This window comes from Triticum aestivum, chromosome 2A (assembly GCF_018294505.1).
Source record: "Triticum aestivum cultivar Chinese Spring chromosome 2A, IWGSC CS RefSeq v2.1, whole genome shotgun sequence".
In the NCBI taxonomy this organism is placed as follows: Eukaryota; Viridiplantae; Streptophyta; class Magnoliopsida; order Poales; family Poaceae; genus Triticum; species Triticum aestivum.
In genome coordinates this window covers 213,775,356-213,847,444 of record NC_057797.1, presented here as the reverse complement: position 1 = coordinate 213,847,444, position 72,089 = coordinate 213,775,356, and the positions used below count along the sequence as shown (strand labels likewise).

General features: G+C 47.5%; 1 protein-coding gene and 1 long non-coding RNA gene across 6 annotated transcripts; one reads left to right on the top strand and one right to left on the bottom strand.

The window, feature by feature from the left end:
* Window positions 1-29,106: 29,106 nt before the first annotated feature.
* LOC123188414 (uncharacterized) lies at window positions 29,107-34,944 on the bottom strand. 3 transcript variants are annotated; one of them, XR_006494618.1, is made up of 9 exons: window positions 34,572-34,944; window positions 34,241-34,348; window positions 33,691-33,816; window positions 31,524-31,566; window positions 31,354-31,427; window positions 30,934-31,286; window positions 30,550-30,626; window positions 30,338-30,452; window positions 29,107-29,320 (listed from the first exon to the last, which is right to left on the bottom strand). It is a non-coding gene; the product is annotated as an uncharacterized lncRNA (long non-coding RNA). The 3 variants fall into 3 exon arrangements; XR_006494616.1 differs by having other exon boundaries at window positions 29,109-29,320; window positions 31,524-33,816; XR_006494617.1 differs by lacking the exon at window positions 29,107-29,320 and adding an exon at window positions 29,583-30,231 and having other exon boundaries at window positions 31,524-33,816.
* A 2,459-nt stretch (window positions 34,945-37,403) lies between these two features.
* LOC123188413 (glutamate receptor 3.5) lies at window positions 37,404-42,381 on the top strand. 3 transcript variants are annotated; one of them, XM_044600506.1, is made up of 8 exons: window positions 37,408-37,654; window positions 37,762-37,884; window positions 38,022-38,307; window positions 39,113-40,455; window positions 40,556-40,833; window positions 40,925-40,956; window positions 41,040-41,446; window positions 41,558-42,381. In XM_044600506.1, the coding sequence occupies exons 3-8, from the start codon at window positions 38,022-38,024 to the stop codon at window positions 41,996-41,998; spliced, it is 2,787 nt and encodes a 928-aa protein (XP_044456441.1). In that variant the 5' UTR covers window positions 37,408-37,654; window positions 37,762-37,884; the 3' UTR covers window positions 41,999-42,381. The 3 variants fall into 3 exon arrangements, with proteins under 3 accessions (XP_044456442.1, XP_044456441.1, XP_044456440.1); XM_044600507.1 differs by having other exon boundaries at window positions 37,404-37,654; window positions 37,762-38,307; window positions 41,040-41,432; window positions 41,558-41,918; XM_044600505.1 differs by having other exon boundaries at window positions 37,762-38,307.
* Window positions 42,382-72,089: the final 29,708 nt, after the last annotated feature.

Below are 72,089 nucleotides of genomic sequence, written 5' to 3'. Positions count from 1 at the left end.
CGGCCGCGCTCAGCGGCCTGCGCCTGTGCCAGCTGCTCCAGCTCGGTGTCGCGACCCTTGACGGCGTCATCCCGGGCCTTCATCCTCTCTTCCTCCGCCTTATGGCCATGGGAAACTTCAGCACGCTCGTCACGCAGGATCTTCAGCTCGGCCTCCAGCACCTGGCAGCGACCTTGGGCGGCCACGGCGTCCTTCAGCGCCGCCTCGCAAGCAGCTGCTGCCTGAGCTACGGCTTGCTTCTCCCCCTCAGAGGTCACCGTGACCTGGCTCAGCGCCGCTTGAATGGACACGTCAGAATGGAGCCAACCGGAGACCAGCTCCATGCGACCAGCCACCAGGAGGAATTCAGCGCTCTAGAGATCTTCTCGCAGCCGGGCCATCTCAGAATGGGCCCACTCCAGGACGTCAGGAGAAGCGGAGGAACCTGGGGTCAACAACATGGCAGAAGGAGGAAGAGGCGTCGTCGTCACCATGGCCTGGGAGGCAGGAAGCTCCTGAGCCTCTCGGACCTCAGCACCCGAGCCGGGCGTTGGCGCCTCTTGAGTCAGCGGCGCTTCGGGGGCTGACTCCTCCCGAGGATGCTTCACCCAGCCTCGCGAGGATGATCGGGCTGGAGAAGCACGAGCACCGTCCCCACCTTTGCTCATGGAGAGGGGCGCGGTCGCAGGAGGCGACCCGGACTCAAGCAGCACCACCTCGCTCTCCCTTCTCCTCTTCGCCGCAGGCATCAGCCTGGTTAAACAACAAGGAAAAAGAGTCAGAAGCAAACATCAACAACAAGAAGAAGGCGAGATGGGGACACTTACTGATCCGCTGCGACATAGTCCCTCCGCTTCGGGAGCTTGAAGCCAAAAAGCTTCGCAACCCGAGGCGTGGGCGCGCCAGCTCCGGAAGCAGAAGCAGAAGCGACAGTTGGGCCGGAAGGGGCTCTAGGCGGCGTCGGAGTAGAAGCAGCGTCCCGGGAGATCAATGCCGATCGGTCCCTCATTGGGATGACGGGCGACTCTCCCTTCTCCGGGCGGGCGTCAGCCTCGTCGTCGTTAGGAAGGGTGCGGAGGATGTCAGCTTTGCTCAAGGGGGAGGTCTCCCCCGTCCCTTCAGGGGTCTCCTCCGAGTCTCCATCCTCCTCCTCTTCCTCCCCGCGGGACTCACCAGAAGACAGCTCCACCGGTGTCAGCGTCGCAGGGGCCCCGGTGGGCGCCGGCGGCACCAATCCGTGCCCGTCAAAAGTCGGCCTGGAGGCCACGACCAGCGCCCCGTCCTTGTGGCGGAACAAGGGAGTGAAGACATTCGGCGGGTACTCCTGGTCGTCCCCGACCAGGATGCGGAGAGCCACAACCAGCTCATCATCGGACAAGGCTTTTGGGCTTAGGTGAACCTTGTCCTCTTCATTCCAAGGTCCCACAAGGGGCGCGTACGCGCCTGGAGTGGGGCTATGCACAGCATCAGGAATTCCCTCAGGAGCATGGCCCCTGTCACCTTCGCCGCCTTTGCGTTGCCCGGCTTCAGGTCGGCGTTCATCTGCTCCAGAACCAGCATCGCCCGCTCGTCAGTGAGCTTCGCACGAGACCACTCCTTGTCGGACTGGGGCATCTCCGTCGGCAGCATCAAGCGTGGGTGGACGCACTTGGTGTCCATCATGGCCCACTTGCTCTGGAAGACGTCGGCCTTCTTCCCAGTCTTTGAGATTGAGTTGGCCTTGCCGGCCGCGATGAAATTGGCACACCCGGAGGTATGGCCATCATTGATGCGGAGGAAGAAGAAGTGGCGCAGCACAGCCACGGACGGCATCACGCCGAGGTACGCCTCGCAGTAGTAGGCGAAGATCGACAAGGGAAGGATATAGTTGGGATGGAGATGCAGCACCTGCAGTCCGTAGTGGTCCAGGACCTCTAAGAAGAAGTCAGAAAAGGGGGGAACCAGCCGCACGATGATGCTGCTCATAAATAAGGGGAAGAAGGTGCTTCCCTCGGGCTCCGACACGTCGAAGCCGGCCCGGAGCCCGGTCTTCACCTTCTCGTTGCTTTCCCCCACCGTCAGCAAGCGCGTGGCGGCGAGGTTCTTCTTTGAGACATGAGGCGCATCGAGGGCTGGATCATACCAAGCCGACGACGAGGCAGGCTTGACCCTCCGGGGCACCATTGGTCGCTGATGCGGGAAAGGATGGGAGTAGATTTGGAGATTTCGGAAGCAGGGAGCAAGAAGGGGATCTGGAGCAAGGCGAAAGGAAGCAGTGAAGACAAGCGCTGTCTACGCCAGCCTTTTGACAGTCGAGCAGTTGTCGAGGCTGCTTTGGGAAGCGGAGACGCCCACGTCCAATCAACCGCTACGCGTCGACCAAGGCCGCAGGCTATTGGGGCCCGTAGCGCTCCGCACTTGACCTTTGGCTTCGCCTCGAAGCCAAGCCCGGGCGCACCTTGGGCCCGGGGGCTACTGTCGGCGTCCTGGGAACGGGGGTCCCCAGACTTGCCTGCCTGCGGCCCATGGCGTGGCTCTGCGGGCGGGCCTGAACGGCCCATCTTCATCAACAAGCACCCAAGACCCTCGCGAGGGGCCAAGCCTCGCGAGGCGGACGACACAAGACCTCCTCGGGAGCGCCCTCACCAGGCTGGCTCGCGAGGGGCGGGGAGTTCAAGGCAAGGCAAACCTCGCAAGGTTTCAATGACGTGAGCCATGACGATCAAGATCAGGCGAGCGCCAGCACGCACAGTGTCCTTGTTTCCTCTTTGGTGCTAAGGAAGCAAGCGCAGGCGTGGAGTACCGAGGCATCAAGTAAACTTTTCCATATTGGTGCAACGAGACCATGACCAGCAGGACGGCAAGATGGAGGTCACCATGAAGCCCAAGGCGGCGTCACCACCAGAGCCTTTTGCAGGCGAAGACTGCTTTTGTCAGGATAAGTTGTACTAGCTATCCCCTTTCAAATTGGCCTTTGTTGGCTCCCTTCCCGCTCAATATTTGAGGAGAGGACCAGGGCCTCTATAAATAGGACTAGCCACCACCATAGTTAGAGGGGGATCCGAACAACCACAAGTTCACCAAGCACGAGAACACCTCTCCTCAGGAGGCTGTTCTTCCCCTTGTACTGTTCATCCCCAGCCAAGAGGCAATCCACCACACCACACTGGAGTAGGGTATTAGACCACAACGGTGTCCCGAACCAGTATAAATCTTGTGTCCTTTGTGTTGCAAGTTCGTCGGGTTAGCCCTTGAGATCTTAGCGAAACTAGGACGTGGATCCGTAGGGGGGGGATCTTCACGCGCACCCCAGTGTTTGAACCTTGAGGGTTTTGCCGGAACCCGAGATCCGACAGTGGCTCTACTGGAGGCGCCGCTCCCCTGAGGCCCAGTGCGGAGTAGCTACTTCTTCTTCTTGGGGTTGGCCTCAGGAGGGTACTGTATACCCGCGCTGTCAGGATCTTCGATTGTTGCAGCTTGGAAGGTGCGCTCGAGGGAGCACATCGCGTCTCTTTCTTCACAGGGGACTGTGATGATTCCGCCACTTCCCGGCATCCTGAGGACTTTGTAGCCATGGTGGGTGACTGCCATGAATTTGGCTAGCGCTGGGTACCCGAGGATGGCATTGTACAGTAGGCAGATGTGGGCGACGTCGAAGTCGACAATCTCGGTGTGGTAGTTGTCGCGCTGACTGAAGGTGACAAGGAGACGAACTTTACCCATCGGGTGGTGGAGCTGTCAGTCACTCCTGAGAAAGGCTTGGTGGGCTAGAGCTGATCGTATGGCACTTGAAGGATGTTGAACGTCTCGACGGACAAGACACTGACCCATGCGTCGCCGTCGATGAGGGTCTTGGTGACTTGGACATTGCTAATGACGGGTGAACAAAGCATCGGGAGAACGCTGCCGGTTGCCGCGCATTTGAGCTGGTCCGTCGAGCTAAAGGTGATGGCGTACTTGGACCATCTGAGCAGGTGCATGGCCTCGAGCTTGGGAGGGCTGCATTCACCTCGCGAGAGAACTGCTTCAAGATGCGCTGGGAGGCTGGGGCCTGAGCGCCACCCAAGATGCAAGCGATGGTGCGCGGCTCCCGGAAGCCCCCAACCCCCTCGTCCTGTTGGTGGTCGTCGTTCCTCCTTGGTGGTGGCGGCAGCGGAGGGAGACCAGGGTTGCACTGAGGACGGTCCTCGCGAGGCTGGTCCCTCCAGGCGCCCTCACGAGGCACACCATCATCACCAACTGAGTCTTTTATAGGAGTAGAGATATATGTGATGAACAATATATGTTTAGAAACTACATCCGCTTAAGAATCGAATGATATACTTTTTGTGACATAGTAACTCATATTTAGTTAGTCAAATGGATGACCGAGAACTACGTGCGCGCCCTATAAACCGAGACGGGGAGGGTAGTACAGAACGTATCTTTTTAGATCAATATAGTCGGGATTCACCGAGGAGCAAAACCAAGTGGTAGGAAGCTCCTGTCGTGTTGGCGTAGCAACTCAAGCAGGGTCAGTCCGCACACGAAATGGTGACACACTTAACAGGACCCCTTTGGCCGACATGTGGCTCATCCACCGTCTTGTTCCACGTGCGATGCACCAAATTACAGTTTAGAGCAGCAGTTGGACTTGGAGGAACCCCGATCGTAGCGCCACAGTAGTAGTAAATGAGCGATGAGGGGTCAAATCACAAAGCCCCACCTTTCCCGCATTAAGCTGGACGGACGAAGCAACCATCATTTCACTATAGTGCGCGAGAGCATAAAGAAAAGAGAAAACCAATGATGCGTGCGGCAGCTACCTAGGGCACCCTAGGGTAGGGGCCTCCACTACAAATCCTTTTTTTGAAAGCGCCTCCACTACAAATCCGCTTCTCCCTCGTCCTCTTGAAGAAAACCGATGATGCGTGCGGCGGTAGGGTTTGTAGGAGTACTACGGTGTGCGGGGCCACGTCGTAGTAAACGAGAGAGGGATTGAGTTCGATTCAATGCCTTAATATGTGTGGGCCGCTTGGTTTTACGGGAACGAGGAAGCATTTTGGGTTCAGGGACCAGTGGAGATATACGTATAAAAAATTGTGTACGTAGGTTCGACCGAAAGGCAATGATGCATGGGCCCTGCATTTTGATATACCCGCGGTTGCGTGAAATTTGCTACTCTACTCAAAACTAGTAAGGTGCATGCATTGAACGCATGAGATTTGGAAACCAAATTATGAATAAATACACACTATAGCATGTAAAGCTTTGAGTCATATATGCATGATGTAGATGTTCGTTTAGTTCTTATAGTTAATCTCATTCAAAATCAATTAGTTTTATAAAAAGGTTAAGATTCATGGGATTGTGCATTGTAAAGCATAAAGTAAAAAACAAATAATGGCAATTCATTTAGAAAAAAAAGTTTGAGCAATTATGATACGGAAGATTCTAGAACAAGGGAGAAGTGCTTGTGTTTTGGGAAAGCATGCATGGCCCACATCTCTTATTGGTTGATATGTCACGAAACAAGAAACGAGGATGGAGTTAATGTACCGTGCCAAAGTGTTTTGGGATTATTTGATTTTTGGAAGATGACTTACACACCTAGACGGAAGGAGTACAAAGAAAAAATGAATTGCAGTTAAAAGAATGGCATTTCTAACAAAAATGTGAATGTGAACTACATATGTGTGCACGTGACCAGCACATACATTGTCAATGCAAAATTTAATGCAAGAAATAACTTATGAGTAACATGCATGAATTGATGATGTGGTGCTTGCATGCATAGAGTAGAAAAAATGTAATTTATGACTTGCATGCATGACGTGTTCTTGTGCCATAGTTGCATGTCTTGGAAAAAAGCTACTAGTGGGTTGTACTAGCTATTTAGGAATAGAAGATGTATACATGGAAGTTGTAGGGAAAGAGATGACATGTATCTCAATTACCATGAGTAGGGATTGGAAAAGAGATGTCATTTGGTTCACATCATAGGAACTTCTCTATTGAATCTAGAGATGACATGTATCTCAACTCCTATGAGGAGGGATTAGAAAAGATATGTCATTTGGTTCACATCATAGGAACTTTTCTATTGAATATACGCTAATGTTTATTTTCCTTTCAAATTATGGGACTATAGGAATCCATTCATATGAACCATGTGGCTCTAAAGCTATAAAAATGATATCATGTTTATTTCCTTTGAAATGTGGAGTATATGAATCTATTCCTATGAACCAATTGGCTCTAAAGGAAAAAATCCTATAAAAATCATATCAATAGAGTTCCTATGATATTCCTCCACACCAAAGGATGGTTGAAATTGCTGCAGGTGATACGGCGGTCTTTCTTTGTATACTCCTCCTCCATCTTTATAGTTACCTCTCGAAGATGAATGAAATGATATATACTGGGTGTTTCATATGTGCATTTTGGTACACGAAAACTCGGTAAAAGTTTGCGAGGTTCGAATTTTCAATAAAGCTATATGGAATGCATTTTGGAACGGAGGGGGGAGCATACGGCACTTGCTAACACTCACGTGGAAGATTTGTGTGTAGGAGGAGTGGCTGCTTTGTTAAATGACATGGCAAAACTGACACTGTCGGATGCCGATCTAACTGTTCTTACGGCGTTCGTCAGGAAACGGCTTGTGGCGAACGTTTGTCGGATAATGATTTACGGACACATGCGTTGCATTGATACGTGCCCCCTCTCTCATGAACACACGCACCCTCACGGGTCACGACTCTCCCGAGTCCTCTCAAACCCACCGTCTATCTGCAGGTAGACGTCACACACATATGTGCTCTTCACACCCTACCCTCAGAACTTCTAAAAAACAAAAGACATCGCGCACCTTTTATTTTAGCTCACAGGTCACACACTTATACTATTACTCTTGTGGCGAACGTTCTTTGGCATAGTATATTGTACTCTCACGAAAAGAAGTGGTGCACGCACACACTAGTTCTCTCACACACACTCGCGGGTACATGTAGGAGCGCATTTTTTGAAGCTGGTACAACAAAATCACTCCACTATATATATAAGCAGGATCCTTAGTGCTTGCTTTACTAGGGTTCCTCTCTTTTACTCTCTCATGCTCCCCAGATCTAAGCAAGACATAGGTGGCCACTCTCTCTCTCTCTGCTCACGGCTGGTCACAAATCCGGTCGGACCACCTCGACCGGGGCAAGGGTGTAGGTGCATCGTTCATGCTGTCATCAGCGGCGAGGGAGGAGATCAACGGCTACCCACGCGTCCCGATCGGCGGCCGTGCCTGCTCGGGAGGACCTCCGACCCCTTCTTCCTCCATGCGGTACTGTGGCCAAGATGTGGCCTCCCGACGCCGTCTTTGCCACATGCCGGCGACCCTCAGGTATATATTCCTTTGAAACCTGCCTTGCTCTACTGCCCCAGCTCCCCACGTGGCTGTGTATGGATCTTTTTCTACTTCCGTCGGCTGTTCCATAGCCACCTAGACTTTTACTTTATTAGAGGTAAAGCTAGTTCATACAGTCGAATCTAAGAGTTGGTTCAAACAGGGAAGAAACTGGGAAAGTTGTAGCATGAATCTAGGACTTGGTTCTAAGAGGAAATGGGAGAAAGTAGTAGATACTGGCTACCCAACTAGTCTATTGGTTGAAAAGGCGAAGAAAGCATGGTGGATGGCGAAGGGTGGGGGGAAGTGGACCTGTCTCTTGGTTGAAAAAGGAAAGAAAGTGAGGGGTGTTGGGTACAATGCAAATGAGAATGAGCAGGTCTAGATTTCCTGTGCTCACATAGGAAAATGTCGTCGAGGAGATAAAAAATGGGACAAATGCAAACATGCTGCCTGAGTGTTTGCCGCTCTCGGCAACCACATCTTCCTCACCACTTTATGCCCCTGTTGTCCCTACGCCCATATCGCTACCATTAATGTAAAATCACATGAAGTATTAAGCAATGCCACATAGTGTCTCTATAAGTAATGGTCTAGTGCCGTCAATAAATTGAAGCAATGCCACCACTGTTTTATGAAGTGCTTCCATCTTTCTTTATTTCCCATGAATTGTGTTTTTGCAGTTACACTTAAATCTCACACCGCTAACATTGCTTCATCCCAGTGGAACTGCACAAATTTGATTGCACATTTACTGACCATGTGCTACTCTCATGACAGTAATACTAATGTTATTGTTCTGCATGTTAATCTAGTGGCAGTGTTGATGTGATGTGATGCTACTTACTTAAGGGCACTTTCATACTGTCAATCTAGTGCCAATTATAACATAATAGATGTTGTTGTTAATCATACGGCACTGCAAATATCTGTCACTGTTTAAATAACCGTATTTCATATTTGCGCAAACAGGGATGTCTGTCTCCATATTGTTTCTATCTATGCAATCAAAAGTACACACCTCAGTTTTAGTACAACTGCACAAAATGATATGGCTATTCCTAGCTGCCGTCCTCTAACCACCAGTGTTCCAGGTATTCCTACATTGGTAGTAACTAGGTAGAATGACCAACGCAATCTAAAAGAAGCTGATTCGTACGTTTTACTTCCTGATTGCAGTGCAGGGACGAGCGAAAACAACTGCATCCTAGTCCGAAATGCACTTTCTACGAGTTGATCCATGGACCTAGGACTAGCTGGCACGGCTGCACAGAGGTTTTTGGGACAGGTGCGCGGACAAGAGGCATTGTGGTCTGCTTATTTCTGCAAATAGCAGTGCTTAAATGTAGTGGAATGCACAAGAATTTCTGCTGGTCAGTACACTACATGGTTCAGTTCAGCATTCCAGCTGAGAACACAATTATAATTGGTTATTATGGAATGAGAGAACCTAACCCTGGATGGTGGCAACAAGAAAAAACCAGAGTGAACTCCAGGAAATTTAAGCCTGCCGGGAGGCCCTTTGCTCAAAGAAGCCTTGCTTGTTTTTTCCTGATTTGTAAACCTTCTCATAACTTTGTCTTTTGATGTGAACTAGTATATGTTTGTTATGTTATATGAATCATTGAGATGTATAAAGTTTCTTAACTTATGCTTTTCAAGTTTTTTATGAAGCCGAGTTTAGTGTGAGTGTTCCACATGAACGTTGGACTAGCGTGTGAACGTTTGGAAATTACATTGTGGCCTCAGTTAACTGCATGAACCACTGTAACAAAATACATAGTTGCTTATATGTCAGACAACAGATTATTGATTGTTAGCTGGTCGATAGCCTAGTGTTGAAGAGAGTTGAGCCAATGTGTCGTGTTTTCACAACTGCTTACAAGTGGGGTAGCACCAACAGTGTTTACAAGTACTTATGGATATGTCGGCGCATAGTTCTCGAACGAGTACTCTATTTCATCAAATACACATTGCTCGTATGATAAACCGTGACAACTTATGTCTTACCATGCCATATTCATGAAAAAACTAGTGAGGACGCATCTGTTTCAGCAACAATTATGATGGTTCTCACATGATTCACGGGCACACAAAAGTAGCAGCAGTTCCCATAGACGGATTCAAACAGAGTACTAGCCCTAGAGGGCTTGATAATAGGCAAGGTTCGGATAAGTAGACACAATCCAAACTAGTATTAAACACTAGCTCGGGCAACTATTTCATGCCTCGATCTAATTTGGGCTGGACACAAGACGGACCTTGCCATGAACATCATCGAGGACGTCTGGCAGCAGCTCAATCTTGTGAACCTTCATGAAGATAACCTTGTGGCCTTACCACTCATAAACTTGTTTGTGGAGGCATGCCACGTCATCTTCCTGTGTAAGCTTGACAAGAACAGTATGCCTCACAAACGAAGGAGTAGCTTTGAACTTATGGTGCTTCAGTACACCCTGGACAACATGCCTGACAATGGTAAGGCTGGAATACAACTCGACATCGGTATAAGCGCAAATGGCTTCCATGATCCAACAGCCTAAGAACTCTGTTTTCCCAGTGCGTATATTCAGGTCATCCACCTCATAGCGAGTGACATGTACAACCACACAATCCTTGTCTGAATCAAGGCTCTAACTGAAACAGAAACAAATTCTGAATTACTTTCCAGTATAAGAAACACAAGTTATTTAAACCACTATGTATAGCATGGCATCGAAGCTAATAAAATTTTGCGTTATTCATCACCACATACTTAGATGAAAAACCACAATCAAGGTCGGCAAAGAAGAAAATCACCTTGGGCAGCTCAACAGGGGGGAGGGGACACATCCTCGAAGGGGGAAAAATGCTCTTGCAGTGCCAAGGGGGCTGTAACCTCAAACGGGGCGTTGACCATCTCAGTAGTGGCCGTGAGCGTATTTGGGGTCGACACGGTGGCTGCCTCCATGTTCTTGGAGCTCTCTATCTCATGGGGATCAGCCTCCCGCGTCTGCTCCAATATCGGCAGATCTTTGCCCGGTTCTCCTTGGTCCATCATGAAACTGACGAATACTAGGAGACCACTGAAAGGAAAACACAATCGCAATGACAATGAAACAAAAAAGAGAGTGAGGATCCGTTTCTGCTTTGCAAAAGTTCTTTTTTTCTCTGAACAAAAATATACCAATATCACGGATCCGCTTACCTTCCCTTCGTTAGGAGAGAAGAACAGTGGGAGATGCGAGTATTGGCTCTCTTGAAGACGGTGAGGGAGAAGGGGATTCAGCGAAGAGTGAAATGATGGTTGCTTCGTCCATCAAACTTAGACTGCGGGGAGGTGGGGTTTTGTGATACGATGGCTCATTACTGCCCTGCTATGACCGGGGTGACTCTCCGCCTGCATACTGCCTTCTAATTTGGTGGATGGCATTTGGGCCCGCGCGCGGCATGGCCCGCATGTCGGTGAACAAAAGTAAAACGACATTCAGTAGAGGGAGACGTTTCGATGACCTAGGAGGAGCCAGAAGCAGTAGTGTATCCACTGTACTAGTAGTATAAGTAATTGTTTTTCTAATAGTTGTAGAGTGTCTCCACTATACTAGTAGTAATTGTTTCTATTTAGGCAACATGACGAGGTAAGAAAGTTATAATCAATCGATGGATTTGTAAGCACTGGGATTTTCTCACTTCTCATGACATTTAATTGAAGACAATAACGCTAGAACGATATGTAGCCAACCATGCAAACACTAGATTTGTCACATTCTTCCAGCTGAATGCGAGGTTACTATTGTCCATCAGGCTTAAGTTTATCAGCAGGATGGTTTTGACAAATGGGTATGTCGAAGAGCAAAAAAAGGAGTTTTAGGTGGGAAAAAGAGCTTCTGAACATGTCGGGCTTCTATTTACAACATATTGTGGTCATAATCCAGTAAATTTTACGACCCAGAATGTTCATTCTATGGACCTGACCGATCCATTTGACTGTGACTGCCGAAAACAGTGCTGGAGTTAGATGTTATTGCCCTTTTCAACCTGGGTTTTGTCTAAACCTGATGAACAATTAACCCTCGTGCTTTTGTACAGTTTGTAAGCTGGAGTTAGATGTTCTTTTCCTTTTCAACTCGGTTGTGACTGTCATATTTTCTTTGAAACAAGGCAAATGGCTTGCCATTCGTTTAATTTAGAGTGAAATATTGTAACAAATCCCAACCAAGGGAAATAACATCACTCTCGCCAGCTACTTGAGCTCACTGTACATTACAGAAGCCAAGTGATTAGCCCCCACCAGCACCCACAAACTTATTTCGAACTAGCAAACCAAATGGGCTGTAAATTTTCATAGGAAAGGCTGCATGACCGTGACGGATTTGGATTCTGACATTTGGGACCCACAAGGAAATAGCCTATCCAAGGTGGTGTCGAATTAATAGCTAGTCAATAAACGTTTCTGCCTACCAGTCGTTGGATCGACATCCAACATCTGTCGTGTATCTTCTATCTCTGGTCTTCTTCCTCCATCCACCCAAAACAAACCACCCCGTCGGCTCCGCCTGCTCCCGCCTCCCATGGTTGGTTGCGCCTCCGCCGCCCTACCGTACCCTCCAACGTTGGCCAGTCCCTCCCTCTATTCCCCCACACATCCTGCTATTCTCCGGGGATGTCAACCCCAACACGCACCCGCACCCCAACCAGTCAACCCTCGCACTCCCCTCCTCCTGCGACTGGACCGGCGCATCTTCCACAGCTCCCGTTGGTTCTGTCTGAGGCCTCGCCGTCATCCTCAGTCTTGATTTGCTCGCCGTGCGCAGTGCGCTGTCCTCTTGCGTTGTCAACGCCGTCAACAACCAAGAGGAACAAGGATATGACTGTACATGGAGAGTATGACAGTAGGAACACACCAGCGTCATGTCAGTACGCAAGCAAGTGCTTCGTTATTACAAGCCCCAAAAAATGGTTCCTCCTAATGGTTGGACACCTGGGGCTCACGCCATTGTCAACGTAGTCAATAAACGAGAGAATTACACACTGAGCGGCTTACACCAGGGACCCAGCAGGTCGCGCGGTTGTTATTAACTTTTTTTGAGGAACAAGCAGCTGTTATTTATACTAGTTTTAGCGACGGGTTAGGGTAACAATGGGGCTGTGCGAGGGCCGTGGCCCGTCTAGCCAGGGTTTTATTATGTTTACCACATTAGAGCCAAGTTGTGTCTTTTTCTTGCTGAAAATGGCTAGCCCAGTTCTATTTTTTTAAGAAATACCCAAACGAGGCCTACTTGCTTTATCAGCCCTGCTGGGCTGCAAATCTTTCAAGACGAGGAGAGAGTTTCATTCGGTTTGCCCATAAATGGGTTGTACATTTTTAAAACACATCAAATCGGGAATTAGTTTTATTTTTTAATTATAAGATTTTAAATTCCATTGATTTTTATGCCTGGACAATTATTTGGATTTTATATTTATATAAATAATTTTTCAAAATAGTTTGAATGTGACTCGATATTTCAGGATTAAAAATAGTTGACCACACCGAAATATGCAAAATTTCGTATAATTTTTAACGGTGGCCATAATATAGGGTGTAATGCTAACAAAAAGAAGATGGACTCAAAAAATTCTTATGAATTGGCAAATGGGCTGTAAATTATTAGAAATAATGGCAGATGGGTTGTATGTTGTTTTCCATATATTTGAGGCTGACTTGTGCACCTACTACAGGTTGACGCGCGCGTATGCTTTCCTAAAAAAATAAGGTTGACGCACACGCAACGCCGTGTCAACTTAGTCAACACACGAGAGAAGTGACTATTGGATGTCCATCCAACGGCCGTCGTGCTTCTTCAATCTTTGCTCTTCCTGCTCCAGCCGCTCAAACAAGCGCCGGCAGGACTGCCTGCTCCCTCCTCCCGCGGTCGGCTATGTTGCCGCGCAGGCCTCACCGCCCCATCGTTCTCCCATTGCTGCCCTAGCCATCCCTCTACTCACCCACACCTGCTGTTATTCTCCTGTGATGGCAGATGAACCAGTAAACCCTCACACTCCCCTGCGCATGGGAAACAACTGCCGAGTTTTCCCTGGCTCCATGTCGTTCCCTTCCTAGGCCTCGCCGACTCGCCGTCGTCCACCGCCCTGGTGCTCTCGGCGCGACGTGGTCAACATGGTCAATGAACGACATGCATCAGAAGTGGACTGTACGTGGAGAGGCTGACAGCTGGGTCCATGGCCGCACGCAAGGAAATGCCTCCTTATTATGCGCAAAATAATGATTCCTCCACCTAATAGCTGGGACCCACCGGAAGGGCCTCTGTATTTCGTGAAAAAAACATTCCCCCGCTGACAGGTCAGACCCATCAGCTATATCTTCGCACACAAGGAAGTGCCTCGTTATGACGCACACAAAAATGAATACCCCTGCTAGCTGGGACCTACCATAGTGGGAGGCTGACTTGTGGGCCTACTAAGATGACGGGGACGGAGGGCTTTGTCAACTTAGTCAATATGAACGATTCTAGCTCCAGTGACCGTACGATGTCCATCCAACTGCCTTAGTGCTTCTTCAACCTCTGGTCTTCTTGCTCCAGCCGCCCAAACAAGCGTCGGCAGTGCCGCCTGCTCCTGCCTCCCGTGTCCGGCTGTGTTGCCGCTGCTGGCCATGCCATTCCTCTATACTCACCCACACCTCCTGTTATTCTCTGGCGACGGCAGCCTCACACTGCAGCCGAAGCAGTCAACCCACGTACTCCCCTCCGCGTGGGCATCCACTACCGCGTCTTCCCCGGCTCTGCGTCGTCCCCTTCCTAGGCCTCGCCGTCGTCCACCGCCCTGGTGCTCTCGGCACGGCGTGGTCAATGTGGTCAATGAACGACTTCCATCGGAAGAGTACTCTACGTGGAGAGGCTGACAGCTGGGTCCACGGCCGCCGTAAGGAAGTGCCTCTTATTACACGCAAAATAATTATTCCTCCACCTGACAGCAGGGACCCACCAGACGGGCCACCGTATTTCACGAAAAAAACCGTTTCCCCCGTGACTGCAGGGACCCACCAGCTACATCTTCGCACGCAAGGAAGTGCGTCCATATTACAGGCAAAAAAATTGATTCGCCCCCCTGACTGCTGGACCCACTAGCTACATCTTCGCACGCAAGGAAGTGTCTAACAATCGGGACCCACCTGGTCAAAGCGTACGTAGCTTTGTCATTCTGGTCGCGAACGTGTACGTACATACTGGTTGATGTACAGGCGTGCACGTGTTGTAGTAGAGGCGCGCACGTGTCGTAGTAGAGGCACACACGTAGCATGTACACATACATACAGCGACCAGGGTGCAAAAAAGAAAATACGACCACGTACGTACATACGGGCGGGGTCTCGAACGCCTACTCGCGCATACATACGGTCAGGGCTCGTGTACATGGCTGGGTCAGAATGGAGAAGCTGCGTCGTCGTCGTGTTCATGGGGAGGCAACGGAATGCGTCTTGTTCATCGGGAGGCAACAGAACGCGTGCTGTTCATCGGGAGCCAACCGGCTTGGACGGAACATGCGATGGAAATGATGCCTGGCGTACCGCAGAACGAAGGAAATGGCCTTCTGTTCGACCGGGCACAATGAAAACAGGATCTTGTTCATCGGGAGGGGTCTGGCGTACCGCAAAACGGAGGAAACGGACCTCCTACGGTCCAAATGGGGTCCTATTGATCAGGAGGGGTGTGGCGTACCGCAAAACGGAGGAAACGGACTCGTGTTGGAGCGCTACGGTCGAAACGGGGGTCCTATTCATCAGGAGGGGTGTGGCGTACCGCAAAACGGGACTCCACGGGATACTGTTCATCTCCACCGTCGACCTCCTCCAGCCTCCACAGGGTACTGTTCATCCATCGTCGACCTCCTCCAGCCTCCACCTGCGACTATTCATCCACGGGCTCCTGTTCATCCAGCCTCCACCGCGCGCTCCTCCACCGGCTACTGTTCAACCAGCCCTCTCCACGGGGGTCCTGTTCAACCAGCCCTCTCCACGGGGGTCCTGTTCAACCACCCCTCCACGGGCTACTGTTCATCCAGCCCTCCACCGGCTACTATTCAACTAGCCCTCCACCGGCTACTATTCATCCAGCCCTCCACGGGGTCCTGTTGATCCAGCCCTCCACGAGGTCCTGTTCATCCACCAGCTTGATCGATCAAGGTATTGTTCATCCAGTGGCAACGGCCTCTACTACCACGGGTTCATGTTCATCCAACCCCCACTAGGAACTGTTCATCCAAACCCCCCACCAACGCTCACTGTTCATCCAGAGGCAGCATCGATCGGTTTCAGTTAGCAGCAGTAGCGAAGGAATCGCTCGATCGGGTTCAGTTAATAGTCATCGATCGATTGCTCGGGTTCAGTAATGTGTAGCCTGCAGTGCAATCGCTCGGGTTCAGTTAGAGCACAACGCCTCGCTCGGGTTCAGTTAGAGCGCAACGCCTCGCACACACGCACGTACGTACGAGAGAAATGCGCATCGCTTGGCCCTCAACCAGCCACCATAACCGGGAACTCCCCGATATTTTCCTCGCCCTCGCTTCTACCACTGTTTTTTCCATCATGGACGGCCCAAAGAATGTCATTCAGCTGCATCTCCGGCCCACCTAGGACAAAAAGCCCATTTTCTGTCATGATTTTTTGTCATAGAAGTAGGACCCCACCACATCTATGATGATACCGGGTTTTGTCACAATTATTATCATAGAAGTGTCATAAGTATGACAGAAAAAATTTCGTTTAGCCCAAAATGTCACGGATGTGTCTTTTTTTGTAGTGTTAGTACACAAAGCGTAACAGACCGTGCTTACCATACCATGGGATCACTTGATCCCTCTCGATACATCTTCTACGCTTTGTGAGTTGATCAACTTGATTCACTCTTGACTTAGTCTTGATCAACCTTGAATCTTTCCAACTCTCGTTCATTTGGATGATGTCTTGAAGATAAACATGAATGATCACACAATCTTCTTCTTTAAGACATGCTTACAATAAGCTCAACACTCACATGACCAATCTTTGGATAATTCCTTAATAGCACCTTGGTCAACTCATAAACTCCTTGAAACCAACACATGGACTTCAATAAATGCCTATGGACAAATCCTTCAAATATAACTCAATGCAACCATGTTGGAAATATGCCCTAGAGGCAATAATAAATTGATTATTATTATATTTCCTTGTTCATGATAATCGTTTATTATCCATGCTAGAATTGTATTGATAGGAAACTCAGATACATGTGTGGATACATAGACAACACCATGTCCCTAGTAAGCCTCTAGTTGACTAGCTCGTTAATCAATAGATGGTTACGGTTTCCTGACCATGGACATTGGATGTCGTTGCTAACGGAATCACATCATTAGGAGAATGATGTGATGGACAAGACCCAATCCTAAGCCTAGCACAAGATCATGTAGTTCGTATGCTAAAACTTTTCTAATGTCAAGTATCATTTCCTTAGACCATGAGATTGTGCAACTCCCGGATACCGTAGGAGTGCTTTGGGTGTGCCAAACGTCACAACGTAACTGGGTGGCTATAAAGGTACACTACGGGTATCTCTGAAAGTGTCTGTTGGGTTGGCACGAATCGAGATTGGGATTTTGTCACTCCGTGTAAACGGAGAGGTATCTCTGGGCCCACTCGGTAGGACATCATCATAATGTGCACAATGTGACCAAGGGGTTGATCACGGGATGATGTGTTATGGAACGAGTAAAGAGACTTGCCGGTAACGAGATTGAACAAGGTATCGGTATACCGACGATCGAATCTCGGGCAAGTACCATACCGCTAGACAAAGGGAATTGTATACGGGATTGATTGAGTCCTTGACATCGTGGTTCATCCGATGAGATCATCGTGGAACATGTGGGAGCCAACATGGGTATCCAGATCCCGCTGTTGGTTATTGACCAGAGAACATCTCGGTCATGACTACATGTCTCCCGAACCCGTAGGGTCTACACACTTAAGGTTCGATGACGCTAGGGTTATAAAGGAAGTTTGTATGTGGTTACCGAATGTTGTTCGGAGTCCCGGATGAGATCCCGGACGTCACGAGGAGTTCCGGAATGGTCTGGAGGTAAAGATTTATATATAGGAAGTCCTGTTTCGGCCATCGGGACAAGTTTCGGGGTCATCGGTATTGTACCGGGACCACCGGAAGGGTCCCGGGGGCCCACCGGGTGGGGCCACCTACCCCGGGGGGGCACATGGGCTGTAGGGGGTGCGCCTTGGCCTACATGGGCCAAGGGCACCAGCCCCTAGAGGCCCATGCGCCAAGATATAGGAAAAAGGGGAGAGTCCTAAAGGGGGAAGGCACCTCCGAGGTGCCTTGGGGAGGATGGACTCCTTCCCCCCTCTTAGCCGCACCCCTTCCTTGGAGGAAGGGGCAAGGCTGCGCCTCCCCCCTCTCCCCTGCCCCTATATATAGTGGAGGGGAGGGAGGGCATCCATACCTGAGCCCTTGGCGCCTCCCTCCCTCCCGTGACACCTCCTCCTCTCAGGTAGGTGCTTGGCGAAGCCCTGCAGGATTGCCACGCTCCTCCATCACCACCACGCCGTTGTGCTGCTGCTGGATGGAGTCTTCCTCAACCTCTCCCTCTCTCCTTGTTGGATCAAGGCGTGGGAGACATCGTCGAGCTGTACGTGTGTTGAACGCGGAGGTGCCGTCCGTTCGGCACTAGGATCATCGGTGATCTGAATCACGACGAGTACGACTCCATCAACCCCGTTCACTTGAACGCTTCCGCTTAGCAATCTACAAGGGTATGTAGATGCACTCTCCTTCCCCTCGTTGCTGGTTTCTCCATAGATAGATCTTGGTGACACGTAGGAAAATTTTGAATATCTGCTACGTTACCCAACAGTGGCATCATGAGCTAGGTCTATCCGTAGTTTCTATGCACGAGTAGAACACAAAGTAGTTGTGGGCGTCGATACTGTTCAATATGCTTGCCGTTACTAGTCTTATCTTGATTCGGCGGCATCGTGGGATGAAGCGGCCCGGACCAACCTTACACGTACGCTTACGTGAGACCGGTTCCACCGACAAACATGCACTAGTTGCATAAGGTGGCTGGCGGGTGTCTATCTCTCCCACTTTAGTCGGATCGGATTCGATGAAAAGGGTCCTTATGAAGGGTAAATAGCAATTGGCATATCACGTTGTGGTTCATGCGTAGGTAAGAAACGTTCTTGCTAGAAACCCATAGCAGCCACGTAAAACATGCAAACAACAATTAGAGGACGTCTAACTTGTTTTTGCAGGGTATGCTATGTGATGTGATATGGCCAAAAAGGATGTGATGAATGATATATGTGATGTATGAGATTGATCATGTTCTTGTAATAGGAATCACGACTTGCATGTCGATGAGTATGACAACCGGCAGGAGCCATAGGAGTTGTCTTTATTTATTTGTGACCTGCGTGTCAACTTAAACGTCATGTAATTACTTTACTTTATTGCTAACCGTTAGCCATAGTAGTAGAAGTAATAGTTGGTGAGGCAACTTCATGAAGACACGATGATGGAGATCATGATGATGGAGATCATGGTGTCATGCCGGTGACGATGATGATCATGGAGCCCCGAAGATGGAGATCAAAAGGAGCAAAGTGATGATGGCCATATCACGTCACTATTTGATTGCATGTGATGTTTATCATGTTTATACATCTTATTTGCTTAGAACGACGGTAGTAAATAAGATGATCCCTTACAACAATTTCAAGAAGTGTTCTCCCCTAACTGTGCACCGTTGCGACAGTTCGTGTTTCGAAGCACCAAGTGATGATCGGGTGTTAGATTCTAACGTTCACATACAACGGGTGTAAGAAAGATTTACACACGCGAAACACTTAGGGTTAACTTGACGAGCCTAGCATGTACAGACATGGCCTCGGAACACGGAGACCGAAAGGTCGAACATGAGTCGTATAGAAGATACGATCAACATGAAGATGTTCACCGATGATGACTAGTCCGTCTCACGTGATGATCGGACACGGCCTAGTTTGACTCGGATCATGTAATCACTTAGATGACTAGAGGGATGTCTATCTGAGTGGGAGTTCATAAGATGAACTTAATTATCCTGAACATAGTCAAAAGGTTTTTGCAAATTATGTCGTAGCTCACGCTATAGTTCTACTGTTTAGATATGTTCCTAGAGAAAAATTAGTTGAAAGTTGATAGTAGCAATTATGTGGACTAGGTCCGTAAACTGAGGATTGTCCTCATTGCTTCATAGAAGGCTTATGTCCTTAATGCACCGCTCAGTGTGCTGAACCTCGAACGTTGTCTGTGGTTGTTGCGAACATCTGACATACACGTTTTGATAACTACGTGATAGTTCAGTTAAACGGTTTAGAGTTGAGGCACCAAAGACATTTTTGAAACGTCGCGAAACATATGAGATGTTTTGAGGGCTGAAATTGGGATTTCAGGCTCGTGCCCATGTCAAGAGGTATAAGACCTCCGATGACTTTCTTAACCTGCAAACTAAGGAGAAAAGCTCAATTGTTGAGCTTGTACTCAGATTGTCTGAGTACAACAATCATTTGAATCGAGTGGGAGTTGATCTTCCAGATAAGACAGTGATGGTTCTCCAAAGTCATTGCCACCAAGCTGTTAGAGCTTCGTGATGAACTATAATATATCAGGGATAGATATGATGATCCTTGAGGTATTCGCGATGTTTGACACCGCGAAAGTAGAAATCAAGAAGGAGCATCAATTGTTGATGGTTGGTGAAACCACTAGTTTCAAGAAGGGCAAGGGCAAGAAGGGATACTTCATGAAACGGCAAATCAGCTGCTGCTCTAGTGAAGAAACCCAAGGTAAAACCCAAACCCGAGACCAAGTGCTTCTGTAATAAGGGGAACAATCACTAGAGCAGAATTACCCTAGATACTTGGTAGATAAGAAGGCTGGCAAGGTCGATAGAAGTATATTGGATATACATTGTGTTAATGTGTACTTTGCTAGTACTCCTAGTAGCACCAGGGTATTAGATACCGGTTCGGTTGCTAAGTGTTAGTAACTCGAAACAAAAGGCTACGGAATAAACGGAGACTAGCTAAAGGTGAGCTAACGATATGTGTTGGAAGTTTTTCCAAGCTTGATATGATCAAGCATCGCACGCTCCCTCTACCAAAGAGATTGGTGTTAAACCTAAATAATTGTTATTTGGTGTTTGCGTTGAGCATAGACATGATTGGATTACGTCTATCGCAATACGGTTATTCATTTAAGGAGAATAATGGTTACTCTGTTTATTTGAATAATACCTTCAATGGTCTTACACCTAAAATGAATGGTTTATTAAATCTCGATCGTAGTGATACACATGTTCATGCCAAAAGATAGTAATGATAGTACCACCTACTTGTGGCACTGCCACGTAAGTCATATCGGTATAAAACGCATGAAGAAGCTCCATATTGATGGATCTTTGGGTTCACTCGTTTTTGAAAAGTTTGAGACATGCGAACCATGTCTATTGGTGTATATGCATGAAGAAACTCCATGCAAATGGACCGTTTTGACTCACTTGATTTTGAATCACTTGGGACATGCAAATCATACCACATGGGCAAGATGACTGAAAAGCCTCGTTTTCAGTAAGATGGAACAAGATAGCAACTTGTTGGAAGTAACACATTTTGATGTGTGCAGTCCAATGAGTGCTGAGGCATGCAGTGAATATCGTTATGTTCTTACTTCACAGATGATTCGAGTAGATGTTGAGTATATTTACTTGATGAATCACGAGTCTGAATTATTGAAAGGTTCAAGTAATTTCAGTGTGAAGTTGAAAGATCGTCGTGACAAGAGGATAAAAGATCTATGATATGATCATAGAGATGAATATCTGAGTTACGAGTTTTGGCACACAATTAAGACATTGTGGAAATTGTTTCATAATTAATACCGCCTGGAACACCATAGTGATGGTGTGTCCGAACATCATAGTTGCACCCTATTGGATATGGTGCGTACCATGATGTCTCTTATCGAATTACCACTATAGTTTATGGGTTAGGCATTAGAGACAACCACATTCACTTTAAATAGGGCACCACGTAATTCCGATGAGATGACACCGTATGAATTATGGTTTAGAGAAACCTAAGTTGTCGTTTCTTAAAGGTTTGGGGCTGCGACGCTTATGTGAAAAAGTTTCAGGATTAAGCTCGAACCCAAAGCGGATAAAATGCATCTTCATAGGACACCCAAAACAGTTGGGTATACCTCCTAATTTAGATCCGAAAGCAATATGGATTGTTTCTTGAATCGGGTCCTTTCTCGAGGAAAGGTTTCTCTCGAAAAGTTGAGTGGGAGGATGGTGGAGACTTGATGAGGTTATTGAACCGTCACTTCAACAAGTGTGTAGCAGGGCACAGGAAGTTGTTCCTGTGGCACGTACACCAACTGAAGTGGAAGCTTATGATAGTGATCATGAAACTTCGGATCGAGTCACTACCAAACCTCGTGGGATGACAAGGATGCGTACTACTTCAGAGTGGTACGTAATCCTGTCTTGGAAGTCATGTTGCTAGACAACAATGAACCTACGAGCTATGGAGAAGCGATGGTGGGCCCGGATTCCGATAAATGGCTCAAGGCCATAAAACCCGAGAGAGGATCCATGTATGAAAACAAAGTGTAGACTTTGGAAGAACTACTTGATGGTCGTAAGGCTGTTAGGTACATATGGATTTTGAAAGGAAGACAGACAATGATGGTAAGTGTCACCATTGAAAAAGCTCGACTTGTCGTTAAGATGTTTTTCGACAAGTTCAAGGAGTTGACTACGATGAGACTTTCTCACTCGTAGCGATGCTAAGAGTCTGTTGGAATTATATTAGCAATTACTGCATTATTTATGAAATCTTGTAGATAGGATGTCAAAACATTGTTTCCTCGACGATTCTTGAGGAAAGGTTGTATGTGATACAACCGGAAGGTTTTGTCTATCCTGAAATATGCTAATAAGTATGCAAAGCTCCAGCAATCCTTCTGAGGACTGGAGTGAGCATCTCGGAGTTGGAATGTATGCTTTGATGATGATCAAAGATTTTGGGTGTATACAAAGTTTATGAGAAACTTGTATTTCCAAAGAAGTGAGTGGGAGCACTATAGAATTTCTGATGAGTATATGTTGTTGACATATTAATGATCAGAAATGACGTAGAATTTCTGGAAAGCATATAGGGTTATTTGGAAAGTGTTTTCAATGGAAAACCTGGATTAAGCTACTTGAACATTGAGCATCAAGATCTGTAAGGATAGATCAAAACGCTTAATAGTACTTTCAAATGAGCACATGCCTTGACGTGATCTTGAAGGTGTTCGAGATGGATCAGTCAAAGAAGGAGTTCTTGCCTGAGTTGTAAGGTATGAAGTTAAGACTTAAAGCTCGACCATGGCAGAATAGAGAGAAAGGAACGAAGGTCGTCCCCTATGCTTAAGACATAGGCTCTACAGTATGCTATGCTGTGTACCGCACCTGAAGTGTGCTTTACCATGAGTCAGTCAAGGGGTACAAGAGTGATCCAAGAATGGATCACAGGACAGCGGTCAAAGTTATCCTTAGTAACTAGTGGACTAAGGATTTTTCTCAATTATGGAGGTGGTAAAAGAGTTCGTCGTAAAGGGTTACGTCGATGCAAGCTTAACACCTATCCGGATAGCTCTAAGTAGAGATACCGGATACGTATAATGGAGCAACAATTTAGAATAGCTCCAAGTAGAACAGTTATTTGGAATAGCTCCAAATAGAACGTGGTAGCTGCATCTAGGAGATGACATAGAGATTTGTAAAGCACACACGGATCTGAAAGGTTCAGACCCGTTGACTATAACCTCTCTCACAAGCATAACATGATCAAACCCAGAACTCATCGAGTGTTAATCACATGGTAAATGTGAACTAGATTATTGACTCTAGTAAACTCTTTGGGTGTTAGTCACATGGGGATGTGACCTTGAGTGTTAATCACATATCGATGTGAACTAGATTATTGACTCTAGTGCAAGTGGGAGACTGTTGGAAATATGCCCTAGAGGCAATAATAAATTGATTATTATTATATTTCCTTGTTCATGATAATCGTTTATTATCCATGCTAGAATTGTATTGATAGGAAACTCAGATACATGTGTTGATACATAGACAACACCATGTCCCTAGTAAGCCTCTAGTTGACTAGCTCGTTAATCAATAGATGGTTACAGTTTCCTAACCATGGACATTGGATGTCGTTGATAACGGGATCACATCATTAGGAGAATGATGTGATGGACAAGACCCAATCCTAAGCCTAGCACAAGATCATGTAGTTCGTATGCTAAAGCTTTTCTAATGTCAAGTATCATTTCCTTAGACCATGAGATTGTGCAACTCCCGGATACCGTAGGATTGCTTTGGGTGTGCCAAACGTCACAACGTAACTGGGTGGCTATAAAGGTACACTACGGGTATCTCTGAAAGTGTCTGTTGGGTTGGCACGAATCGAGATTGGGATTTTGTCACTCCGTGTAAACGGAGAGGTATCTCTGGGCCCACTCGGTAGGACATCATCATAATGTGCACAATGTGACCAAGGGGTTGATCACGGGATGATGTGTTACGGAACGAGTAAAGAGACTTGCCGGTAACGAGATTGAACAAGGTATCGGTATACCGACGATCGAATCTCGGGCAAGTACCATACCGCTAGACAAAGGGAATTGTATACGGGATTGATTGAGTCCTTGACATCGTGGTTCATCCGATGAGATCATCATGGAACATGTGGGAGCCAACATGGGTATCCAGATCCCGCTGTTGGTTATTGACCAGAGAACATCTCGGTCATGACTACATGTCTCCCGAACCCGTAGGGTCTACACACTTAAGGTTCGATGACGCTAGGGTTATAAAGGAAGTTTGTATGTGGTTACCGAATGTTGTTCGGAGTCCCGGATGAGATCCCGGACGTCACGAGGAGTTCCGGAATGGTCCGGAGGCAAAGATTTATATATAGGAAGTCCTGTTTCGGCCATCGGGACAAGTTTCGGGGTCATCGGTATTGTACCGGGACCACCGGAAGGGTCCCGGGGGCCCACCGGGTGGGGCCACCTACCCCGGGGGGGCACATGGGCTGTAGGGGGTGCGCCTTGGCCTACATGGGCCAAGGGCACCAGCCCCTAGAGGCCCATGCGCCAAGATATAGGAAAAAGGGGAGAGTCCTAAAGGGGGAAGGCACCTCCGAGGTGCCTTGGGGAGGATGGACTCCTTCCCCCCTCTTAGCCGCACCCCTTCCTTGGAGGAAGGGGCAAGGCTGCGCCTCCCCCCTCTCCCCTGCCCCTATATATAGTGGAGGGGAGGGAGGGCATCCATACCTGAGCCCTTGGCGCCTCCCTCCCTCCCGTGACACCTCCTCCTCTCCCGTAGGTGCTTGGCGAAGCCCTGCAGGATTGCCACGCTCCTCCATCACCACCACGCCGTTGTGCTGCTGCTGGATGGAGTCTTCCTCAACCTTTCCCTCTCTCCTTGCTGGATCAAGGCGTGGGAGACATCGTCGAGCTGTACGTGTGTTGAACGCGGAGGTGCCGTCCGTTCGGCACTAGGATCATCGGTGATCTGAATCACGACGAGTACGACTCCATCAACCCCGTTCACTTGAACGCTTCCGCTTAGCGATCTACAAGGGTATGTAGATGCACTCTCCTTCCCCTCGTTGCTAGTCTCTCCATAGATAGATCTTGGTAACACGTAGGAAAATTTTGAATTTCTGCTACGTTCCCCAACAAACCATTAGTCCATAGAGAATGCCATCAATTACCAAAACCACACATGAGGGCACCGCATGTCCTTTCAGATGATTTGAGCGGATATGGGTATATCTACTTAATGAAACATAAGTCTGAAACATTTGAAAAGTTCGAATAATTTCAGAGTGAAGTGGAAAATCATCGTAACAAGAAAATAAAGTTTCTACGATCTGATCGTGGAGGTAAATATTTGAGTTTTGAGTTTGGTCTTCATTTGAAACAATGTGAAATAGTTTCGCAACTCGCGCCACCTGGAACACCATAGCGTAATGGTGTGTCCGAACGTCGTAACCGTACTTTATTAGATATGGAGCGATCTATGATGTCTCTTACCGATTTACCACTATCATTTTGGGGTTATGCTTTAGAGACGGCTACATTCACGTTAAATTGGGCACCATCTAAAACGTTGAGACAACGCCATATAAACTGTGGTTTGGCAAGAAACCTAAGCTGTCATTTCTTAAAGTTTGGGGCTGCGATGCTTATGTGAAAAGGCTTCAACCTGATAAGCTCGAACCCAAATCAGAGAAATGTGTCTTCATAGGATACCCAAAGGAGACTATTGGGTACACCTTCTATCATAGATCCAAAGGCAATATATTCGTTGCTAAGAATGGATCCTTTCTAGAGAAGGAGTTTCTCTCGAAAGAAATGAGTGGGAGGAAAGTAGAACTTGATGAGGTAATTGTACCTTCTCCTGAATTGGAAAGTAGTTCATCACAGAAACTAGTTAGAGTGATTCCTACACCAATCAGTGAGGAAGCTAATGATGATGATCATAAAACTTCAAAATTAAGTTACTACCAAACCTCGTAGGTCAACCAGAGTACGATCCACACCAGAGTGGTACGGCAATCATGTTCTGGAGCTCATGTTACTTGACCATGACGAACCTACAAACTATAAGGAAGCGATGATGAGCCCAGATTCCGCGAAATGGCTTGAGGCCATGAAATATGAGATGGGATCCATGTATGAGAACAAATTGTGGACTTTGGTTGACTTGCCCGATGATCGGCAAGAAATAGAGAATAAATGGATCTTCATGAAAAAGACTGACGCTGACGTTATGTTACTGTCTACAAAGCTCGACTTGTTGCGAAAGTTTTTCGACAAGTTCAAGGCGTTGACTACGATGAGACCTTCTCACCCGTAGCGATGCTTAAGTCTGCCCGAATCATGTTAGCAATTGCCGCATTTTATTATTATGAAATTTGGCAAATGGATGTCAAAACTGCATTCCTAGATGGATTTCTGGAAGAAGAGTTGTATATGATGTAGCCGGAAGGTTTTGTCGATCCAAAGGGAGCTAACAAAGTGTGCAAGCTCCAGCGATCCATTTATGGACTGGTGCAAGCCTCTCGGAGTTGGAATAAACGCTTTGATAGTGTGATCAAAGCATTTGGTTTTATACAAACTTTTGGAGAAGCCTGTATTTACAAGAAAGTGAGTGAGAGCTCTGTAGCATTTCTAATATTATATATGGATGACATATTGTTCATTGAAAATAATACAGAATTTCTGGATAGCATAAAAGGATACTTGAATAAGAATTTTTCAATGAAAGACCTCGGTGAAGCTGATTATATATTGGGCATCAAGATCTATAGAGATAGATCAAGATGCTTAATTGGACTTTCACAAAGCACATACCTTGATAAAGTTTTGAAGAAGTTCAAAATGGATCAGTCAAAGAAAGGGTTCTTGCCTGTGTTACAAGGTGTGAAGTTGAGTCAGACTCAATGCCCGACCACTTCAGAAGATAGAGAGAAAATGAAAGTCATGCCCTATGCCTCAGCCATAGGTTCTATCATGTATGCAATACTGTGTACCAGACCTAATGTGTGCCTTGCTATAAGTTTAGCAGGGAGGTACCAAAGTAATCCAGGAGTGGATCACTGAAAAGCGGTCAAGAACATCCTGAAATACCTAAAAAGGACTAAGGATATGTTTTTTATTTATGAAGGTGACAAAGAGCTTTCCGTAAATGGTTACGTCGATGCAAGCTTTGACACTGATCCGGATGACTCTAAGTCAGAAACCGGATACCTATTTATATTGAATGGTGGAGCTGTCAGTTGGTGAAGTTCCAAGCAGAGCGTCGTGGCGGGATCTACGTGTGAAGCGGAGTACATAGCTGCTTCGGAAGAAGCAAATGAAGGAGTCTGGATGAAGGAGTTCATATCCGATCTAGGTGTAATACCTAGTGCATCGGGTCCAATGAAAATCTTTTGTGACAATACTGGAGCAATTGCCTTGGTGAAGGAATCCAGATTTCACAAGAGAACCAAACACATCAAGAGATGCTTCAATTCCATCCGCGATCAAGTCAAGGAGGGAGTCATAGAGATTTACAAGATACATACAGATATGAATGTTGCAGACCCATTGACTAAGCCTCTCTCACAGGCAAAACATGATGAACACCAAGACTCCATGGGTGTTAGAATCATTACCATGTAATCTAGATTATTGACTATAGTGCAAGTGGGAGACTGAAGGAAATATGCCCTAGAGGCAATAATAAAGTTGTTATTTATATTTGCTTATATCATGATAAATGTTTATTATTCATGCTAGAATTGTATTAACCGGAAACTTAGTACATGTGTGAATACATAGAAAAACAGAGTGTCCCTAGTATGCCTCTACTTGACTAGCTCGTTAATCAAAGATGGTTAAGTTTCCTGACCATAGATATGTGTTGTCATTTGATGAATGGGATCAGATCATTAGAGAATGATGTGATGGACAAGGCCCATCCGTTAACTTAGCATAATGGTCATTTAGTTTTATTGCTATTGCTTTCTTAATGACTTATACATATTCCTCTGACTATGAGATTATGCAATTCCTGAATACCGAAGGAACACCTTGTATGCTATCAAACGTCACAACGTAACTGGGTGATTATAAAGATGCTCTATAGGTGTCTCCGGAGGTGTTTGTTGAGTTGGCATAGATCGAGATTAGGATTTGTCACTCCGTGTATCGGAGAGGTATCTCTGGGCCCTCTCGGTAATGCACATCACTATAAGCCTTGCAAGCAATGTGACTAATGAGTTAGTTGTGGGATGATGTATTACGAAACGAGTAAAGAGACTTGCCAGTAACGAGACTGAACTAGGTATGATGATACCGACGATCGAATCTCGAGCAAGTAACATACCGATGACAAAAGGAATAACGTATGTTGTTATGCGGTTTGACCAAGAAAGATCTTCGTAGAATATTTAGGAATCAATATGAGCATCCAGGTTCCGCTATTGGTTATTGACCGGAGATGTTTCTCGATCATGTCTACATAGTTGCCGAACCCGTAGGGTCCACACGCTTAACGTTCGATGACGATTTGTATTATGAGTTATGTGATTTGATGACCGAAGTTTGTTCGGAGTCCCGAATAAGATCACGGACATGACAAGGAGTCTTGAAATGGTCGAGAAGTAAAGATTCATATATTGAAAGGTTGTATTCGGACATCGGAATGGTTCCGAGTGATTCAGGTATTTTTTCGGAGTACCGAGGGGTTACAGGAACCCCCCGGAGAAGTATTGGGCCAACATGGGCCTAAGGGGGAGAGAGAGGGAAGCCCATGGGAGGTGGCCACGCACCCCCCTCCTTGGGAGTCCGAATAGGACAAGGAGGAGGGGGCGGCGCCCCCCTTCCCTTTCCCTCTCCATCTCCTTCCTATTCCCTCTGATGGAAGAAAGGAAAAAGGGGAACCGAATCCTACTTGGACTAGGAGTCCAAATAGGACTCCCCCCATGGCGCGCCCCTCCTGGCCGCCGGCCTCTCTCCCCCCTCCTTTATATACGTGGCCAAAGGGCACCCCAAAGCACAACAGATAATCTGTTAGCCGTGTGCGGTGCCCCCCTCCATAGTTTAACACCTCGGTCATTGCTACCTCTTGAGCACTGCGTTGGTTTTCCCTTGAAGACCATTTTAACCAGTTAATCGGTAAAAGACAACAATGTAAGATGCCATCGGTTATAAAAAAACCTAATCAAGGAGCACATAAATCACTTCCCGCAGGGCGCCCTCCCCTGCCTCCATCCTGAGCACCTCCATCCCGTGAGCACTCAAGTCCTAGATCCATAGTCTCAAGCTCGCCCGAGCTCCGCCATCTCTGCCTCGAGCTCTGAAATCACCGCCACTAATCAGACTCTTACTTGGATACTTAACAAAAAAGAATCAGAAAGGAAATTTATTTACCGAAACAACATAATGAAATATGATATATATCATTCTTTAGAATGAGAAACTACAAAATAGAAGAGGCATATGTTTATATGGAAGTATTCATATATCCTAGGCCGGGTTTTTACAGAGCAATCACGGGCATGCCGTTATACGTCTATACAAAATGATCTGCGCAAGAAGGCTGCACATATGGAGTATTCATATATCCTAGGCCGGGTTTTTACAGAGCAATCACGGGCATGCCGTTATACATCTATACAAAATGATCTGCGCGAGAAGGCTGCTGTAAAAGTAGCAAGGATTAAAGTAAAAAATGCATCACAACAATTCATTACTAAACAACGGAATGAAATACGATAGCTATCAATCCTGGTAACAGGAAGCTACGAAATATAAGACGACTACATTTATATTATTATTTTGCGGGTAGAGGATAACATTTATATGGAAACATTCAAATATCCTAGGTCTGTATTTTGACCATGTAATCACGGATATGTCGTTATACCCCCACCTTCTCCTTTTACTCCGCATACAAGTTTGGTCAAACTGAAAATGGAAATGCATTATGTTTGAACACTGAAACCCCTCCTTGCAAAAGAATCAATTAGAGCACCGGTCCTCATTCAATCTGATCTCTGACTGTGAGCTATTTTTGTTCTCTATAATTTAGCTTGGGGTTTCCACTTGTGTAGAACTGTAACAAATAAAGCAGGGCATGTAGCATGGGTGCAGCTCCTGTGCTGGGCACTATTGGCATGCTTTGCACACGTATAACAGGCATGGGCAAAGGTGAGAGGGTCATGGTGTACTGCACGGCCTGGATGTGCACTGTGTGTATGCGTGAGGCTGTAAAGGAGAACAACAATGTGTAGCTTCTCGCTTCAGTCATAAACAGAAAAATACAAAAACGAACTCAACACAAAGCTAGTGCTGGGGGAAAACCATCGAGTACCTTGTGTACATCCTTTCTCTGGTTGATTCTTGCTATCGATTCCTCTACGACGAGCCAAGATCTGAGTCTCATGTGTGTCCACAGGGGGAAAACAGAGGCGAGCGAGACTCCAGGCCTGTCAATCTCCTTCATTATCAGCTAATTTGAATGGTTGTTGCCAGTAAGTGAAATGGGAATTGTACATCAAGATTCACGTAGCAGAAACGAATTACCAGAGGGAGATGGGTAGTCTGCAAATGGTACAAAGGATCTCTTTTGAGCTGATCTGCTCCAAACGACTGGTTTCAAACTGAACAAGGAAATAAGCAAATGGACAAGTCATTAGAAACAACCTTGCGCAAAATAATTTGAAACATCATTATGCAGTTTACTGTCATTAGAAACAACCTTGCATAATAGCATAATTTAGTTCCAAAGTATGTCCAGAGATACAGGGGTACAGATCTAGTACATTTTAGTTTCAGAGTATGGTCCAGAATCATACTAAATCTACAAAACCAGTAACCTTATCTGAAAGCACCCACACAGTTCATTTGATAGATGCATTCAGCGGTAAAAGAAAAAAGGATGTTAGCAAATTAGAGCTGCACACACACCTCCAAGGCTCCAATAGTGTTTTGGCCTGTGTAGGAAACACGAACCCCCAAACACCTCGAGCTCCTTGCCCAGTGGGGGTGGAGGCAATGGTGGCGCTTCTCATGACGCAGAGGAGGCAACGACGCGGTCGAGCGGTGCCGGCGCCGCCCCGGACTATATCAAGATTGGGCGAGACGAGGCGGCGACCAGGCGAGCAAGCACCATCATAGCGCCGTGGTTGGGGAGCAGCAGCGGTGTGCAGCGCGGGAGTACTGCAGTAGCGCGGAGGCACGGGAGAGAGGGAGAGAAGGGGGGGGGGCAAGGAGGCCGTGGCTGCCTCGTTTCCTCTCTGAGATCGAGAGAGAGAGAGTACCTGAGAGGAAAAGAATGTTAATGGCGAAGGATATGTATCCTGCGCAGTAAATTGTAAAAAGAAATACCCTGAAGTGAGAATTTTTAGTCGCAGTTTGCAGCTTCCTCATAAGCTTAGGCATCTTCATGCTTTACTATCACCCTGTCAAGCACAGTAATAAGCAACGTAAACATATCCTCACTGAAATTGCATCGTTGATCAAGATGACAAAACTGATTACTCGATAACAAAACCAACCTTCAGCTGGCAATTAGCAATCTTGATGTACACAGATGAAGGTCTGTTCCTTGCAAACCAAGTTGGTAACAACACAACAGAATAAGGGGATGAGTGCTTAGACATTAAGCCATTAAACAAACTCGGAATTGCAAATCACCCTGTCAAGCACGGCATTACACCAACCAACAGGTAGTGCTGCCACCTCCACACAAAGTTACTAATTCATCCTAAAGGAAAAATCACATCATGAGATGGAAAGGATGGAATTAAATCACTAACTCACACACTCTGCACACGGAACGGCCAACGCCGGTGTTGCTTCTCACGTAATGGTCAAAGGCGGAGGCCGGCTCCTCGACCCAGCTCCGGCTTTCGACAATTTGACTAACAGTCTAACACAAAGCATATTATTAACATCCATAATTTGGATTGGGTAATTTAGAACAAGTGATTCAACTTCTATAATTTGACCCTGCTAACACATGATTTATTGGATAATTTGGACTGTTGTGCAAAATTTAAGAGCGGAACTAATTGTTCAATTTCTAATTTTTTACTTGGCATATCTTCTGAGTAAGGTGAGCTCATTCTCTAAAGCAAATACAACAGTTTTCAGGAAAATGCTTAGGAACAGTAGCGGCAAGTTGAAGATCAAGTTGGACAGAGTAAGCTCTAAATGGCATCTCCCTTTTTCTAAAAGGCAAAAGATTAAGTAAAATCTGTCTTTTGGATAGAGCAAATATATAGCTTCAGAAATAAGAACAAAGCCATGAACAGAGCATCGAGGAATCAGTATAAGAACAAAGCAAATATTATACTGAAGGTTGAGTAAAATCTGTCTTTTGGATAAAATAAGAACAAAGCCATGAACAGAGCATTGAGGAATCAGTATAACAATTTTGAAACACAAAAATTTCGAAATCTTGCAAAATCACAACAAAAATTTATGTAGTTATGAACAATTGGAAATACATTATAATAAAGGTTGATTAAAATCTGTCTATTGGATTGAGCAAATATGTAGCTACAGAAATTTTGCAAAATCAACACAAAACAAGAATCTCATTTAATGAAAACAAATCTGTCATTACCTATGATCAGAATTAGGTATTGCAAAAATAAATCACTCTACTCGCTAGAGATCAGATAAGGAAAAGAAAACTAATGAGTGACAACTTCTAAGATATTGATCAGTTAAGGAAAAAATTGTTGATGACATTATTAACCTATCACTTTGTAGAAAAGCATGAGAAACTAACAGAAACTACCACATATACTTGCAAGTGCGCCACTAAGAAAAGCAATCAGGCATGTTTTCTGGGACTCTGTCCCTGCTATTTAAAAGAACTGCACTAACAGAACAAGGCTAAGGAGGAGCAAAATAAGGACAATATCGGTAGTCATGCAAGTGGGTAGACATATGTACTGCCATAACTTGAAAATCACGAGCTTCATCAAGAAACACATGCAAAGACGAAAAAGAGTTTCAACAAGAAACACATGTAAAGACGAAAAAAGTTTTTTTCAGCTAGCAGAAGATTACAAGTTCATCTTACCCAGGCACACTGCCATAACTTGAATGTAGCTTGTACATATTATACGTATTCACTGTTTTATTGAGATAGTATATCAACACTATAATGCTGAAAATGCAAGCAGATAAACAAAACTGCACTACAATCACCCATACACGCCACTAAATTTTATATGAGCACCTAGAACTATTTTATGGTGATAAAACAATGGAAGCACGTTGGCAACACAATTGTAAAATAAACTATATTCAAGGAAATCTGCACTTGCCCGGTTTGATAGCAAAGCATTTTCTACGTGTTCTGAGAATACCACAGCTTTTTAGACTACCATGCTGAAAAAGAGCCCACGTGCATATTCATGTGCCTCTCGATACACATCTCCTGCCATGTATTGTGTGAACAAATAAATAATCTATATACTGAAAAAATTAATATAATGAACTTGAAGAAAACAACTATATCATTCTGACCAACTTTGTTCAAACACGACCAGACTCCAGACCACATTTTTTATGTCATTAGTTCTAAAAGGAGCGATAGAAGAGTGCTGGAGGTACAAATAAGAATCATTTCATATTACAAATAGAAAATGTGAGAAGGACTGCTGGAGGTACAAATAAGAATCATTTCATATTACAAATAGAACATACCTTTGCATTAGTAGTTGTCGATTAACAATACATTTAGACATCCAATAGATCCAAAGTGCACACATAATTACAGTATAATTGTAGACCACAGGGTATCCGTTGCCAAGTTATTTATTGTTCCATGGCCTGTAAAAATGAAGAGTAGTGTAGTGTCACACTATTGGTACAGGAAAATTGCTGCAACTACGAAAAGAAAAACTGATTTTTTTTGTTTATGCACAGTATAGTGCCTGGCCATCAATATTATTGCAGTAAATGTCAGAAATCATATAAACACATATATCAGGAAGTTATTCTAATGCTCTAGTAACATAATATAATAACTAATATATTAACAACACTATTGCTTGAAGGGTCCAATCAGAAGCTCCTACTTATTTTAGTCTGCCAAGCAATCCGTGTGTGCTGCAATCTTCAAGCAAAATTTACTTTTTGCATAGATCACAATAATAAAGGCAACAAGCGGTAGATTCATGAATTTGTTGCTGCTACCCAGATAGAAAATTGAAGGCAGCCTACCTCATCTTCCCAAGTTGATTGTGAGACTTACTTTATTCCAGAACGTGATGTCCATGTGCCACCAAAATGTCTCCCACGGATGCCATTGACACCACTACTTGCTAGTTATTCCAGAGTTGATAGTGAGAACATTCCACATCTGCAGCCATAACAAAAAATCAATTGAATGGAGTCCTTATAACGGGGAAACATAACTTGAAGGCAGCAATCCTTGATATCCATCAGTTCTGACACAACAATAGCAAATAGGAGAAGTTAAGAAAGATCTAAAACCAGGTGTGCTGCTCCAACGAATCTGTGTGTAACAAGAAAGAGAGGTCGGGGAAGAGAGAGAGAGGGCACAAAGGGGAAAGGGGGAGTACATGCGTGTCAAGGGTAGCCTGGCCTCCCTCCCGCTCCAGATCAGGAACCTGGGAGAAGGTGAGGAGAGGTGGCGACGAGGTGCGCGCCAGCTAGCGTGGCTGGGCTGCTGCTCCCCTTCTCTTATCGAGGCCGGACTGAGGACGCGCTGCGGCTGCTGCTCCTCTCCTCTTGCTGACGCGGTCGGTCCGTGGTGGACGCGGGCGAAGAGGAGGAGGCCCCGCCGCCGCCGGGCTTGTCCACCGCCATGGATTTCTCTCCGATGCGGCAGGGGTTTGGGGCGGCGATGTGGCGACAGCAGGAGCGGAGGCGGCAGCGGCGACAGGAGGAGTAGGCGGGGAAGGGAAGAGGCAGGAGGGGGAGGAGAGTGCGGGAGCGGGCGACGGCTTGGGTTCGTCAACTGAGCGACTGAGTTTTATACATCTAGACGTGAAATTATTAAAATGCCCCCAGCGGGGCACCGAATTAACAGGCGGTGGCATAGCGATTTAAAGGCGACGTGGAGGCAACGGTTGTGACTACGAGTTTAGAAGGGTTTATATGTTCAATATCAGGTGGATCATAAACAAACATTCTTCGACAGCAGCCAACTTGTTGAGCACAAATAAAGAAAAAAACTTACGTGCTTACTCAAATTGCTTCCCCGCGTCCTGGGACGGCACGAAGCCGGCCAGCCGAGGGATTCATCCGCATGCACTCCCTGTAAATTGCTACTACTCTAAGTAAGGGGCCTTTATCACATGTCGCAAAAGGAAGACATGAAAGAGTGGCGAACGGCACGTAATTGATGAGACGATGACATGACCGAATGCTACTGGTACTAGTGTGACAATGCTTGGCACATCCTTTTTGCATGATTGAGGTAAACTCAGGTTTCAAACAGCCTCAAAATTTGGCGGATAAGTGTGCCCATAACGCATGAAATCGTGTGACACATCATTAAGCTTGGCAAGGGAGTAGACGCCAGCCTAACAAACCGAAAGGTTGCATTAACTCAAACTCTGGTATGTGGTGACAGCAAACGAAATCGACCCCGCGCAACACCAATGCTGCTATAATACCTCGTGCGCCAGATTGTGCTAACTAGGTTTTTTTTTCTTTCCAAAAGTTCGCCTACACGTACTATATTCTTATAGAAGGCAGAAACAAGTTATGAAAGACTACCCTTATTGTGAATAACAAACATAGTAGACTCAACACTAGGGCATGCCTGGAGACAAGCCACCACAACACATGGGTCTACCCTAAGCCGAAAGACAAAGCCGTGTCTCGACCAACAGCGTCGCCCCCCGAAGACAACACATCGTCAAGTAGGTGGCAAGATTGGTTGGTCTAGAGGAAGGCATCGTCTTGGATGCATCAGCTACGACCTATATAGTATCGTTGAAGATCAACCTGGGACAGCAACGAGCACAAAAAAGGAGCCCCACACATGACCTTCAAGCCATGTCTCCGTACACGATGCTCCCAACAGAGGAACGACATCGAGGATGCCGCCATTACCGATTCAGAAAACTGAACCTAGGCTTTCACCCGGAGATACACAAGCAAACTCAAATGCGAGGGGAGGGGGGCAGATGCCGACACACCTCGATGACGCCTCCAAAGAGGGGAACAAAACCCACGGGTTTTGTCCCTGCCGACACCGATTGAAGGCGGGAAGGACTTTCATTTGTAACACCGCACACCTCCACCCCCGCCCATCGGATTGGGGCAACACCGTCCAAGTTGGATCACTTTGCCATCGCCGCAACACCTCGACATCATAGCTGAAACGACACGGTCCACCAACTACCCGCGTGAACGAGAGCACGCAACACATCTTCCAACTCCCACGCGACCGAGAACCTGCAGCCCCGAGCCATCTTCCTCCAGTCGCACAGGCAGGGGCGCGCCACACTACAGTATTTGCACAAACTCTAGGTGGAGGACCGCACCATGGTCGCGGCCCCATGACCCAAATGGGGCAAAGTGGCATGGAGCAAGGAATAAATAGAGTTAACTTTTTTGTATTTCGAGGCCGGGAAGAAAAGAAAAGGAGTTATAGGGTTTTGAGAGCAGAAGGCGACCCGGAGGCGGCGGCACTTCCCCTCGGCCTGTTGGTGCCACTGTGGGTCCCCCTACCCTCCGCCGGTCACTACGGCGTGGAAGAGTGAGAACATTAGGTATGTGTCTGGTTTGTGTCATGTAGGGGCTTTTTAGTTCTTTGTCGCTAGTGAAGTTAGGGCAGCGCCGGTGACGAAAATAATGTTTCATTGGCTTTCCTGTGTTGTTGGCCTTCCTTGGAGGAGCGTTGACGGGTCGAAGGATGATGTCTATCGCTGGGCATTCAGTCTTGCATGAGTAGGTTAGAAGAAAAGGGCTTAATTAGCGTTTTGTGAAGTACGTTGTTTTCAATAAAGAGTGTTTATTGTTAACTCAAAATAGAGCATCCAGCATTTAAGGGGATACAAAACATAGTGAGCAACACTCAACCTCTGCATAATTAGGATGCATAGATCTAAACACTAATAGTCTGATAAAAGATAAATAAAAGGACTGACATATTGATAACAGTGGAGTCATATAGAACCAACACAAAGCAGTGCACTGTATCTGTATGGTTTGATGCACATGGCTTTGGTGAATGTGAATATTTTAGAAAGGGGAGCTTTAGTAGTACTGCTGGAGTAGCAGATATTCGAGAGGGTCTTAAAGCATTAACAATATTCCTAGCAAGATAGAGTATTACCCAGTGTCAGAATGTCCAAGCTGAACTTTGCTGAGCCTGACGTCTGCGACACAAAGCTTCCGGGTGTCTCCCATTTCCCTCTTTATGGCTGAAAGGAATCCAATCGCCGAGGGCAGCAAAGAAAGCCGCTTTATCATGCCCCCACGAGGCCACGATCGTCTCGCACCCGCGGTCGCCGTCACAGTGCCAGCCACTGCCTGGCCTCGGCAGGCAGGCATTTCATTTGCCCGGAGAATGGCTACAAATATCCCCCCAAAACCGAGAGACCGTAGCATTTCCCTCCTCGTGCACCAAGGATCACCAAACCAAACGAGGTTCCGTGGTGTTCTCGGCGGAGCTCTTTGGCTTCCGTTGGTAAGCGCCCGATGATCCTCGTCTTCTCTTCTCTTCAGGCAAGCAAATCGATTAGCTCGTTGGACAACCGAATGATGCCGCGTTCCGTTCCTCTTTTGCTGTCGCAGGTGAGCTGCGCCGCCACTTCGTCCTGCTGAGCATTTCGTCGAGCAGCTGGTCGGCGGCCACGGGCAGAGCAGGAACATTTCCATCGCCTGCGTTCCTCTCCTGCTTCTTCTCCTGGTTCCTCGGTGCGATCTCGGCCTCTAAATTCCTTCTTTTGGGTGGAAACAGATGTCGTCTAGATCGAGAACACAGTATCCGTGTTAGCTTCTGGTTCTGGAGGTCAAGAAGCCACTTGTGCTTTCTTGCTTTGTGGTTTGTGCAGATGGGCTGCACTGCTGCTCACCTTGCTGCTCTGCTGCTCTGTGTCTCCATTATTGCCGGCGGTGCCATAGCTGGTAGACAGAATGGCACCAATGGCGTGTCGAGGCCGGCTGAGGTGCGCATCGGTGCGCTCTTCACATTTGATTCGGTCATCGGGAGGGCAGTGAAGCCGGCTATCGAGCTCGCTGTTGCGGATGTCAATGCTGATCCAACCCTACTCCCCGGGACAAAACTGAGTCTTCTTATGCAGGACACCAATTGCAGTTGCTTTGTTGGAACCATTGAAGGTTCATACATCTTTCTCTTTCATCAGTTTTTCATTTCCAAATCTGTCTTGATTCTATATCTGCAAGTTAGTTTAGTATCAAATCAAAGAATAATGATATGCAAGTTAGTTTTTTTTTCTCCTGCTAGTAACTAGACATAAGATAGAAGTTGGTGAATATTACCTGACATATTTTCCCCCAAGCACGCACCAAAGCGTACGTCATTCTGTATTAGAATAAACCGCCAAGAAGGTGCAAAGTACATGTCACAAGCCTTGCTGCGACCAAAACTGAAACAAAACTTATGTAGAGAAGCAAGCAAAATAAAGCCAAAGCCAGACCCAAACAAAACTGCTAGATATGCAAGTTAGGTTTCTAGCTACGCTTAATAACTAGACATGAGTAGCAATTGGTGAAGATATTTGAACCTTATCGTATTTAAATTAGCAATTTGCCATTTTAATCTGCTTGCTTGAGGTTTCTTTCCTTGCACGTGTTGTATTTCTTTTGTACTCCCTCAGTAAAGATCTAAACGCTCTTATATTTCTTTACGGAGGGAGTACTTCTTTTTAACTCAATCTTGGTAGCCAACACCATAATCAAATTCAGATACAGAGGAAATTTGGATTGGAAAGTTGCAAAGCTATATAAGGTAGTTCCATGATATCACGGCAACTGTGCAAATTTGAGTCCTAAGCAGATCATCTTTTCTAATTGTAACTTTCCTTAGTTTTCTTTTACTTATTAAATTATAAGTGAACATATGATTTATTAATCTCCCATTCAAATCTTGGAAGAGTTTGATAAACTAATGCTACCTGTGCAGCATTGCAGCTTCTGGCCAAGGATGTCATCGCTGTATTAGGTCCACAATCATCCGCAATTGCTCACATCATTTCTCATGCTGCTAACAAACTCCAAGTCCCACTTATCTCTTTCGCAGCCTCCGATCCTACCCTTTCTTCCCTTGAATACCCTTACTTTGTGAGGGCTACACAAAGTGATTACTACCAAATGTCTGCTGTGGCTAGTATCATCAGTCAGTATCAATGGAGAGAAGTCATCGCCATCTATGTTGATGATGACTATGGCAGAGGCGGCATCACGGCATTAGGTGATGCCCTTGCAAAAAATATGGCCAAGATAGCCTACAAAGCAAAACTGCCACCTCATGCTGGAAGGACTGCAATCCAGGATGTCTTGATGCAAGTGAATGAAATGGAGTCCCGTGTCTATGTTGTCCATGTGAACCCTGACTCTGGGATGACAGTTTTCTCCGCCGCAAAATCTTTAGGGATGATGAATAGCGGCTATGTATGGATAGCAACAGACTGGCTTTCTGCAGTGATAGATTCACCTGCGCATGTTGATTCTGATGCGACAGAACATACGCAGGGGGTTATTACTCTCCGGCAACATGTTGCTGACTCTGGCATTCAGCAGTCCTTGCTGCCCAAACTGAACAATCTGACTAGGAAAGGAACCCGTTCGAGCTTCAGTTCTTACACTGCACATGCTTATGACTCCGTATGGTTAGTTGCTCATGCAGTTGAGCAGTTTCTGAGTGCAGGGAATGCAGTATCCTTTTCTGCAAACCAAAATCTGCAAGCTATAAAAGGAAGTAGCCTTCAGTTAGATTCTCTCAGAATTCTCAACAATGGAGATAAATTACTGGAGAAAGTGTTGCAGGCAAATTTCACAGGGGTTTCAGGCCAAGTACAATTTACTTTGGACGGGAATTTGATCCATCCAGCTTATGACATCCTGAATATCGGTGGTACTGGTTTCAGAACCATTGGGCATTGGTCAAACTTTTCTGGTCTCTCAGTTGCTGCTCCAGAAGACTTGCATTCAGTATCACTGGACTCTACAACCAATGATATGCAGCTCCATGATGTTATCTGGCCTGGTCAGACTGCTGAGAAACCCCGTGGTTGGGTGTTTCCGTACCATGGGAAGCTTTTAAGGATCGGTGTTCCTCTGCGTACAAGCTACAATGAGTTCGTGATGCAAGACGATGGGCCTGATGGGGTAAAGGGGTTTTCAGTTGATGTTTTCAAATCTGCAATAAGCTTGTTGCCTTACCCTGTGGGATGCAGTTTTGTTTTATTTGGAGATGGTTTGAAAAATCCGAGCTACAGTGACCTTGTACAAAAGGTGTCCGAAAATGTGAGTACCATCTCCATATCATTGAGTCTGAAAAACTATTGTACCATCTTTATTATACTGGATTTTATTAATTTTGTTCTTCTCTTTTGGTACCACTCAGTACTTTGATGCTGCCATAGGGGACATCTCTATTGTGACAAATAGAACAAGACTTGTTGATTTTACTCAGCCATATACAGAATCAGGTCTCATTATTGTAGCTCCAGCAAGGGAGATTGGATCAAACGCTTGGGCTTTTCTGAAACCATTCACCTTTCAGATGTGGTGTGTTCTAGGTTTGCTCTTCCTCTTTGTGGGTACAGTTGTTTGGATCCTTGAACACCGCACTAATACTGAGTTCCGCGGAACCCCAAGGCAACAAATTATGACAGTATGCTGGTTAGTATATGTATTGCATAACATTTCTGTTTTTGAAAGTGTGCAAGTTTTTTTGTTATCTGATATATGATGTCTGCTCTGCACCTTTCAGGTTTAGCTTTTCAACCATGTTTTTCGCACACAGTAAGTTCTGAAATCAAACTTGTCAAGATATTAAAGACTCTTTTGGTTCACTCTTATATCCACTTTTTTGTTGGTTTACACAGGAGAGAACACTTCTAGCGCACTTGGCAGATTTGTGCTCCTTGTGTGGCTCTTTGTTGTGCTCATTATTAACTCAAGCTACACGGCAAGCTTGACATCACTTCTCACTGTTCAGGAGTTAACATCGGGGATAAAAGGTCTTGATAGTTTGATCTCTAGTTCAAGCGCAATTGGTTATCAAGTTGGATCGTTTGCCAGAAATTATCTTGTGGAGGAGCTCAATATCGCGGATTCCCGTCTGGTGCCACTAAACAGCCCATCTGATTACGCAAGAGCACTAGAGCTAGGGTCTGGAAATGGTGGTGTTGCTGCAATAATCGATGAGCTGCCATACGTTGAGATCTTCTTGTCAAAGTACTGTAAATTCAAGACGGTCGGTCAGGTTTTCACAAAAGGTGGATGGGGATTTGTAAGTTAATTAATTATGATCTGATAACTCTTCCAATTCAAAAAAAGAAGGATCAAATAACTGGCTTTTATTCTCCTAAATATCTTACTATTGTACTATTTTCTGCTGCAGGCATTTCCAAGAGACTCTCCTCTTGCCGAGGACTTGTCGACAGCAATCCTTACACTATCAGAGAACGGCGACCTCCAAAGGATCCATGATGAATGGTTAAGTGGGAAGAAAGGATGTGAGTCAGATGATAGTGAGCTCGGTTCAAACTCCTTGAACCTGTCAAGCTTCTGGGGCCTGTTTGTGGTGTGTGGCCTTGCATGTGCCATTGCTCTCCTGATTTTCTTCTGGCGAATATTGTTTCAGTACAGCAAGTATAATAACCAGGTTGAGGTTGAAGCGGCGATCGTGAACCGGCCAGCGAGGCTAACCAGCATCAAATCGCTAATCTCTTTTGTTGACAAGAGGGAGGAGGAGGTGAAGAATGCTCTCAAGAAAAAGCCTAATGGCTCTCAGCAGGCAAGAATCGGCACTACAGAAGAAGCATCTACATTGCCGCTGTAAGACTTACGTACATTGCTGCTGCATGACTAACATAGTGAGAAAGAACAACGCGCGGCCCTCCTGCAGTTGAAGTGGCAGATTCCGAAACCACGGGTGGCGATGGACCGACGACGCTGTTTTCTTGTGTTCCGTTTGCTCTGGCTGTGGAAACCTTGCAGCGTCCAGAGCAGCTGAAGTAGAGTATTTTCACTGAAACATGTTGCCAACTTGTTGATGGGAGAAGTAGCAGCATTCGGTTGTGGTATGTAAATCTGAAGTAAGCTCTCCAGATTGTAGCTACAATTTTTTTCTGTCAGAGTGCGCTTTTCTTTTTGAAATTAGAAGTAACCTCTTGTGTTCCAAGTTGTTGTAGCTACAATCAATCTGAAGCATGTTCTGAATAAGCCGAGGAGTCTGAATCCTTGTTTGGTGTGGTGTGTGCCTGGTACTCTAGTTGCGCATTTCCTTTCGCTACTGAGCTGTGCTGTGATGAAAGAGTAACATATGCATCTCTACTCTTTCGCTTAACTCCGAAATCTTTTACATCCCAGCAGACTCGAATCCTCATCGAGCTTAATTAACATTCTCCTCTGTAACTGCAGAATTGACATCTCAAAAAGAGCAATTTTAACATTGCTCAAAAAGAAATCTCTCTCAGATTACAACAGTGGACCTGTCCGGCTCTCCCTTGCTTGCTGCAAGGCAATGAAGGAATGGAATTGTACTTGCTGATTCTCCATGCGACTGACTGAGAAACTAATCCGGACTTAACTTGGATTACGATAGGAAGGTAGCATGGCCGCGTCTCCCGGGATATCTTTTAGCTTATTTGATTCATTGATGGTCCCAGTTAATTAAGTTTGATTGCCCAGGATACCCTAATCTGCTCCTGACTGCAACCAAATTCAGGTGACGTTGGTACATCAACAAATCACCCTCTCCTCTTCCAGAAAAGGAGTAAGGCACCAACCAACCGCTTGTTGATTGGAGGGTATGCGTGCATTTCATCAAGAGGTGGATTGATGTGTTTAAACACGTTATTACTTCACTAAAATAGTGATCTAAACGTTTTTATATTTCTTTGTAGAGGTTGTATAGATACGTGCTTACGTTTTACACGCTACACGTGAATGGTTCGTTACTGCTACACGCCAACGCCATGTATATATAGGGGGTCAACATCTAGATGCATGGTACTGTACACCATATCAAATGATGAGGTGAGGTGTCCAAGATGATCCCAGGAAATCTTTATCTTGTCAAGGCGCGCAACCTGTCCGGCCACCTCAAAGTAAACTAAGTGGAGAGAAGCCAAGTGGCGGGAGAAGAGTTCAAGGAGCGGCCGACGCCCTTGTGCAATCCAAGATGGTTCAGCCTCTTCTGTTGGGGGGGGGGGGGGGGGGGGGGGGGTCTAAAAATGTGAGTCTTCCCAGCAGGTGCCCAATGCAACTTGCGGAAGCAAAAGTGTGGTGTAGTCTAGTGGTTGCATGCCCATGTATGCTTGAGCATGCATGATTCCGCAGTACTAGCTAAGGGCATCTCCAGTCGCGCCCCCAACAGGCTCTCCCCAGGCGATTTTACCGCGCCGGCGCCAAAAAAATGGCCCAGTCGCGTCCCTAGAATCCCGTTTTTCGTCGGCTTGGGCCAAAACTGGTGCCGGCGGACCCGGTCCGAACCGGACGCCCTGGGGGGCGCTTGGGGAGCCGGCACAAGCAAAAAAGGCGCGTGGGCCTGCCCTGGCGGCGACCCGAGGGCCTTTTCCCGCCGCTTCTTGACGCTTTTCCCTCGCATCTCCTCCGCTCGCTCGCCTTCCTCCCGCCATTCCCTCCCTTTCTCCCGCCAAACCCCCTCCAGCTCGCCTTCCAGTCGCCGCCATGCCGCCGAAGAAGTACGCCATGCCGCGCGCGACGGCAACCACGACTGGCACCGTGGCCCAGCCGAAGCAGAGGAAGCCGAGGGCGCCGCCATCGAAGCCACCGGGCATGTCGAACGCCGAGTGAAGAGTGGAAGTTCAGCGACGCGACGCAGTCACCACCGACCGGCGGAACAGGGCCATTGCCAAGAAGGCCCGCGACAACGCGGCGCGTGCGGCGGCATCTTCCTCATCGGTCGACCACACGGGGATGATGAATCCACCCGTCGTCAGCCACGCCCAGTACGCGCCCTGGGGACAGCAAGGCGTCGGATCTCCATGGGGATCGTCGTCGCCCGGCTACGCCGACGGCGACGCGCACGGGGGGTTCAACCCAAACGTGACCTTCCCCCATGGCCACCCCGCGACGCGCACACCCTCGCCCGCCTTCGTCGGCGTGCAGTACCCTCCATACAACTACTCGCCGCCCGCCGCCTATGCGACCACACCGACGCCCCATCTCCGCCGTGGGCCGCTGCCCTTCTCGCACCTCGGCGACACGGACGACACAGGAGCCGACATGGACGACATCATCACGACAGGATCGACCGCGGCCGTCGCGTCTCCCGGGTTCGCAACCCAGGACGAGGTAGTGGATCTCAGCGGCGACATGGAGGCCGAGCTCGGTTACGTCTACGGCGAAGACGCGCACGAAGCGCAGGATCCCGAGGAGGAGGACGAGGACGAGGACGAGGAGGAGGAGGAGCCAGCTCCTGATCCGACGAAGGGGCGCCAGAAGAAGAAGCGGGCGGCTAGGACAGGCGAAGCGCGCATCAAATGGACATCCAAGGAGGAGGAATGCCTCGCCGAAGCATGGAAAGTCGTCTGCCTCGACCCGACCACCGGCACGAACCAGAGCTTCGAGACGTACTGGGACCGCATCAAGGCCGAGTTCGACGAGCGGAAGCTCGTCGACCCATACTTCAAAGGCGTCTACATGCAGCGCGGCTCCAAGGCGATGGCGAACCATTGGGGGCGTATCCAGTTGGCGTGCAACAAATGGCATTGAATCGTCGAGGAGGTCGCGGCTCGCCCGGAGAGCGGCGCCAGCGTTGAGGATCAGGTACGCACATCGTTCGCCCGCATCTCTTCGTCGTCAACGCCCGCCGCCCGCCAACTGTTTGTTCCTCCGCGCAGCTGCTGCGTATGTTCACCATGTATCGGTGCGACAACCAAGACGCCGACTTCAAGCACCTCCACGTCTACAAGCACATTGACAAGTGCGAGAAGTGGGCGGTAGTCCGACGTACCCTCGACAAGGCCAAGAAGACATACAAGCCGGACGCGATGACTCCGGGCGCGTCAGAGGGGCGGCCGGACGGCCACAAATTGGCAAAGAAGGGGAAAAACGCCGACGCGGCAACCACGCGAGTGCAGGAGTCCATCGAGCATTGCCTCGCCGACGCCCAGGCCCGGGCCGTCCTACGTGAAGAGAAGACCGAGGCGCGGTGGTCGTCGCTGATGAAGAACAGCGCCATCAAGCTCGACCTGCTCCGGACGAACGTCGCCGCGAAGAAGAGGAACACCGACATGGCTTTTCTGATGGGCGGGGCGGACATGCTCCAGAGCAACGACGAGCAGCTCAGGGCGTGGTACATGGCGGAGCGCGGCCTCATCGTGAACCAGATGCAGACGGCAACGCCGACGACGCCGACGACGCAAGCTCCCGTGCCCACGACCACACGGACGCCAAGCCCGAACGACGCCTCTACATCGCCGCCCAGCAGTGCCGAAGCCGCGCCGACACAACCCAGCACCGAAGCAGCTCCGACACCGCCGAGCCCGCGCACGCCGACTCCGCCAACGTCTGGAGCCGACCCCGCCGAGTGAATCATTGCACACGCGAACCTGCGGCGTGCGGCGCTCTGTTTTTTGTAACGCCAGACTACGTCCGATCGCCGGATTTGTGGCGTTTTTTGAGAGCGGGAACGACCAAGTTTAAATTTCCCGCATTCTGAAGCCGGCGCTTGGGGGCGTGACTGGGAGTTAGGTCGCCCTCAGGGGCCGAACTAGCGCCGGCACGCTCTCAAGCCGCTCTATTTAGACGCCCTGGGAGGCCAAACGGATGGAGATGCCCTGAGCTGGTAGAACGTAGAAACACCACCTGCAGGCGGTGCTCGTGCATGCATGTTGCTTCTTGTTGGCTTTGTTGCTGCTGATGAGGTGCTCCATGATGAGGTGATTGCTGTGGGTGATGAGAACCGTTTCCCCCTCACTTTTCCCACTAATCGCCGACTGTGTGACACAGACAAACTTCTATTGGAAAATGATTGGATATCATGCAGCGCTAATGTTGCTAATTTCTTGTATAATAGTGGCATGAGCAAGCAAAACCGTTGTTGCTCCATCGGTTGGAGCACTTCATGGGAGAAGTGTTCTTTTTTCCTACGCAATGGGTCTGGGCATAAGTACCGATGTGCTTCAAGGGACGGCAAAGGAAAAAAGTACTAGTATCCTTTGCGCTTGTGGTTTGTGATCCCCCTTGTCTACTCTATCAGCAGTGGTATTATTTTTGTTTAAATGAAGAAGAACCCCCGGCCTCTGCATCTGGATGATGCATGCAGTCACTTTATTAATTATTCATACAAAATCTTATAAAGTCATACAACAATAAGACTGAAGCCATCGTCTAGGCAATATCTGTCGGTACTTCTACCCAGTTGATGAAGGGATACTGATAGTCTGGGCCTAATACCAAACAGACCTCGCAGCCAAACCTAACATCTAAGACCCGAGGTCCCATCCAGGACGTCTGCCGGGTATGGGGTACCCACCGGTCCGGCGCACTCCTCAACCAGGACGCCTGCCGGGTATGAAGCCGCTGCAGCCACCTGCCACCAATCCATTTTCAAAACTATACTACTGCATCAACCTTGCCCGGTCTAGCTGCCGTCGACGCCACCACGACGCCAGGCCGCGTCACCCTCCTGCGCGAGTCCATCTCCGCGCATCGGACGGCGAGTCACCACAGCACCATGCCGCCGAGACCCGCCGCCATCAATGAGTGAGATGACGCACTGCTTCTTCAAAGAATCCGTCCTCTGATCCTACATCCAGCCGCTGCTCAAAAACGATGCCCCATAGGGGAAAACGACGCCAAAAGCATCGTCATCGTCCGATCCAGAAACTCCGGGTCTAGGTTTTCACCCAGAGCACCGCAAGTAAGTCGACAGAAGCTGCAGTGGCGATGTCTTCAACAAGATAACGACGCTAAACGCCGTCATCGCCCGCCATGACTATAGCATGGTTTTCGCCGGCAGCCTCGTCTCCCCACTCGACGCCAAGACTAGATGCGAGAATCCACAACCATCTAGCCGACCACCTCCGGCGAAGAAGATGGCCACCACCTCCACGCCCAGGGCCGGAGCCCCCGACGTCCTCGTATCACGGGCCTAGTCCAGAGGCCGCTTGTCGTGCCGGAACAAAGGGTGCGCACGACGGCTCGAGGAACCACCACCCAGATCCGAAAGGGATCCAGATCGGGCACCCTAGCCGCCGACGTGATCTCTTCGTCGCCGCCGCCAGCATGACAACCCTGGTCGTCGCTGGCCTGCGCCACCGCTCTTGAATCGTTCGGAGTGAGTCGCCGCCACCTAGATCCGATCGCCGGCCGAGGAAAGTTGCCGCCGCCACCGCTGCGGCCCGCGGGCTTAGCCTATGATGCCCTCGGCGGCGGCGGCGGCGGGAGGGTCATTTGCTGGGGGAGGAGAAGGAGGCCCGGCGGGTTGGTCCCGGTGCGGCGCGGCGCCGCCGGAAGTGGGGGGGAGTCGATGACATCACAAGTTAGTAATCTGAAAGGCAGAATTGGTTAGTATATCATCGTCGTACGTGGTCTTGAAAGAGAACGAGCAAAATGTGCGTCATGAAAAATGTTATTCTTTTTGTTACTTTGATGAAAAGTCTCGATTGTGGTCTCCAACGTCACAGCTTAGTTACCACTTCTTTCAGCGAGATTTGCAATGGAGATAGACCTAGGATATATCATCTCAACTGCAACTGTCAGCCATAAACACAAGTAGTTAGCTCTTGGCTTCTTGCAGTCCCGAGGACCTAATTTTCACTAATATTTTACGGCCTCCTCTTGAGTCTTGACCAATAATATAAATATCCCTAGTAGTTACCTACGTACCATGCAGCCTGTAGAGAGTATTAGGCAAACAAAGAACCAGTCCGAGTCATTGTCTGCAAGCTTCAACATATTTTGATCCTCGGTGGTTGCAACATCAACTACTGCGTACTGCACAGCTCATAAGCCAAACCCCCCACAAAGATTTTATAACCCTGGTTCATGCAAGCAAGAGACAAATTTCTTGTGGTCAAAATGGTAGGTATGACTCTTTGAAAATGTACTTGTATGGCGCAATTGCACACCTATCCTCGAACTGTTTGATATCTCCGTTCTACTTTAACTTACCAACATCATGGAGAGCAGCAGTACTATGCTAAACTAAGGGCATCAAATAAGTGGCGGAGCTTCAACAAGAATTAAGCAGGGGGGCTACATGAGTTTTTGAGGGAGTTGAGGGGGCTAATTCAGCATATCATGTCAAATTTAGCCTATATAGTGGCTAGTATTAATTGTTATGTGAAGAAGATTAAAATAGCTGGGGGACCATGGCCCCCTGTTGGCCCTAACTAAACTCCGCCTCTAGCCATCAATTGCATTTCGTAAACTCCGCCTCTAACATCAATTGATCGTCCTTATTGGTGTTTGTTATCAGCTGCGACTCAAGAATTAAAGATGAAACCCTTGGCTAGTCTAGATCAAAGATCTTATTCCTTTTGATTGATTGACATGATCGTTCTACCTAATGGTTGCACTGACAGAGTTCATGCAATCCGTCAAGGAAGGCAAAAAATAAAACAAAAAACAAAGCATTTTGTTCCGGAATAGCTAGCACACTATCTATTCATCTTCTGTTTTGAAGGTTTTTTTTATGCACAGATTAATTTCAGTGCCTTTTATTTCCCATTTCTGCCCTTTGGTTCACAGGATCATTGTCTAGAAATTACATGGCTGTAAGTTTACGCAATATGCAGTGACTTGTTAAGACATTACTAGCTGATTGCCCGTGCATTGCCATGGGATAACAAAAAAAATATACAATGATAATAAAGGTTGGAATTGGAAAAATGTGTTGAACATGACAATTATTCATATAGTAACAAACTCTCGACATCTTTCTCCCTGCTTCTCCCCTATCCACTTTCATCATCTTCATCCGCCTTTGCTCTTGCATTATCGCCATTTCATTACAGAAGTCAGTCATCATCCGTCCTATCATCGCATGGTCACCTTTGTAAAAATTTAGTAAATCTATGAAATAGTCCTCATGTATCCGATAGATGAGTGATTGTTGTATGTGTGATTTTCAGACGGAATGGTTATCGCCTACTGTCGGTGTCAAAACCGGCGGATCTTGGGTAGGGGGTCCCGAACTGTGCGTCTATGCCGGATGGTAACAGGAGGCTGGGGACACTTTGTTTTACCCAGGTTCGGGCCCTCTCGATGGAGGTAATACCCTACTCCTGCTTGATTAATATTGATGATATGGGCAGTACAAGAGTAGATCTACCACGAGATCAAGGAGGCTAAACCCTAAAAGCTAGCCTATGATATGATTATTGATGTGTATGTTGTCTATCTATCGACTAGCCTGGCCTCGGTTTATATAATGCACCGGAGGCCTAGGATAACAAGAGTCCTAGCCGAATACGCCGGTGGGGAGAAGTCCTTGTCTTGATCGCCAAGTCTTGTGAAATCTTCCTTGTATGCGGTAGCCGTCCGAACTGATCCATGAGTATACGGCCACGGGGGTCCTCGGCCCAATCTAATAGATCGGGAGACGACGTGGTGAGTACCCCCTAGTCCAGGACACCGTCAGTAGCCCCCTGAACCGGTCTTCAAGTTAGGGACGCTCCTCGATTCTTCCGAACTGTTCTTCATCTTCGGTTGCCGGTCTTGAAAACTGGTTCAACAAATCTTCTTTATCTTCGATCTTGATGATCGCCGAAATGCATTCGACGAGTTTACACGTCGGGTATCCGAGGAGCCCCTTTAAGTTTCTGGCCTTTATCAATGCTTTGTTTATTTTTATGCCACACCTTGGATTTGAAGTTGTTCCCGGGAGGCAGGGTCCTCTTGCGTCTGAGCTCCAACGCCGGACTGCATTTGAGGTATCTTTTGCAGCCAAGCACCAATGCCGGACCGCTTCCCAGCTCTAGCGCCGGAATTTATCCGAGCTCCAACGCCGGACTATGTATCCGAGCTCCAACGCCGAACTGTATATCCGAGCTCCAACGCCGAAATATATCCGAGCTCCAACGCCGGACTGTGTCCAGGCTCCAATGTCGGACTATATCCGAGGTGTCATATCACCTTGGTTCAAAGAAGTTAAAGGAGTTTAGCCGAGCTTAATGCCGGAAATGCCCTCTATGGAGCCAGCCACTAGCGCCCAAGCTTTATGCCGGACTGCTTCCGAGGTGGTGCACCACCCCGACTATGGGCCGATTTTTTGTTAATATTTTTTATTGGTGCAATTTATTCCCTGCCGAGATATATAGCCAGTAGCCCTCAAGGTGTGTATCGGTCTAAAACCCGAGATGCACATGAAGGATGACGTAAGACCGCTGATCCCAGTAGCCGCTGAGATTCAGGTTGATTTGCAAAATCGGCCTGAGGATCAAGTCCTAGCTCGGCAGAATACTTCGGGACACAAAAGCGGCGTGCTCAGTCCTCAAGACTCAGGTTGGGTGCGGCCGACCAACCTGAGGATCAAAATCTCCTCGGAAACTATATTGCACATAAAATTTTCTGCATTGGACAAGCAATGCAGTAGCCCCCGAGACACTGGTCGGGTGGCAACACCAGATCAGGAGATCGATGTGCCCCTTTAATATTTGTAAATAATAAGCCCGAAGCCCAGTAGCCCCCGAGCCTTAATGCGGGCACGGGTGGCTGAATTAAGATCAATATCCATAGTAAAATCACAAATTATGTGTAATGACTCTATGTATCCAAGTACTTTACGTCATTAATGCTCGGATCCGCATTGTACAAAACTTTGTTGACCGACCATCGGCTTCCACCTCCTTGGCCATTAGCCTAGGAGTGTTTGTCCTACTTTATAAAGCTTTTATGAGGGCAAAGATTTACGACAAACAAGGCAATCTGGCCACAGGTTTTATAAACAAAGGTACGCAGAGAGATATGTTATATTACTGTTTAACAGAAGAAATATATTCCAAAGAAAATAGTCCCGCTATCGGTTCCTTTTTTTGAGTTGTCATGCTAAGCATGATCATGAAACCTCAGCTCGAATGTAAGAGCAAAATATCGAGGATTTAGTTTGGGAGGCCGGTTAATAGCCCCCGGTAGTGTTCGGCGACAGTCGAGGTCAAGCTGTAAACACTTCGGCCAATGTTATGAATGGCCCGTCATAGTCATCGGATCGCTGACCAGTTTACGCTTATTATGACAGTCAGTTTTCGGCTTTCTCCACTAAGGTGCTTAACCATGTGAGCTGGAAGCACAATCGCAGTGGTTCTCCCTTTGCACGCCTAGCCGAACAAAACGGAACGTAGGAAGCAAGTGCAGGAGCCGGGCAACCCAACTATTGACCGAAGACACAATTCGAAACCGATGCATATATAGCAATATCTGAGAATGTTTTTGCCGAATCCCTAAAGGTGTCCGGCGTTGCACTGCGAGACTAATGCTGGAAAAGCACAAATAGTTTAAAAGTGCCATAGGCTTGAAAAGCCAAAAAACATCAGTAAAAACTTGACGTCCGAACAAGATCAAGTGTTCCGTGCCAATCCAAAAATTGGTTTTAGAAGAAAAAAAAGTGCTTCTGTCGTGCTTTAACATGATACATCCTATCTCAAGACTTCGAGCGGGTCAGCCTACGGCTTCAACCTCCTATCCTGAGGGCGGAGTACTTCTCATCAGGTCAGTTTAGCAAACTAAACTCTAGCGGCTTTGAGAGAGAAATTAGGCTCCCCGGCTAGTGACCGCACACTCGTGTCGAAAAAAGGAGTGATAAATAATAATAAAACTTTGCAACGACTAAGAAGAAGAACACTTATTATAAAACGACTCAAATAAACTTAAGAGCCCCCAAGTGACTTGGGTAGAAGAATGATTGCATGTACCGAAGTATTTATATCATATCTATGTTCAACCGAACTTTAAACGCGTCTTAACCGACCGTCGGCTTCTCCCTCTTCGGTTAAGGACCGAAAAGTGTTATGTACTCCATCGGTCGAGAATATCGACGGTGTTTCCAATAACCAGGCAATCAGGCCATAAGGCTGTAACAGACAAAACGCGCTCAGGGAACTTATGCTATATTACTGCGAAGAGTAAGAAGCATCTTCGAAGAAAATAGTACCCCCACCGATACCTTTCTTCGGTGATCATTGTTATTATGAGACTTGTGCAATAGATTTTTTGTACTCATGAGTTCCGTTGTGTGCCGACCATCATTGAATAACTATAAGAGAGCTAGCTTTCGGCTTCACCCAGTCTGAGGTCCGGCTCGGGTGACCTGATCGTGACAATCGCAGAGGTGCTCCCTTTACTCCCTAGCCGAACAATCGGGAACGTAGGGGTAAACACAGGAGTGAGGCAACCCAGCTTGCAAATCGCTTAAGTCAATATGGTGCATATTGTGGCATAATACACGAACAAGGAACGAAGCCGTACAAGTATAATCATATGCAAGAGGAAAAAGCTTCATAAAGGAAGCCCTCAAGTGAATTGGGTCCTTGAATTTGTGTGTCACAAACAAAGTTTGGACAAGGAAAATTTTTTACAAGCAACTTTTTTCCAAAAAAGTATAATGCTTGGTCGAACAGAACACAAGTTAAAAATTTAAAACTTTGAGCATGAAGGCAACTTAGCTGGTTAATATGTTCGGTATTGATGACGCGGTCCGAGCTTGATGCGGGACAAGGTGCTATCCCCCAAGCCGGTCCCGAGGTGGCGGAGCAAAAAGCTCGGCACTCCGAAGTGGTGACATAGCATGGTCAATGCAGGCCGGCGGAGTGATGCCTAAGTCCCCGGCATGGGGTAATGAAGTGTTGACGAAGCCCTCCGTCCAGCCGAGGTGACGCCAAAGAATATAGTCCGGCTGGATCATTTTCCTGTGCCACATAAAATAGTGCAAACCGGAGATAATAGTAATAATAATAAAAAAATCGTTGCATAATCAATAATTTATGCAAAGTGAGTAGTAAAAGAAATATGGCCTGGCGCCGAAGTCAATGTCGATGCAGGGCGTCGGCGTGATGCGGTAAGGGCATGGCAAAGCCTGAATTCACAGATCGGTCCGAGTTCCGGATGCGGCATTCGCCGGACCATGTACGGAGACTGACCGGACCACCATGCGACTGTCGTTAATGCGGCCACCATTTGATAGACCTGTGTACATATGATGGACAAACCAGAGTAATAATTTCTTGGGAAAAATTGAACCCAAACAAGCAAAAAATACTAGGATTAATAGCACCTGGTTTATTTGTTGTAGCAATCCGAAGGAAGGTGATTCCCAAAATTGGGACTCGATCCGCACACCCGTTACCGGAGTAGGTTGATGAAGAGATGATGAAGCCCCCGGTCCAGCCGAGATGTCGAAGTAGGTCGGCATGATGGACGCTGGCTCGGAGGAGCAATAGTGCGGCCCTACCGATGCAAGTCGTGACGTGGTCAATGCCGGCTTGATGAAGTGACCGTGCGGCGATGCCGGTGTGCCCGCTTTGTGTAACCCGTGGGGCGGCGATGTTGGTGATGATTTATCCTTCGCGATGCCGGGCTCTTGTTCGGCTTGCCGAGATGATGATCCGAAGAAGTTGAGCTCGGCTCAACAAAGTGACGCCGTGTTTAGCGCAGGTCGGCAGCCGTGGAGTAATATTGCCGGATTGGTTTGACACCAGCATGATGTTGAAGATCATGTTCAAAAAATCTTACAGTTAGTGGGATGTGTTCGGGAACAAAACACAATACCCCATACAAAACTTTCTTCAAAAGGGATGTCCGAAATCCTGTTCATAAAAAAGATGAACTCGGGTCGGATTCGTTTTCGCGCAGAAAACAGATCCGAAAAGTGATGCACTAATCGAAAGGTTCCCGGGGTTTGGACGGTCGGATCGAGCCGAAATTTTGAGAGGTGGTAGATATAGGAATTCCGCAGTCGATCAACGGTTGGATCTTCCAAAGGAAGTTCGAGCTAGAAGCTGGACACCACGCCCTAAACTCATCCAAATTCCCGTTCAGATTTGACAGGGCTCCGGTATATCGTGGATTGCCAGAGATTCCTTCATCGGAACTCGACGAAATTTTCCAGGGTTGTTGTAGACTCAATTCCGCACAATTCCACCAAAGCGATCGTTAAAGCGACGCTTGAGGAGGCGGTGGCGGCGGATACGCGTTCGCTGTCCGGAAAAACAGCACGGTCGCTTGAGGGCAATGTTGACGTTGAGCCCCCGAGCTCCATAGATGATTCCTCCGTGATCTTGATAGAGATCGGAGTTGATGTTTGATGAAGGCCCTCATCCGGACATGGTGATCCGAACACGGGGCACAATTCTTGGTCGAACCAAGGTGACCAGTCAAGCTGGTGACGAAGATGCCGAAGTCGCAGTTGATCTGCAGGCGAGTCATCGATCCTTTTGTCGATCACACAGCGGAACTCTCAATGAAAGCACCAATGTCGGTGTCAAAACCGGTGGATCTCGGGTAGGGGGTCCTGAACTGTGCGTCTAGGCCGGATGGTAACAGGAGGCTGGGGACACTTTGTTTTACCCAGGTTCGGGCCCTCTCGATGGAGGTAATACCTTACTCCTGCTTGATTAATATTGATGATATGGGCAGTACAAGAGAAGATCTACCACGAGATCAAGGAGGCTAAACCCTAGAAGCTAGCCTATGGTATGATTGTTGATGTGTACGTTGTCTATCTATCGACTAGTCTGGCCTCGGTTTATATAATGCACCAGAGGCCTAGGATAACAAGAGTCCTAACCAAATACACCGGTGGGGAGAAGTCCTTGTCTTGATCGCCAAGTCTTGTGAAATCTTCCTTGTATGCGGTAGCCGTCCGAACTGGCCCATGAGTATACGGCCACGCGGGTTCTCGACCCAATCTAATAGATCGGGAGATGACGTGGTGAGTACCCCCTAGTCCAGGACACCGTCACCTACTCACATCTATAATATGTAAATAATTGGTCCCCACTAGCTTCAATTCTCTCAAAATGCAGCCCTCCATGTCACTAATTGAGCCATGTGACCATCCACTAAAACCATTTTGTTGTGCATGCATACTCAATTTAATCGTTCCATTTTCTAATGGTCCATTGTACATGCATACTCTTTGTTCACACATAATTAATTCTTGGAAAAAAAAGCTTTTAATTTAGGGCACTTCATTCATACAAAAATTATCTTTAAATTCCCGACGCAACGCATGGAAAGATCACCTATTTACTGACAAGAGGTGATAGCATATTAAATTTCTGATTTACAAATAATGAAAGATGCATTTAGTGCAATGTATTATTATATTTTTATTTGCGACTCCATTCTTACTTTTTTTTATGGCAATGTCATTACAATATAGTGTCTGTACCCTACGCCTATTTATTTTTGTAGTGCGCTGCGCTCGAACAGGGGGCTTGGTTTCATTTTGTCGAGCTGGTAAAATATACACCCGCAAAAAAAAAGCTGGTAAAAAATGCACCAGCTAACCATAAACCACCGAATCAACACGCCAGGAACACACATTTTTGCTCCACAGATGAATATACGTACCCACGTACTACGTACACACATTTTTGATCTACATGCGTACTGTGCTGCGGCTGGATAGATGGCCTCACGAGATGGCTCCACACACACGCGCGCGCGCGCGCACACACACACACGAGGAGAGCTTTTTGGGGCAGCATGCCATGCATGGCACGCAGCACACGACTGCAAAGGGCAAAAGCACGAAATAAAAGGCAGGCGGGCAGCGGGCAGATGCTGGCGATGGCACAACTGCCGGGCCGGGCCGCGTCGCTTCCTACCAAGATTCGGGCAGCGGCGCCCCGTGCATGTGTCGCGTGGCTCGAGCTGCCTGCCATAGTGCTGCGGGGCTCTGCAATCCGGGAAATGGGCGCGCGTGCACTGGGGGCGGGAGTGCCTATCTGCCTGGCTGTCATCGACGTTAATAAGCGTGGCCGTTTCGTAGTGGCCGGCCGGGCGCTTAGCTTTTCTGCCGAGTTGCTCTTCTGTTTTTTGGAGAAGATGCCTGTCGAATTCTTGTTGGCAGGACACGAGAAGGTGTGCCGTGAAAGCTTATGTTAATTGCTCGCCCTCCCCTAGCATGGCTTTGTGGTTCTGCGTTGGGCGTTTATCAGCAACTTGGGATTGATCGCCTGCATGAACCGAGGGTTGTGGCGCCGGTTGCGCACTTGTGCTCCACTTGCCAACAGTCGCGCGTATGCCTGTCCTGCACTAGTACGGCGCATTCGTCTTGAGACGATTTTTACGCTCTTTTTCTTTTCTTCTCTCAAACAGAATCTTTGCACCTTTAATAAAGAAAAGATGGTTAAAGTGTGGGGGCGACACAAGACGGTAGCATAACGCGCAAGGCACTCGACCTAGTCAAGTCCGTGGCGGTGGCAGTGGGCGAGGATCGCTAATCCTAATCTTATCAAAGCACCGGATTTCCGGCGATATGCTTTCAGTGGGAGGAGACGTTCCCGTCGACGACGAGGTGCCTGCGGTGACTTCGTAAATCTCAAGATGATATGCACGTCAACGACGAGGTGTCTGCGGTGACTTCGTAAATCTCAAAATGATATGCCGGCTCAGTCTCTCGGAGGTGCTCATAGAGATAGGGTGTGCGTGTGTGCGTTCATAGGGGTGAGTGTATGCGCGTGTATATGAGCGCTTGTGTCTGTACTGATGCTAAAAAAAAAGCACCGCGTATCACAAGTAGGATACACGACGCGCTCCACTCATCTCTCCTACTACGTCGTAGCCAGTCGGGTGACCCGTCCGAGTCCGATCCGATTGATCAGAGCTACTTGCTCGCCCGCCCTCACTCGTGGTCACGTCCTGCATGTCAAGGACACACACGCGCGACGCGCCGGAACGGTACGCCCCCAACGTCCGTCCAACAGGTTGCTTCAAAGTCGTCGTCCCGATGCATGCATGACGACGGCCAGCGTCGTGCAACTGGACGAGAGGCGTCTGCCTTTGCCGGGTCAAAGTCCGCCCGCTGCGTCCTCCTGCGCCGCGCGTCGTGCCACGTACTACTACTACTCCACTTGCATCCGTCTCTCGCACTCGCACTCGCACGCAGCAGCAAACAACAGAGGAAGAGCGGTGATTAGCAGCCGCGTCCGTCACGTGTGCTCCCAGCGGTGGTGGATTCAGACTCGTCGTCCCCTGTCTCTGTTTTGTCTGGCCATCGTGTTGCAGCAGCCAAGGAGACCCGTCTCTCGTCTCTTACTACAACGACACCTGGGAAAATGCTGGAAACTAAATGGAATTCACGTGTTGTTGTAATACTCCTACCACTCTATGCAATGGCAAAGCAGCAGGCACCGGCCGTCTACAGATTCAGATCAGATCCAGGACAACATCTCGCGTCCGTCTTGGAAGCCGTGACCGCGGTGCAAGATTCACCTGCCGGACTAGTTAGTTTTTCTTTCTTCCTCTCTGTTACCTTTTGTCTCGGCGTGACAGTTGTACAGTTTGGTGCCCTCTCTAGTTCAGCCGGCCGTCCAGAGCTCTGTCTGTCAGGCTGCATCTTTTAATGGCCTCATGAGCTGAGCTGCAGATCTAATCACCTAACCTAAACTAATTCAGCACATGGATGGGTGGGGCGATAAGCATCGCACACAGCACTCCAGTGCCGGTGAGTATCGGATGCCCCCAAAAGGCTAAAATGCATGCACTCCTCTTATGTTTGTCTGGGATCCAATAAGGAAACTGAATTGTTTTTCTTCGCGGCAAAGAAATCAAACTGTGCAATCCTCTTACGTTTTCCGAAAGGGCAAAGATAAAACTATGAGAACTTCTGAACTGAGCGTGGCTCACATGGTTCGGCTCTTTGTAGTACCTAACCTATCAAGGTTTAAGTTCTAGAGTTGGTGAATCCCGCCGTGTATCACATCATCCAATCTGGTCGGGCGGGCTATGGAGGATGGGTCCTGGGCGATGGATATTGGCCCCAATCTAGGAACGGATGCACTGCAGGAGTTCTTCTCGCTTTGGCAGAGGGTTGTCACTTGGGAGTCAACTGAGAATATGTGAGATGAAATTGCATGGTCTTGGGAGGCCAGCCGACGGTTGTCGATACGATTGGCATATGCAGCCAGGTTTTGAGGTAGAGAAGTAATCCCCACGGCTGGCTCTTCGGGATAGTTGTTGGACTTTGGACGCGTGCTCTTTTTGTGACCAGGAGGAGGAAGCTATTAGGCTGCTGCCAATGCATGTGTGCTTAGATGAGGTGCTAAGCACATTAAATAGCTTAGCAACTATACTTCCCAAGCATAGATGCTTAGCTTATGGTTGCTAAGCTTGCTTCATTTAATGATTTAGTAACTAAAGCTCTTCGTGTATTGGTGGGCTCTCTTTTTTTAGATATTTTGCCTAGGTTCACGCGCTTAGCATTGGTTCTTCCTGGGGTCACCACACCCATCTCTCTCCTCTTAAATAACTTGCCACATCAGATTTTTTGCCTACGTGAAAGGCTTAGCACCTGTACAAGGTGGAGCATTGGGAGGGGCCTTAACCATCTGCTACTCACATGCATGTTTGCCAGGACAGTGTGGGCGGCGACTCGTGAGGCGTTGGGTAGACCGGAGTGGACACCGTCCCCGCACACGACTCCCTTGCTTCATGGGTGTGCGGCAAGCAAGGACCCAACAACATGAACCGGAAGGATCTATACACCATCTTTGTGTTAACAGTTCTCGAGCTGTAGAAGCACATGAATGCCATCGTCTTCGAGGGAGCACGACCTTCGATCAAGTAGTTACTACGTAGAGTAAGGTTAGAGGGCACGGTGTGGTCGTTGGCCGGTTTACTAAAAGGGAATGTAAACCCTTTCTTCAGTATGGTAGCGAGATGGGAGAGTGGTCAGGAGTAGCGTGTCTTGAAGTACTTGTAAACTTCGGTGGAGGCATACTTTGTTTTTCTTCTTCAATATATATAATATGCACACTCGTGCATATTCGAGGAAAATAGACTTGGAGTTAGTGAATGCAATTTTCTGAATTTATTTCAGTCATTTCGGCGATGTATATTTAGTGAAAGCAGACATTCTCATTGATTACGAAAGCGTCTATAATGACTTACGTCCATCAGATTTTTTTCCCGCTACAACCTCTTTGAATCAAAATAATAAGACAATGAAGAAGCATATGTCCCTTACTGTCAACTTATTTTTCCACCAATATACAAGAGTATGTACACAGTTTTTTCCGCCGGAGATTGTACAAACATATGCAGTCTACAACTTTAATAACTCCTCAATGCAAATCGGAGATACACCAACCACTCGACCTGGACCTGCACCGTCCAATTATATTCACATCATTGCACCGACCTATAAAATCTTACAAGTAACTCACCGGGCAGTATGTCTGGTTAGCAATCTTCGACCAAACAACAACAAAATCCAGTAAGTATTTCTTTCTAAATAGTTTGAAAATCTCGCAAGTATTGAATATACACTATAAGGTAGACTTCTGGAACACGATTTTTTAAACCCCTAAAAAAGGTTGCTTAATAGTTTCAATTTTTTTACTCTCTTTTTCATGAATGTGCATCCATGTTGTCAAATTAATTGTTAAATTTTCTTCAATAATACATTAACAAAAAGACAAAATCCGGCCCCCAATATCAACAAAAAAAACACAAGCCTATTTTTTGGCATGTATTAGTCTTTTTGTGGCTCTCGCATGCAAGCATGGATATTGATGAAAATTTGCACAATTATAGTACATTACTATCCCTGCATGTACACAATTTTTTGGATTTTTTCAGGCCATACAAATCCATTTCTCTTAACTTAAAAAATGGCTCAATGTGCTCGTGCTCCAAAGGCATTATTCGATAGATATACTACTAGTAGTCTTTAAAAGTCCTAGCTGATGAAAAAAAATGAGCAGTATATTGTAATACTGCTGCCTCAACAAGATTTTTTTTAATTATAGTCCGGGGCTTTTGTCTCGTTATCCATGCATATAATTATGGATTGTTTTTATTTAATTCATAGTTATAATGAATTATTAATATTTATATCTAATTGCGATCGTGACTTGTATGATATTTACACCAGTTATTCATTCTGATTAACATGCCGGGCTACCATTGGTATCTAGCAGTCGCCAATGCCAAAAAACGTGAGATTCAAGTATTGGACTCACTTAGTTCTTGGGTCAAACGCAATGACCTTGCTACTACGGTAAGTATATATTTTTTTACTCATCTTAACATATGTTTTGTTTGCCTTGTTCCCTAATATTTCTCATATATAAAATAGTTACTAGGACTTGAGAAGTGTCTAAAACTTGTAGAGCATAGTCCGGAGTTTATCAGAGGTCATAAGTGGCCCGATATTAATGTTACAAAATGGACGGTTGTAGAGCAGTTTCATGAGGCAATACAAACCGATGGGTAAGCACATGTTACAATGGTTTGTTTATTTGATTTATCTGTGTGGTATTGTAAATGATTGTTTTATAATATTATAGCGTATCATGTGGACTGTTCATGTTAAATTATATGGAATACTGGACATCACATGGACTGTCAGACACGTTCACCCAGGTATTCTATTTTTATACATTATCTCGTTATTTTATCTCAAAATATTATATAAATTTATTTTATATATATTTTGTAGGAGGATATGAAACATTTTAGGAAAAAATTGGCTGTCATTTTGCTCGATTCAGAGCTGAATAAGCTAAAAGGAGATCCCATATACCATCAACCTGACGATGAAGAAACTTTAGCTAATTCTGATATCGAGATCCTGGAGAATCTATCTGACGTAGTCAAAGACAAACATCCTGCCCCAATCACTATCATACCCACGGACCAACGTGAATTACTTGCCGGCCTCTGCAACTACATCATGTCTATCGATAATGCTGGATGTTTGGAGTAAGTATCATGCATCAATATTTAATGTGCGGATTTATAATATTATTCTTCTTATCATCCAATTTATAGTAAGGTATGGGTCCGGAGCTCGACACCCGATCCAATGGGCTTAAGTCCTAAAAAACTTCAGTGCATACTTAACATGGAGCAGACCATGGACAATGACTGCTTCAACACAGTCGTGCGTATGCTGGCATGTGACGAGAGAGTATTGTTCACATACCCTCCTGTGCACTACATGGATCTACGATTTTGTGTAAATTATCTTAACTCTTCATTCTATGTGTCATTATTATCAACATGTTGAAACAATATTTATTTTTTTACTTAGTCCATGATGTTAGAGTCAACACGAGGTCAGAAGTTTTGCGAGAAGGAAACTATTCAGAGTTTGGCAACATTATTTGATAGCTGGCCTGAGATGGACAACGACATCTCATCGTGCAACAAGGTAAGTAAATTATTTTGTCAATTGTTATCATGGTTTATTGTTGTTTCTAATACCTGCACTTGTAGATTTATCTTCCCTATGCATCCATCGGCCGATACATTTTGTACGTCATCGACAAAGAGGCACGTCGTCTATATATTATGGATCCTATTCAAACATCACAATCGTTAGAGGAGAAAAATTTGAGGCATGCACTGAAATTAAAAAGTTTTGCAAGGGATTTCAAAGAAGCACTCGAAATTAAGCTGCCTGGTTGGAATTATGATCTATCTAAATGGCAACGTTTATTTCCGTCCGGTGTTCCAACGAGTATAGATGGGTAATGAATTCATAACAAAAGCATTTACTTTTGTTATTACTATATTCTTTACATTGTTAATTTAATGTTTTACAGGAATTTGTCTGGCTATTTTGTTTTCATTTTATGCTCTGGTGGAACGGTGAAGATTTGGTCAAGTCGATTTGCGCAGTGAGTATTGTCCGTTACATGTTTTAAGACATTCGACATGAAATTTTCATACTAACTACATGTATGCGTTTGTGCAGGATGGGTATGAATTGAGGAAGCAGTTTTTGTTATACTTGCTAAAACATCGTGGGAATGAGGCTAAAGGAAACTTACCGGATATTGTGCAAGAATTTCTTAAGCGCATCATCTAGATATTAATAGCTTTGTAATAGATGTTTAGTTGGAACATCGCTCAGTTTGTTACATGGACATGTCTTTAATTTTTCTTATGTTATCAATTTACATTGCAAAAATAAAGTTTAGTTATTAAATAATTATGTTTCTGTTATATTGTTTGTACGTGTTGAATTTAACATGTAACTCCTGTAAACTTTTTCAAGAGCCCGTGGCAACGCACGGGCACTCTACTAGTAGTCTTTAAAAGTCCTAGCTGATGAAAAAAAAGAGCAATATATTGTAATACTGCTGCCTCAACAAGATTTTTTTTTGAGAGTACGCAAAATGCGTACCTTAGCTTTATATAAAGCAGAAGGTTAATTACAAGAATTACAATGGGTGGCTAATCCCACAGCGGGAGCCAACTCAAACTTCACTCCACTCCACACACTAAGCAACTACTCGGCAAGCTGTTGAATTCCTCTCCTTCGAGCCGCTTTCCAAAGTCTTAGTTCTCGAGCAATAATGTCCGCGGCCCCTCACTCATTGGCATTGTTGGAGTGCGAGAACACTCTGCTGTTTCTTTGCTTCCAGAGATTCCAGCATATCAAGATGACGAGTGCGTCAAATCCCTTACGGTGAGGCTTGACGATGCGTTTCCTGGAAACTGACCACCATGCCTCCAAACGATCTTGCTATGTTGGGAGTATAGAAAGCTCAATGCCTAGTCGCCTGAAGCAAATGAACCAAACTTGGCGAGCATAGACGCATTGCAGCAAGATGTGATCCACCGTGTCCTCTTCCTGCTCACAAAGGAAACATGGCGCGCTATGATCTTGAAGGCCATGCTGTTGCCTCCTATCGGATGTCCAAACACGATATTGCAGTGCTAGCCATATGAATATCTTGCAGGTCAACGGCGCCCAACATTTCCATATAGCCGAAGAGCATTGAAATCTGATGCCTCCCTCGCATAGCATTTTATAGGCGGTGCGGGCTGAGTAGATACCATTAGAGCTCCATTGCCAAAGTGGTTTGTCTTTAGAGTCAGGGACCAGGCTCATACCAATGATCAGATCCCAAAGCCAGATGAATTGCACCAGGGCATCTGTGCTCATATCCCCAACAATGTCAGATGTCCAAGTATGAAGATGTAAAGCATCCTTAACCGTTCTCCTATTGGCGACCTGTGTCTTGATCATGGCTCTGATCATCAGAGCCACCTCAGCAATGGAGCTTCCATTGATCCATCTGTCCTTCCAAAACAACACACGTATCCCATTGCCAACCTCCCATTTGACCAAGATGTTGAACGCCATGGTCACTTGTTTGTCGGCCACCAGGTTCAGCCCTTGCCATGGCCGGAGATCGTCCGTGCGCTTGAGCCATTCGCAACACAAACGGAGCGCAATCCCTTGCTTGTAAAGATTCAGCACACCGAGCCCTCCTAGGTATTTCGGCTTGCACACACGCTCCCATGCGACCAGGCACTTGCCTCCATGGACCTCCTCCGTCCCAGCCCAGAAGAACTTTCTGCATCCTTTGTCAATTTTTTTCTAACGCCCACTTAGGAGCCTCCGCGACGATCAGGTGGTGTGTAGGCCGCGCTCGAACCACGTGATTGACCAGAGCAAGTCGTCCAGGCCTGGTGATAAGCCCTCTTTGCCATCCCGGCATTAGTTTAAGCACTGTGTTAATGATCAGTTGCTAGTCAGATCTCTTGAGATGCTTGATACTCAGCTGCAACCCTAGGTATTTGATCGGAAATTTCTCCATTGTCCAAGGAAGCGCCTCCTTCACCAGTTCCTCCTCTTCCTCGGAGGCTCTGATCATGACAGCCGAGGACTTGGCAAAGTTTATGACCAGCCCCGATGCCTCTCCGAAGATTCCAAGAGCTTCCTTCACAAAAAACAGATCCGATCTTATCGGCCTAATGAAGAGGACAACATCATCCGCGTAGAGAGACAGCCGCTGCAGAGGCGTGCAACCAGGAATCTTGCTAAGCACCTGCAGCTCTTGAGCCTTGATCATCGTCGCTGTAAGCACATCCATAGAAATAACAAAGAGGAGAGGGGAGAGGGACTCTCCTTGGCGCAGCCCTTGCGCATGCATAAACTTCTCTCCCGCACATCCATTGACCACAATTCTGGAGCTTGCCGAAGTGAGCAGAGTTGCAATCCAAGAGATCCAGCGGGTAGAGAATCCCTTAGCTCGAAGCACCTTGAAAAGAAACGGCCAGGATAGGGTGTCAAAAGCTCTTGATATGTCAAGTTTCAGTAGCACACCTTTGGTTTTCCTCTGATGAAGTTTGCGAGCCATTTGTCTAACGAGCAAGAAATTGTCGTGGATGCTTCTGCCCTTGATAAACGCGGACTGATTGACACTCACTATTTCTCCCATCCACCTACTCAGTCTGGATGCAAGTAGCTTGGAAGCGAGCTTGGGCGCACTGTGAACAAGACTGATCGGCCGGAAATCCTTGACCTGGCAGGCATCCGACTTCTTTGGTAACAGCATAATCAGGGCCTGATTTAGTCTGCCAAATCCCGTGCCATTATTGAGAAATAGCTTGTGGATTGCAGCAATAACATCTCCTTTAATAATAGCCCAAGCTTTTTGGAAAAAATTCCAATGAATCCATCCGGCCCGGGTGCCTTGTCCGCGGGCATGTCTTTGATCACCTTCCAAATTTCCTCCTCATGAAAGATAAGATCTTGATCTGACAGATCAATAGGTGAAATGCCCACAAAGTCTAGGTCAATAGTATGCGCGCAAGCCGTGGATCGGCCAAGCAGATCTCTGTAAGCCTCAAAGAAGGCACGCTCCTTCCCCTTCTGATCAGCAATGACATGCCCCTCCGAGTTGATAGCAGGGATGAAATTTTTGGATTTCCTGCCATTGGCCACCAACTGAAATAGCTTGGTGTTAGCGTCTCCGTCTTGCAACCAGTTCATCCTCGACCTCTGTCTTGCAATTGTCCTCTCCAGCGAAGCAAGACCAAGCACAAGTCGTTTGAGAATGTTTCTAAGCCCTCTCTCCTCATTAGACATCACACGAGATTCTTGAGCACAATCGAACCTGAGAATCACCAGGTTGGCCACCGCTATCTGAAGCTTGATGTTCCCGACTCGCCGCTGTCCCCATGCCGTGAGGTGTTTGGCACAGTTTCTGAGTAGTATATCCAACTGCAAGAAGGGGTCAGTGATGGATTGGTCGCAGACCCATCCTTCGGCCACGGCATCCAAAACCCCTCCAGTTTCACCCAAAAAAGCTCAAATCTGAACCGCCCGCGCGGCTGCAAGTGATCTTCCATAGAGAGGTAGAGGGGACAGTGATCCGAGATTCCAGTGGATAGAGCCTGCAGCAAGCACTCCGGGTACTCTAATTCCCAATCTATCGAAACGAAAGCTCGATCAATTTTCATCATCGTAGGAGCGCTCCTTTCATTGCTCCACGTGAACCGCCTGCCATGGAGGAATAGCTCTTTGAGAGCATTGTCATCCACAAACCGTTTGAATCTCCCCATCATCCTTCTATCTAGAAGATTGTTGTTCTTGTCAGCCACATGGAGAATGAGGTTGAAGTCGCCTATCACCATCCAAGGTCCCGGGCAAAGAGCCCTCCTGTCCGAGAGTTCTTGTAAGAACACGACCTTTTGCGGGTCCTCTTGAGGCCCATACACTACCGAAAGCCACCATGTAGCTCCTTCCCTTGGTGCGACATATCCCGTGATAAAGTTAGTGTCGCGAAACGTGTTAGAAACCGTCGCATTGGAAGAGTTCCAAGCAATGATGATGCCACCTCGAGTGGCCGAAGCCGGCAAGTACGCAAAAACATCATAAGATGGCCCTAAACATTGCATAATCACATATTGGTCTACATGCTCTAGTTTAGTCTCTAGGATGCACCAGATCGAAACATGCATAGAATCCGCTAACTCCCTCAACGCATCCCTCCTACCTGGACTATTAAGGCCACGTACATTCCTGCATACTAACTCCACAGGTGAGTATGACATAGGGAGGCAAGACTCCAATGTCGGTACCACACCTTCTACGCGGACGAGGCCACGAGCTTCTCCATATCTCCCTCAAAGTTCAACGGGATTGCTTTGTCGAAGATCGCAGCGATCGCCCTTAGTTGTGGCTCTTGGAGTGGCGAGTCAAACATGTCACGAAGTTGACCAAGGGCTCCCTCCGATATGGCCAGATCATCATGGCCAATGCCCAATGTTTTGAGCAGGATCGTTTCAGCCGCAGACGCTTTGGATTTAGATCTTGCCGAAGAGCACACTGATCTGGTGTTACGCCGGGGTGTGAAGGGGTCCTGACCAGCGCGAACACCACGCATAGCTTCGATCTCCTTAAGCAGCGGGGGGCAAGTTTCTTGAGTAATCCAGTGCATAAAGTTTTGATGTTGCCCAAGGCAACCTGTTCCTTCTCTGTGAGTTTATCTCCTTCCGCCAGAACTCCCACCCCTTGGACGCCCATTCCATGTGACGAGGCCACAATTTGCATGCCATGCGACGTAGTCATGTTACATGCACATGCAGCATCAACCAGATCCCTAGGTGGCCCCACCACCACATCAGCCTAGGGCGACCCGTCCTGGTGATCATTCGCGCTGGCACATCCATCCAACGCACCGAAATCTGAGCCCGCGGTGCAACTGGGTGGGATGAGCTCCGCCATTGGCTGCCAGCCGTTCGTCTCGGGTTGCGGGGCATGCAACAGTTCTGACCGGATCAAATGTGCCTCCGAACCCAGGTTTGTAGCGACAGCTGTGGATGCCACACCACCATCCTGGAGCATCAGATTCGTCGTGTCCATGAGTGCGGCAGACGGTCCCACTGGCTCCACCACCTTGGCAATCATAGACTCAGTCTTGTCTGACCTCAGTTCCGGGATCCGTGGCTCCCCCACCGAAGCTGGCTCTGCCAGCCCAGCTACCAATGGGACGGCCAGTGGGACAGGCGTGGGATCTACAACTGCCAGACCGTGGTCTCTCGAAGGTTCCACCGCAGTCTCCACCAATGGATTGGCCTACGCGCCTACCACAAGTGCCGGCTCCACCATCTGCGCACCCGGGCCAGCGAGCATGACCGAGTCAAAAGCACCTCCAACTCCTGTGTTGCTCTGATCCGCCTGGCATCGGATTCGCTATCGGCACCCCCGGGCAGGGCCTCTGATTCGAATTTCTTGGTCTTCTCGAGCCTGGCACTTGAGGGGCCCCAGCAGGAGCTTTAACGGACAACTCAGACGTCATTGGCGGAATCCTCCAGTCCGAGGGCCCCACATGACCAGCCAGAGCTTGCCGGTAGGAGCGGCCACCGCCGCCTCCGCCACCTGTCGCCGGACCAAACAAACGCCGACCAGCACCGCGATCATCCAAAACACCTCGTGTCCAGGGAAGAACTTGCACATCACCACCTGGGCCCAGATCATCGGAGTCATCCGGCAGCCCGCTCTGCCCGCTGTCATCCGAGCTCCCTTCCCTTCTCCAAAGATCCGGAGCGGAGAAATCCCTCATTCGCCCGATGTGAATGATGGTGGGATACTCCAGCAATTGCAGGAAGGACGGACGGCGCGCCGCGGGGTCCGGGAACTGCTCTGGCGGCTCAGGCACCCACAGCCGCTTAGCAACCGGCACCTCGTCCGGATCCACACACCATGCACGAAGCTTGAACAGAGAGAGGTCTTCTCGGCTATCAGTTTCCGGTGCCAGGCTATCATCCAGCAAGAATCCCCAAGGAGTTTGGCCGCCGTGCCGCGCGACCAGGCATGCGAAGGAACACCCTCAATCATGATATCCACCTGCGTCCGCATGATCCTGGATTTCGCTTGAGCTTGACGAAGCTAGGGCTTGACGAAGAGCTTGAACCTGTCGTGCTCGATCGCGGGGACACCCAGCACTCTGTTCCGGAGCTCATGCGACGCAAACACAACCAGAAAATCCTCGGGATGGTACTTGTGCACGGAGAAGCGGTGCCGCGGCATGTCAAGCGGCGCGAGATGGCTACCGCCGCGTCCTCACATGACACCGGCGGCCTAGCTCCGCCAACGTACATCACAACCGCGAGCTGCAACCTGCGCTCAAGCTCGTCCATCCCCGGCGAGCGTTGCAGAACACAGATGCCTGCCTGCGCAGCCGGGGAAGCCACGCCGTCCATCACGGGAGGGAGATTGGGCGCAACTGACAGAGCTAACGCACGCGACGCACTCTGTCCAGGCTCCTGCAATGTCCTCCCCATGGGTGCAGCCACTGGCGGTGCCGGCACCGTCCTGGACACCTTAGCAATCACAGCGCGACGGAGCTCATCCTCCGGGGTCGGGCTCCTGGGTCTCTTGCACTGCGATGAGACATGCCCCCGACAGGCCGCAACGAATGCACACAGGGTCGTTGGTGCAGTCTTGCCACTGATGCCCCTCCTTGAAACAGCGAAATCAGAGTCCATACATGTCCTGAGGAATCTCACGGCACAGAGAGGAAGACGAGGGCGAGGTGCTCCGGCGGCCGCCATCAGCCTCCTGCTGACGACGGAACGCCTTCCGGCGATGCCACATGGCCTTCCGGGAAGGCCCCTTCTGGCGCCAAGCCTGGTCCGGAGCCGAGGCCCCAACACCCGCCGGAGCGACACCCGCAGACGAGGAGTGCGCCAAGCCAGGCGACCCCGACAGTCCTAGCCCAGAGACGATCAGTTGCTCCCGAGGAAAGGTCGAGGACACTGAAGGGGGGCTCCGCGGGCCCGAGGCCATCGGAGGCAGAGGGTGGACGCCGGGGCCGGAGTGGCCGCCGGCGGGGAGGGAGGTGGGCGCTGGGGCCGGAGCGGCCGTCAGCGAGAGGAGGGGGAGCGAGAGGAGGGGACCTCAGCGGTTTTCTCCCAACGGAAGAATAACTACAATCAAAATAAAACTAACCCTCAACAAGATTTTGAACCTGGTACTTCTTGACACTACTGCTGCAGCGAATGCAAATGAGCTACCAATGGCATTACGAGTGGCAGGCGCATTTCCCCACCCCCCCCCACTAGCACACTGCACATCTCCCCACCGCCGTTGTCATGCTATATACAAGTGGCAGGCGGAGAAGCACACCCACAAGGCCACAACTACTAACATGCATACAAGTGGTGAAGGAAATATGCCCTAGAGGCAATAATAAAGTTGTAATTTATATTTCCTTATATCATGATAAATGTTTATTATTCATGCTAGAATTGTATTAACCGGAAACTTAGTACATGTGTGAATACATAAACAAACAGAGTGTCACTAGTATGCCTCTATTTGACTAGCTCGTTAATCAGAGATGGTTAAGTTTCCTAGCCATGGACAAAGAGTTGTCATTTGATAAGCGGGATCACATCATTATAGAATGATGTGATTGACTTGACCCATCCGTTAGCTTAGCACGATGATCGTTACAGTTTCATTGCTACCGCTTTCTTCATGAGTTATACATGTTCCTCAGACTATGAGATTATGCAACTCCCGAATACTGGAGGAACACCTTGTGTGCTATCAAACGTCACAACGTAACTGGGTGATTATAAAGATGCTCTACAGGTATCTCCGATGGTGTTTGTTGAGTTGGCATAGATCAAGATTAGGATTTGTCACTCCGAGTATCGGAGAGGTATCTCTGGGCCCTCTCGGTAATGCACATCACAATAAGCTTTGCAAGCAATGTGACTAATGAGTTAGTTACGGGATGATGCATTACAGAACGAGTAAAGAGACTTGCCGGTAACGAGATTGAACTAGGTATTGAGATACCGATGATCAAATCTCGGGCAAGTAACATACCGATGACAAAGGGAACAACGTATATCGTTATGCAGTTTGACCAATAAAGATCTTCACAGAATATGTAGGAATCAATATAAGCATCCATGTTCCTCTATTGGTTATTGACTGGAGATGAGTCTCGGTCTTGTCTACATAGTTCTCGAACCCGTAGGGTCCGCACGCTTAACATTCTGTGACGATTTGTATTATGAGTTATGTGATTTGATGACCGAAGTTTGTTCGGAGTCCCGGATGAGGTCGGGGACATGGCGAGGAGTCTTGAAATGGTCGAGACGTAAAGATCAATATATTGGAAGGCTATATTCAGATATCGGAAAGGTTCCGAATGATTCGAGTATTTTTCGGAGTACCAAAGAGTTACGGTAATTCGTATTGGGCCTTAATGGGCCATACGGGAAAGGAGAGAAAGGCCTCAAGGGTGGCCGCGCCCCTTCCCCATGGACTGGTCCGAATTGGACTACAGAAAGGGGCGCCCCTTCCTTCCTTCTCCTTCTCCCTTCCCTTTTTCCTATTCCATGTGGGAGGTGGAATCCTACTAGGACTAGGGAGTCCTAGTAGGACTCCACACTTCGGGTGCGTCCTATGAGGGCCGGCCTCCTCCTCCCTCCATCCTTTATATACGTGGCCAAGGGGCACCCCATAGACACACAAGTTGATCATTGATCTCTGAGCCGTGTGCGGTGCCCCCCTCCACTATAATCCACCTCAGTCATATCGTAGCGGTGCTTAGGCGAAGCCCTGTTTCAGTAGCTTCATCACCATCGTCATCACGCCATCGTGCTGACGAAGCTCTCCCCTGACACTCTGCTGGATCGTGAGTTTGTGGGACGTCACCGAGCCGAACGTGTGCATATCACGGAGGTGCCTGTGATGGCCTGGCTTATTAGGGATGATAGACTACTCATATTAATAAGGAATTCCTTCTTTTTTGGGAGCCCATTCGGACAGAACTCCAAAGTTAAGCGTGCTCAGCTTGGAGTAGTGCCAGGATGGGTGACCGACCGGGAAGTTGCTCCCGGGTGCGCATGAGTGAGGACAAAGTGCGCAGAAAAGACTAATATTGATCCGTGGGGCCAGTCTAGATCCCGCCAGGAGTAACGACCACCAGCGGGTGTGTCTGAAGCGTTACAAGTTGGTATCAGAGCTGACCCTCGCGGTTACACGGATGGTTGCGGACAGGTGCGTGGTCATGTTGTTCATGACGTTTGTGACCCGTCGTGGCACACGGCATGACACATGTACTGGACTGGAAGCACAGACGTATGTGCCAAGAGGGAACGTTCCTGTGGCCCAACGAGGACATCGGTTCCTCTGAGTGGGGGTGTATGTGATGGCCTGGCTTATTAGGGATGATAGACTACTCATATCAATAAGGAATTCCTTCTTTTTCGGGAGCCCATTCAGATAGAACTCCAAAGTTAAGCATGCTCAGCTTGGAGTAGTGCCAGGATGGGTGACCAACCGGGAAGTTGCTCCCAGGTGCGCATGAGTGAGGACAAAGTGCGCAGAAAAGACTAGTATTGATCTGTGGGGCCAGTCTAGATCCCACCAGGAGTAACGACCACCGGCGGGTGTGTCCGGAGCGTTACAAGTTGGTATCAGAGCCTTCCCCAACCTTAGGAGCCCCCACTGCTTGATCGAATTAGCTGACGAGTTGAGTCTAGAAAAATGTTTTGAGTCATTTAGGAATTATATATCGGAGAGTTTAGGAATTCTTTTTACTCCTTAGTCCCTTCATCACTTTGGTAAGGCATCCTGACGTAGAGTTTTGTCTCTTCTCTTCTCAAATTTCACTAAAAAAAATTTAGGATCACGCGGGTATCTTGGAATCGTTCCGATCGATTTGTGACGAGAACATTGTTCTTGGTGCCTCCTGTCATTTAGGGGTTGTGGCAGTGTCCCGGGGAGTTGAGCTCCGAGGTGTTGTCGTCACAATTTTATCGTTGCAGTTCTGGAATACCTGAGATAGTTTCACCGACATCAAAAATCTCTTTTATGCAGTTGTTGGTGAGATAACCTCGATGCCACCCAGTACTGGGGCGGGAGTTTGGGAGTATTGCCATAACTCGCATAACGGATGCTTTTCGAAGGTTGAGGTAGACGATTTCCGAAGGTTTCTTGGTTATGTGTTGAAGGATGGATACAA

Coding starts and splice junctions, on each gene's coding strand:
- LOC123188413 (XM_044600506.1), top strand. CDS start 38,022: ATGGGCTGCACTGCTGCTCACCTTGCTGCTCTGCTGCTCTGTGTCTCC. Junction 40,834..40,924: donor CAAATTATGACAGTATGCTG/GTTAGTATATGT, acceptor TGCACCTTTCAG/GTTTAGCTTTTCAACCATGT. Junction 40,957..41,039: donor AACCATGTTTTTCGCACACA/GTAAGTTCTGAA, acceptor TGGTTTACACAG/GAGAGAACACTTCTAGCGCA.